Source organism: Rhamphochromis sp. 'chilingali' (genome assembly GCF_963969265.1).
Source record: "Rhamphochromis sp. 'chilingali' genome assembly, chromosome: 17".
NCBI classification, from domain to species: domain Eukaryota; kingdom Metazoa; phylum Chordata; class Actinopteri; order Cichliformes; family Cichlidae; genus Rhamphochromis; species Rhamphochromis sp. 'chilingali'.
This window is the reverse complement of record NC_137944.1, coordinates 15196592-15268256: the sequence shown is the minus strand read 5'-3', so window position 1 is coordinate 15268256 and position 71665 is coordinate 15196592. Positions and strand designations below refer to the sequence as shown.

General features: G+C 41.2%; 3 protein-coding genes across 6 annotated transcripts; 2 read left to right on the top strand and 1 right to left on the bottom strand.

Annotated features, from left to right (window-relative positions):
- The first annotated feature begins 17499 nt into the window (after nt 1-17499).
- On the top strand, nt 17500-23448 carry dazl (deleted in azoospermia-like). 2 transcript variants are annotated; one of them, XM_080863611.1, is made up of 10 exons: nt 17500-17631; nt 18310-18432; nt 19419-19510; nt 19754-19805; nt 19901-19967; nt 20073-20212; nt 21174-21254; nt 21471-21521; nt 21951-22021; nt 22202-23448. In XM_080863611.1, exons 1-9 carry the CDS (start codon nt 17629-17631, stop codon nt 21993-21995), a joined length of 654 nt encoding a protein of 217 aa, XP_080719737.1. In that variant the 5' UTR covers nt 17500-17628; the 3' UTR covers nt 21996-22021; nt 22202-23448. The 2 variants fall into 2 exon arrangements, with proteins under 2 accessions (XP_080719737.1, XP_080719736.1); XM_080863610.1 differs by having other exon boundaries at nt 21471-21540.
- Nucleotides 23449-24127: 679 nt separating this feature from the next.
- rftn1a (raftlin, lipid raft linker 1a) lies at nt 24128-49513 on the top strand. Of its 2 annotated transcripts, none has more exons than XM_080863605.1 (10): nt 24128-24360; nt 30691-30842; nt 37516-37699; nt 41569-41677; nt 43454-44177; nt 44262-44465; nt 45065-45174; nt 45338-45441; nt 45874-45949; nt 46267-49513. In XM_080863605.1, the coding sequence occupies exons 2-10, from the start codon at nt 30695-30697 to the stop codon at nt 46711-46713; spliced, it is 2106 nt and encodes a 701-aa protein (XP_080719731.1). In that variant the 5' UTR covers nt 24128-24360; nt 30691-30694; the 3' UTR covers nt 46714-49513. The 2 variants fall into 2 exon arrangements, with proteins under 2 accessions (XP_080719731.1, XP_080719730.1); XM_080863604.1 differs by having other exon boundaries at nt 24128-24383.
- Nucleotides 48721-60712, bottom strand: oxnad1 (oxidoreductase NAD-binding domain containing 1). Of its 2 annotated transcripts, none has more exons than XM_080863609.1 (8): nt 60559-60712; nt 60166-60278; nt 58126-58192; nt 57904-58007; nt 53159-53300; nt 50664-50909; nt 50440-50548; nt 48721-50248 (listed from the first exon to the last, which is right to left on the bottom strand). In XM_080863609.1, the coding sequence occupies exons 1-8, from the start codon at nt 60562-60564 to the stop codon at nt 50091-50093; spliced, it is 945 nt and encodes a 314-aa protein (XP_080719735.1). In that variant the 5' UTR covers nt 60565-60712; the 3' UTR covers nt 48721-50090. The 2 variants fall into 2 exon arrangements, with proteins under 2 accessions (XP_080719735.1, XP_080719734.1); XM_080863608.1 differs by having other exon boundaries at nt 48764-50248; nt 58126-58195.
- Between the last annotated feature and the right edge of the window lie 10953 nt (nt 60713-71665).

Below are 71665 nucleotides of genomic sequence, written 5' to 3'. Positions count from 1 at the left end.
CTGAGGACTACAAAGTTAACTTATATTTATTAGTAAAGTAATATTAGTAATAAGTGTTTATTTGTCTCTGTCCCATAACAATTCATTACTTTATATTATTAAAAATAACAATGTATTTTTAAAACTCAATAATCTGTTAAAAAAATGAAATAATTATGAAAACATGCTTTCATATGTACATACTTTAATGAATTTAACATTGCATGAAAGTAAGAATTTTATTTTATTTTTTTTGCTTTGTGATATTACTGATTATATATAAGTTTTACAGACTGATGTTCAGAACGCCCCCTTGAAGACCCATTTCCAGGAAATTGTTGACAGTGCAACACTGGACTGTGAGGGTGAACGAAACCTCTTTTATGCCGAAATGTATTTCAGGTCTGGTAAATCACCTTCTACCACATGCAACTTTGTGGTCAGCACTGATGCTCGGTACATTTTATTTTTTGTATTATTTTTATAACTTGTCATTTATAAATAACTGTAAAAGTGACAACTCAGTAAAGATTTGTCAGTCAGTAGCTTTTGTTTGTTACTTATATTTCTGAAGTATTTGGATGCTCCTCAGGGGATCTTGGACGTCATGGTACTGATCCTGATTAACTCCATGGTGACATTCAGCAATCCAAGAACCAGGTATCATGAAGAGAAGAATAAGTGTAAAAGAAACAGAAATTGTAGATAAAATTGAAATACATAGATTGTTTAACTCACTATGTACTATTACATTACATCATTTTACACAAGACAACAGAAGCCAGCGAATCATGGAGAAAAGCCAGTAGGATATGAAAAGAATCCGTATCCAGAGAAGGAGACTGACACGGCTTGATGACTTTGTTGACATATATCAAAAAATGCACGATGCCCTCCTTCTTGAATATGCAAACATGAAAATATCAAGAAAGTATGAACAATTTCCTGTTACTAAAAATGATATTTTATACAAATAGAGCAACATAGTCAGAACCAGTGAAAATATTTGCCTATGTACAGAAACAACTGGTGATGGAATCTGTAAGCATTAAAAGTATGTCTGTATACTCAACAGGCATGGAGAAATGGAAAGACAAACACAGTCTGAGTGACCCAGGGTCCGTGAGCAGTTGTGGACTTGTATAATATCTTATATGTATGGTTGCTGCTATGCTGCTGTCCCTGTTTCCATGCTTACATGTATAGGCAGGTGTTTGTGTGTGGGTGCGGCTGTATCCGGTAGGCCGGGCTACAGGCATCTTCAGGCCTGGTGGGTGTGGCCCTGCCAGGTGGCTGGCCACACCTGAAGATGATGCCACGCACCTGCAGTTGATCAGCCTTGTCAGGGGAGCTATTTAAGGGTGTGATTGAGCTCCTACTGATGTGCGATTGTTGTGTGAGACGGCATGTCAGTTGTCTTACTGAGCAAAGTCTTTTGAGTGTATGCAAGCTGTAGTTGTGTATCCTGACAGCTGCCTCTGTTATTTCCCCCCCAGGCGGAGCATGGAAACGAGAGGGCAGCAAGCACGGGGTGTGCGGACACACGGGAGCTGAAAATACAGAGCACGGACTTCGGGTGTAGAAAGACACGACAAGGGAGTCAGGGGAGCGCACGGGGATCTATTGTGTAATATTCACAGCACTGTCAATAAACACACTGTTTTCTGCACCAGAGTCCTGCATTGTGGGTCCTGATTTCCCCACATCCCCACGGTCTGCCAGCCATGACAGTGTGTACGTGTCACCATTAGTGACAGGCTTGCCACTGAAAAAAGAGAAAACTGAGGTATGTTTTAATGTTCCGTTAATTTCAAGAATTAAATGACAACCGGACTTTCAATTCTTTAAGCTCACAATTATCCTTTCGTCATTCTATAAAATAAACAAAAGAAGTCATTCAAAAATGTTATTTGTTAACAGAGAAAGACACGACTCCCACGGTTCCTGTCAAAACCTTGGAACAGGAACAGCTCAAACAACATGATATTGTCTAAAACCAGGTATTTTACGTTTATTTTATGTCTACCGTTGTGTGTTATTATCGTACATGAGTCTGATTATTGTCACATGTCTGTCTTTGTAGGATGAAAGCCAGGAACAAGTAGCTGTTTGCCAGAAAACTGCAACATACATGGCTAAGAAAGCGTCAGTCACATTTTGGAAAGGAGATTTCAGTGCCTTCGAAATGGCTGCAATTGTGAATGCTGCTAATTGAACTCTTTCTCACATGGGCAGACTTACAAAGGCACTATTTGCCACTGGTGGATGTAATATCAAAGCAGAGAGCAATGTCTTCTTTGCCAAAAATGGCAAATTAAAGACAGGACAAGTAGCGGTAAGCAGGGAAACTACCTTGCATGACGCTTATTCATTTGGTAGGCCCATGTCTGCAGAATGACCCAACAGTGCGCATGATATCCACTGCTAAAGTAAAATAAAATGATAAATTAGTCCACAAAAAGTAGCAGTCATTAAATAGATTCAAACTGTTTTTTTTTTTCAGCTGTTATGATTTCTAATCAAACACACCCCACAAATATTATGTGTAATATATCAGCATTAAAGTGTTTTACAAGAACAAGAGTAAATGAGACAAGTATGAATTTCTGAATTTTGTTTAACATCACAAATAAAACGCATTTCAATTATTGGACTTTATTTATGTAATCATGTAAAATCTGGAGTTATTTTGTTGTTGTTGCATGATGTACTTTTTTTTTTTTAAATTACATTTAAAGCCATTGTAATCTATTACGGTACAATGAATGTTCTCAGAAGAATGAGTTTTTGAACTCATAACAAATTACTATTCTGTTGTTGACTCACAGCTCACATATTTGTGGAAACACCATGAAACAGAAGTTGTCTTTGTGGTCCTGTCTCAAATTAGAGGTAACGACTTCATCATATGTCACAGTGAGCTCCTGTCCCTTAGACCACACAGCTGGCTTGTAGGAGATGTATGTACTCCTAGTATTAAAAACAAAACAAAATCTTCAATTAATTCAATACAAAATATTACATAGAGTGCACTATACAGGTCATCGGATGTTCAAGATGGGCTTTACGTCTACCAACAACTGCTCACACTGCCAAACCAATTCACCGGACAATTATATCCACGCTCTTTGGTTCTGTCCACCAGTTCAGAAATTTTGGCGCGAGATATGTGAAGACTTATCGAAGTGTCTGAAATGTAACATTCCAACTTCCCCCTTAGTGTGTTTGTTGGGCAGCTTAGATAATGTCACTTCAGAAAAGAATATCGCCCATATGGTTTTCACTGCCCTATGCATAGCCAAGAAAACAGTCCTCATGAACTGGAAAAATAAAAATAATCTTAATTCTAACCAATATAGAAATTATCTATTAGATTACATTAGTCTTGATACAGCCTCTGCCACCACATCAGATCAATTGCTCTGGGCTCCTTTGATCAGCTCCATCACCTAGTGGGGGTGGGAGGTCATAGTTTGGTCCCGCCTTCACTGTTGTGATTGGTGTGGGGGTAGGGACAGGCTTAGGGCGTCGGGGGGTTCCCCGGAGGCATCTTCCTTGGGGGCCTCAACCCGGGGTAGCGGTCATGCCCGGTTGGGGGCTCTGTTGGCTCTCAGGTGACTGTTTCCTCGCGGCTGCGTGCAGCGGGGCTAGGGGAGGGTCTGTGCTGATGGACGTGGGTTACTGACCTGGTAGCCTGGCTTCCCCTGGGTGGGTCCGGGATGGGCGTGAGGTTCTGGGGGCGCTCCGTCTCTGGGCTGGGGCCCGGGCCGGGCCTCGGGGGCTTGGGTCCTGGTTGGTGTGTTGCCGGGGTTGTGGGCGGGTGGGTGCATGGGGGCCCAGCCCTAGGAGGAGGGTGCCACCGGTGCATCGAGCCACCTGGGGGGCTCTTCAACTGGTGGGGGAGATTGTCACATCTTGCAGGAGCTTTCCTCTCCTCAGGAGCTCCCTCTGCAGGAGGGGGAGATACAGGAGAGGTGGAGGAAGATCTCAGCCTGGGTGTTTATTGTCTTATGTAGTCTGGAAGATGAGTGGATGGTGGGGTGGGTGCAGTTTTCTCTGTGGTGGGGTTGGGTGGACTGTCCCGGGCTCTGTGGGGCCGGGAGGCGCTGCTGCACTGGGCCCCGGTCTGGATGGGCCTGGGCCCCCTTTCCCTGGCGGGTCGCGGAGTATGGGGGTGCCTACTGGGGTCAGCGGGGGAGCTGGCCCCAGGGAGGGGTCACCTGCCCCTCCCTTCCTTCCCTCCCCATCTCCATCTGCCTCCCTCTTCCTGCTCCACCACAACCACCCACACATGCAGGACCTTGGAGTAGGGGTATGTCACCAGGGTGCAGAGGAGGCTACCCCCCCCCCCCCCCTTTCCCCTTCTGGCTGCCTCTGCCTCAATTTTATCCCACAACTTAGACATTCACATTACTCACACTCTCATTACACATACATATAGGATCTTGGGGGTGGGCACGATACACGGAATCCAAAGTACCATCAGGGTGTACACCCCACCCCTGGCGTCGTTGCCCACCTCTCAAGGTTAAATACACTTAGACATTGAGGGCTAGCAGGAGGGACCATGCGCTTACCTGCTGCTCTCTGGCAGGTAGCTCCATGCCCTCCTGGGTTTTAAATGCACCTTAGAACACACATGCATCAACACTACAATGAGCGGGTGGAGGGAGGTTTGGAGTCTTCTCTCACCCCCGTTCTCTGCGACCTGCTGGAGCGGGGGGGCTAGGACTAGGAGGAGGAGTTGGCCGTCCGACTGCGGTCTGGAGTGTGGGGCCTTCCTGCTGCTGCGGAGTCGGGGCGGTCTGCCTCTCCCCACCGCAGGGAAAAGGGTAACACCACCTGGGTCTGGGTGCAGTTCCCCCTCCAGGGGCAAGGGTACCTAGACCCGGTTTGTAGAGTACGCTTGGGGAGTGTGATCGTGTGTACAACGTCTCTTTATGTCTGTCTCCACGTTGGTTGAGTGTGGAGTAAGTGCATATGAGAGCATGAGGGTGGGAATGGATGTTTGTATCTGTGTGTGCCTGTATGTCTGTGTCTATATGTCAGGTTGGGTGTCAGACGCCACCTCTCTGGGGACATCTCAGGCCCTCCAAGGTTTGGAGGCCTATCTCCCCCTACCACCACTTCCCCTGCCAGTGGCGGACTCCCTCAGACATCGGTGCGTTGGTGGTTCTTTGTGTCCGGGGATGGGCGTCCAGGTACACACCGGCTCACTCCTTGGCGGCCGCTTATCGGGGCCTGGAGCCTGGGGCTCGCTCGGGCCACTTCGGAGGTGGTGTGCCCCCGGCCTCTCGGCCTGGGGCTCGGTCACTCAGGCACAGCTGGCTGCTAGCGGAGCTCACGGGCACGTCACTGCAAGTCCCCCTGGCTTCTGCTCCGCGGCTGCTAAGTGAGCCCTCATCTGGGACTCTCCTCAGCTCTTTCTGGGACAGTGGCGTGGCTGCCCCTCTGTTGGTCTTCCTTGGTCTCTTGTGTCCTGGGGGCCTCTGGATGTCTGGAGTTTTGATCTCCTCCATACCTGCTTTTTATTTTGTGATCTTTGGAGCGATAGAAATCATCAGGAGACAAAGTTTGTCCAAGGTAAATTTTTATTTCATATATTAGAGATTTCTGATTTTGGAAATTTTGTAATGTCTTTAAATAAATGGAAAAAGTATTTCTGCAGATTTGTTATGAATTTCTAATGTGTCACAGGTGAACTTTGACAACTACAAAGCCATTGTATCATTTGTACACATTGGAAATATACACCGGAAGTCTGGTTAGTACTAGCAACATTTTTGTTACACTAATTTTTTTTTTCCATTAACAGTGTTCATAATTTATGTAATTTTAAAAACTAGATCTATCACAGTACAATGACAGCTCTCTGTATTTGGTCGATCCTTCAAGAAAGTCTTTGGAGCAGGACGAGTCTGACCGGGTAGCCCAAAGATTCTGGTAATTATGCATTATTTACGTCTTTATTATTATAACAAAATATTAGGTATTCTGTGATGTCATTAGAAAAGTGGCAGGACCAAGGGCCTTTATCTAAAGGTGCTTTCGAACTGCGTGACACAGACTGCCCTCTAACATAATTTTTTTTTAAATTTGTAACTTAATAAACTGCACTAAAGATGAATAAAGAATTGTTAGAAAACAGTCATCTTACATGAATTACAAAGGATTAGTATCTGAATAGGGCATTCACCTGTTTATGGAGGACATCTGTTTCTATATTTGAACATATGGTTGGAGATGAAAGGGTAATAAAATCCATGGTTATCAGTTATTTAAACAAGTATTTCCAAACTAGACACAAGCAATTTCCAAAAATAAAAATACCCTTACAATGCTTAAGGAGAAAGACATTAGCACAATTTGTAGATTTAAAAGAACATATGTATTTTAACTTCATGTAACATAATATAGATCACAGGGCATTCTCACACAGCTTCAAAAACATGTTGAGATTCATTCATGTGTCTGTCTGATTCATGAAAAAGAAGAGAAGGATCATTTTGTGTGTAACTTTTATCATGCAACAGAAACTGTACCTGCTGTACTGATATTTTCACTTTAATTCTATTTTTGTTTGTTTGTTTGTAATGGACGCATTCCCAAAGAAACCTGAAATTACATTTTGACAACTAAAAAAGAGATGGCCAGGCACAAAGGACATTGCCGCAGACAATACTTGAGGCCTCAGGTGTGTAACATCTTTAAGTTTCATTTATTTATTCGTGTCAAACTGCTGAACACTAACATATATGTATATTTTTCCATGTATTAGTATTCAACAGTGACAACTGTGTTATGTGTGCAACAGTGAAACCACCCAATCCAGGACCCTCCATCACTGACTGGGTACAATGTTTTAAAAATAGTTTTGTTGTCTAGGATGACATATTTGCTTCTGATTCAAATTATTTTATTTATGTACTTATTTACTTTATGTCTTTATGAAAACTCATGTATTTGTTGTTCACAGATTCAGTGTGATAACTGTAACCGCTGGTTCCATTCTGAATGCCTGGACATGGAAAAGGCACAGCTCATCAATACACAGAACAGAGTGGAAGTGTATGCTTTGTCTAACCTAAGTCCACATGTAGTAAAAGCCACTGACTTGTTTATTTGTGTCAGTCATTATTGGTGTTTTGAGGAACACATGTGCAAAATACATTATTGATAACATTCTTCCTTTGAGCACATTATTTAAAGGTAAGGTAACCATGCAGGTAGGAGTTATGCATACAGGAATTAACATACACATGCTAATTTCTACAGATTACAATGGCTTATATTTCAGTGTTCTAGATAGAAATCCCAGAGGACTGCTAAATGGTCTAACCTGAAATACAACAGACATACAAAGGTATTGATGGAATCCCAAAAGGTGGCACTGTAAGCGATCCCTGAAAAGGAGTCTGACATGGGCCTTACAGAGTGGACAGGGTTGAAACATGAGCCAGCACCTACAATTGGATTTGCCTGGGCACATACTGCAGCTCTATGCCAGCGTAAAGCTACACTACAGTTATTAAGTGTGGACATTAGCATACAAGTTTCAGTGACAGGCTGCCTGTTTTGAGGCAGTCTGTTAAATTGGCAATACTCACTTTTGAATCAGTTCGTCTCTTGTACTTTGGCACTGTCTCTGGACAAACTTCAAACTCAGATGGTAGGAGGGGGAGGTTGGAGGAGAAAAAGGTCCTCCAGCTTGATAAACCTCAAGGAAGAAAAGCTGAAAGGAGATCAAAGATAATGACTTGCATTTCACACTTTAAAAGTTACACTTTTAATTGGTTCAGTCAGTTAATTAATACAACCTAGTACAGAAATTCAGCTTCACACCACAATACTCATGCTGTTTCTCTTTGTATCTGGCATAACATTTTAGCTTTACATCTTAGAAACTGAGCTGAATTAGCTGTGGGGGAGGCATGAGGTTGTTTCCTGTGCGCTCAGTATGACAATTTACAAGTGAAATACTTCACTGAAAATATCCCATGCACTGCAAGTAAAACAGCATAATCTAAGTGAACAGGAAGAACACATTACCTGCTTAGCCACACCTCCTGCAGTAGGAGCATAATATGAGTGACAGCAAAGAGATGCTGTCTTTGCCACAACTTAACATCCCTGTAGCTGGTTGCCCTGGACACTGCACGAAAAAACCTCCTGGGGAAAAAGCTGAGGGACACTGCATATGGATAATCGATGACGTTCAAATGGGTCCATGAGAATGTAGTTCACTGGTCAAATGATCATGAAAGAATCATTAGTTTTTGTCTGTTTAATTATAGAACAAATGCTAACAGTGGAGATGTGTGCAATCACTAAGGATTACTATCACTGTTTAGTACCTACGCTTTTCAAGCTGAAGTAATAATCTCTTTTGACTTCCTCTTCCATGGCAGCACTCAACTCTGGAGGGGTTTACTATCCTTAGTGTTGGGAGACAGCAGCTGCACGATGTTGATCATCTGCTGGCAGGGCTGGGGGGCCAACACTGAGCTGGGAACAGTGTTGATGTAGTATATTTACCTCTGTGACAGCAAAGTCAAGGTCATACATGTGTTTAAAAAAAGGGGTTTAAATCAGCGTCTGACTAATTACACACTAAATTAAGTGATACTTGCTTCCAGGTCTGTGTCATTAGGTTCTGCCTGAGTGGCCCTGATCATCTTCTCTTGCTCAAGCATTGTGTCCAGCTGCTCTTCAGGACTCATAGGTCGCCTGCTGGGTCTGGGCAAGCTTCTAGACCTGGACCTGAAATGATAGATGAGGAGATGCATCCCTATGAAAGGGTGAGTGAATTAGATCAAGTGTTTTAAGAAGAAGAACACCTTAAAGTTAAGTTACTGATGTCATTTGTTTGCTTAAATGTATAATTACCTGCTCCTTGGGGTTATTGCTTTTCTCTTTCCAGGTGGTGTTAGTGCTAAAAGCCTCATTAAGATCAAAAATATATGCTGAAGTGAAGTTTCTCAGGCAAGTCTTAAGAAGTACTAAATTATCAGATAGCAAATCAAAGAATACTGCAGTCTCACATCGCTTTACAAAGCCTTCCCTTTTTAATCCCACAGCGAGACAAGCTCAAAAGGATACAAGACCCCGCTGGTTTTGCCAAGGATTGATGGAGAGTGTGTCGTCTGCGCTGGAGCTGATTAATTTTCAGATCCTTAGCCCAGGGCCTGTAGTTGTTTCCAATGGACTCACTGGGGGTTCGGTAGTGACGCTGCTCTTTAAATGGAACTGCCAGCGTCCATGATTTGATCTGGAGAATGGTTTGGTATTCGCTGTGCCTTAAGACGATCTGAGTTCAAATAAAAGGTTAAAAGGTGGCACAAGGATTTTTGCTTCTAACTCCAGACAATTACTTAACTGACTTTTCTAAAGCACTAGTTCATATGCGGCACCGTAAACATTATTCGTATTTGATTGAGTTCGGAGGGTTCGCTGTTACAGCTCAAGGGCAAAGGTGGGGGAACAGAATATTCTCTCTTCTGACTTGTATTAAAAATGGAGTCGTCATCCATCTGTAAATCGGATGAAAACAGTGAGGGTTGGAACCAATGTTCCCTCTAATTTTTCATGTGTCTGAGCGAACACACAAACTCCCTGAGCGGTCCCGTGTACCACTGTGAGCAACAGCAGACGTGTGCACTGTGGTCATGCCAGCATCAAATCCATCCAAGTTACATGGTTTATTAAAATAATCAAATTACAGCATTTACATTTATGTTAGACTACTTTTAATTAACTGCTTTATCCCACTTACAATGAAAATTTAAAAAAAAATTGTTCATGACCTGTGTAGTATGTTAACACTATTGGAAGTAAAAATAACTTGAAGCCCAATTTTGAAAACACAACTTTCTTCTTTTTTCTTTTTTTTTCTTTGTATAAAGCTTTGACTTTTATGAGTATGGTGGTCTGGGAAAGAGTCCTGTAACTCTGTCTGCAAAATACAGTAAATAATGATCAATGTTGGGCAATTAATTATATAGTTCTTCAAAAAAAGTAACTGAGTTTTGCAAACAACAAAGTTTCTTGCAGCTGTTTACCTAAAAATGCAGCCAAGGTGTTTTGTTTTTTAAAAAAAATAAACATTTCAAACTATTTACAGAACAATCAGCTGTTCTGCATCAAATTTGATGCCACACAAATCATTTGTGCCACTCCAAAAAACAATTTCTGTCCACTATGAGATAAAGGACAACAACAGCCTGATACCTGCAGGCCTGACAACAGGAGATGTATCACTCCTGTAACACCTGTAACATTCAGCAGTCACCTCGTTGTTCTGACACACACAACAAAACTATTGACTACACTACACACTAACTACACAAGATTTGTGCTAAACGTCACAAATCTCTCACATCTCAAAACACCGCCATCACTCCTAAAACTTTCCCCCTTCCTAAACAACTAAATGCCATGTTGCCATATCATTTTTTGATTGGTCGACGTGGTACATTTTTCGACCAATAGGAAAGGGTGGGGGTTTTTTTGGTTTTGTTTTTGCTCACAGGCGGAGAGTGCTTTCGAGCGTTTTCCTTATAAAACGCTGTTTTTACCATTTCTTCCCACAGTAAATATAAACAAGGATAGTCTTCAGGAAGAAAACTAAACATTGCAGATATTTTTATCATAACTCTGGTTTTAAATGGCCTATCAACACAATTTAAAAACTGGTATAAAGTCCACACTTTTTCCGTCAATTGTTCCGTCTCTCCTGCTCACATCTCCAATGGTTGTACACATTGTCATTAACGTGGCTTCACTCCACATCAGCCATGCGGCTTTGCTAGCTAAAACACATAAGGTCGCTGTGTCCCAATTAAGAGACCGCACGCTTGAAGTACTTGAGTGCGATTACGTCACCGCCACGCGACGACGGCTGTCCCAATTCAAAGTGTACTTCAAATGCATACTCCAAATGCGCCGTCGATTTCCCCAAATATCAAGCGTGGTCCGGTGCACGCTTCGCGGTCCCATATATCCCACAATACATAGTGCGGCGGTGGGTGTGGATAATTTTGCCACAAAATACGGCAGACGGCAGCGTCCGAAGAGTGAACTGTCAAAAGTAAGTACTGAATATGATGTCACTTATTTATGTGCGAATGTTTAATAACGAAGAACATTAAATCATTACTGTTGGCCACATGTCGGGAAAGTTATGTGACATTAGTGATGTTTGTACTAACTTGGTTTTAAAGCCTTTACTTCAAAATATACGCCGTTCAATAGTCGACCTTAATCTTACAGAGAATCTGATGATTCTGTGGATAATTAAAGTCAGTCATATATCCACAAACACAACAAGCTGAAAGTCAGTGATGCTGCTCAGTTTGCAGTCCTGAATATCACGGCACAAGCAGGATTCACTGCACTGTTAATGTTAGCTTTGTTATATCGCTGCCTCTGTTCGGTGGTGTCGAGCCAAACGGACTTTAACGTGTGTTTGAACGAGCTGACGGTTCACTCGTTAAGCTGAAATCACAGGAGTCACACATGTGTCCACTGTACCATCTGGAAACTCTTCTTGTTTAGCACTCGTAATAACACAAACACTAAATCCTCCTTCTCTTGTGCTGTTTTGTAACAGTGTACACCTGAGACTGTCACCTGTCTGTCCTGCAATCTCTCTCTTTTTCTTTCTCTCTGATTGTGTAATAAAAGTATGAACATGTATTTAGAAGTTACACTTGTGTTTGAATCCTGCAGCTTATCACACATTTGATTTCCATGTGTGACAACTGCAAGTGTCCAGAGTGAGGACAGACTGAGGGACCCACTGCTGCACATCATCTGTGAGGCTTTGCACCCCTGATGATCCACCAGGACAAACTCAGCAGTGTGTGAGGAAGAAGAGGAAGAGCCAGCAGCAGCTGACAGATGGAGAGAATAGACAGACTGTTCCCTGTTTGTGAAGGACTGCTAGCAAAGTTTAAAAGAACTAATTGTCTGTCCTAAATCAGTCTCATTAGGTAATGTTCAAATAATTTTATCATTCCAGTAGGGGTGCAATGATATTCGTATCGATATTGAACCGTTCGATACAGTGCTTTCGGTTCGGTACGCATATGTATCGAACAATACAACATTTGTAATTTCTTTTATCAATTTTCCTTCTGACGATGCTGTCTGTGTTGAGCGCTCAGTGAATCTGTGTTCGACTACTCCGCCTAGGCTGCACTGTCGAGCGCAGATCCACTGAGCGCTCAACACAGACAGCATAGTCAGAAGGAAGAGCGCAGGGCAAGCTAGCGAGACAGAAGTTAAGCTCTACTTGCAACAGGCAAATTGAACCTCATTCAGATCTGGCGTTTGGAATTATTTTGGTTTTCATGTGACGTATGACCCTGAAGGTAAGCGAGTCATGGACTAAAGTAAAACAGTATGTTGGATGTGCCATGCAATGCTCAATTACATTGGTGTGAACTAGTGTGTTAGCGCAGTTAGCTCGTTAACGTGTTGGCCGTCTAGCCCCATGCACGGAGTGATCGGCGGTAGCTCGTTAACGGAGATTTGCCGTGTTGTGGCGTTAAGGTCATTTCAACGAGATTAACCTGAAAGCACTAGTGGGAACACAACGAATATGACTGCACATTTACGCCGACATCATCCTAGTGCAAAGACAAGTGGAAGCAGACAAAAAAAAGCAAGCATGCTACTAACTTTAGCCGAGTCATTTAGACAGCTGTTAGCACATGATTCTCCTTATGCTGCTGAGAATATAGCCCAGAAGAAGCGGATAGTATAGCTTTTATTTTGGAAAGAGCCATTTCTCTGTAATAAACTCTCTTTTCCAAAGATGAGTGATTCCTCAATCAGATACAGGGCTCGCAATATCGCTAGCCCGACGTCCTGGAGCTAGCGATTTTTTTCAGTCGGGCTACCAAAATCTATCTCTGCCCTGCCCGTCGGGCTATTGTAGGAAAAATATATGTCAATGCTTTTGCATTCTTTCAGAAATGTAGCTGGGTAATTATGTCATTGGCATCGGTGAGCCACTGTCAATATGTGACATATTGAAGTCGCGTTTGAATTTGCGCTTGTTTTTTTGCTTTCACTTTGCAATCGTGCGAACTGTGTATAGAGAGCGACAGCACTGATCTGTGAGTGATGATAATTTGTGCACCAATTCCTCTGACATCGTCTTATTAATCGTTAGCTTACTATGCAAACATGACAAGTGAAATCTCCCGCAGCTTACACATGTGAGAGGTTGATCGCGCAGAGAATCGCTGAGCTTATGTGAGTGAGCGTGTAAAAGCATTTCAGTTCTGCTGAGCCAAATAAGACAGGTCAGGGTGAAGAAGTGACAGCCAAAGAAAAGCTTACCACAAAACGGAGAAGTTATGACAAATCAGACTATAAGGCAAAAAGAAAGTGCAGCTTTATGGTTTCATGGACAAAAGAATTTCTGTGGCTGCGATATGATGAGCTAAATAACCAGGGCTGCACATAAGTGGTCCGCACGTGCGCATTCGCTGTCAAAATAAAAAACACGCACAAGGGTTAGGGTTAAATTTAAAAACTGTACTTTTGAGTTAAAATATATATTTATAATTTTAATAAATGACAAATTAAAAAGGCATGAACATTTTTTGTATCGAAAAAATATCGAACCGTGACACCAAAGTATCGAACCGAACCGTGAATTTTGTGTATCGTTGCACCCCTACATTCCAGTGTTTTCAGTGTGGGAGAAAGTACTCAGGGCCTTCAAGTGAAACACTATGAAAGGCAGAAACAAGTTTAATATTCAGTTCAATATGTATCAGCAGCAGAATGGACCTAAAAATAAATGTTTGTTTCAGTTCTATGAAGCTTTGAGTATTTTGGATTAGTAGCACTGCTGTGTTTGTTGCATCATATTGCTGTAATTGTTTATATGCTTTATATATTCTGAGGTAAGTTGATCTATAGTGTTACATCATATTCTATAAGGATGTTATGTGTTTGTAGACTTTCTGCCCAGTTTGACCCATTTAGCAGAAGTCAGCCTGTTTAAGGCTCTGATATCTATTCTGTATGACTTTAAGCAGTTATGACATGGTCTGATTTTCTCACCCAATAAAGGAATATTTAATATATCAGTCTACTCTTCATTCTATCAGAAACAGTTTTCACAGCTCGTACATTTTCCTTTTTACACATATATGTAAGCATTGAGCCAAATGTAATAATGCCAACATATTAAACGAACAATACTTGTCTCATATGTATAATAAATCTATATATACACTGTCAAAGATACTTGTCTTTGAGTGAAGATTTAAGGTGATAGGAAATATAAATAACTGCAACTTGAATCTTTGACCCAGAGTTCAAGCTCAGTGATGTAATATCTATCTATCTATCTATCTATCTATCTATCTATCTATCTATCTATCTATCTATATCATAATAATCTGACAATACATATTATATTTACATTACCACAGTGAGATGATTTTAGTCTCATGACCAACATTAGCTAATTGTTATTTAGTAACTAATCTTGAAATGACTGTTTAGTACAGAAATGACGCCCAACTATCATGTTTTACAGTCCCGTGGTCTCAGCCTCAGATACTCAACTAATCAAAATGATGTCATGACAAAAACGAATGACCAACAAAACATTGTTTCTCCTTCATTTATGTCAAACAATGCTGTATGAAACGTTTCTCGCGGTTAGTATCATGGTTGCTAGGCAACCTGAACAGCCCAACGAAGGCTAGTCCGTCCCATTTCACAAGCCTCTCACTTCCGTACTTCTCGTACTTATAGTACGCACCGTACATAGTACGCGTAGTGCGCGTACTTCAAGCGTGCAGACCCTGAATTGGGACACAGCTATAGCCTGTCAACGACGTTGATTAGCTGCGTATATACGAATGTGAATCGCATTATTAGCTGGACTATGGGATAAGGTGGCATCCCATACAGGAGCAGCCAGTCACTTACTGACTAACACTGCAAAACAGAATTGTTAACGTATTTATTTTAATTTCAATTCAGGTTAGATTTTTTTTTTGTGCACAACGCAGATTTTCTGTGCGCAGAGACCGTGCCAGCAGTGCGCAATTGCGCACGCACGCAGCTTAGAGGAAGCATTGGTTGGAACACAAAGACACTTAAACACACACTTAAAGCTTTATTACCGTAATTTGCATTCTGCATAAACCAATTGTTTTGATCTGTCAGTGCTTATTTTTCAATTAGGATTAACTGATAAAAGAAATATTACAAACATGCTGTAAATTAAAGAAGGATAAATGCATAGGCAAGAAAGAAGGAACTGATGCAGTTAGAGGCCAGAGCCTTTTGTTTGTTGCTGGAACCAACACGACAAAGTTTTCCCTTCCAAACGTTTATAAACTGGAAGCCAACGTTAAATTTATCCATTAACCATCACGTATATTCTGTGGACATTGACAAGCCTATATTTTAACCCAATTTCTCTCTCCCCTATAAACCAAGTAGAGTTCAGCGACCCGTGGCAGAGTAATTTTTTAGTTTTATTTTTTTTACTTTTTTCAGCCTTTCCATTTTGTTCAGCTTTTCTGTTACAAAGGAAAATAAAAGCATGGGAACTTGTGACTATAGAAGCAAAAATGATATAAATTCACATTCACATCTTGTCAGATTTAAAGACTAAAGCCGGAAAAATGCAGGTGTGCTGTCAGTTACCTCGTTTCGGTCTTTGTAATGTTATGCTAGCAGGATTCAGTGATGCCAACTCCTCAGTAAGGAAAATCGCTATTGGCTGTCCTAAAAGTCGCTAAATGACGTCATCGCCTAATTTGCATAATTGGTCACATAAAGTCAGTGAAAACGTCCTAAATGCATGTAGAATGTATTTAGAACTACAAATTAATTTTCTTTTGGCAATTATTGTTTTTTTTAATGTCACAATTCCAACCCTGCTCCTTTATCCGGGCTTGGACAGGTGTTCTGGGAATCCATCCTACCTGAAAAAACATCCTGCCCAATGTTTCTGCGCAGACGCGGAGCATGCGCACTACACCAACGCCGAATTAACTTCTTTTTCTTTCACCCATCCGGAATACTTCTTAAGGTTATGGGTAGGGTTAGGTTTAGTAGCAAGTCACTGTCAAATTATAATACGGGTAGGACGTTTTGTCAGAGTAGGATGGTTTCTCAGAAAACCGGCAAAAGTGCCCGAAATAGGCACCACAAAACAACATAACAGTAAAAGAAGAATTGAACGGTCAGGGCGGGAGCAGCGGCTTCGCTCATGCGCGATTCATTTGCAGTTTGGACGCATAGGTGTGAACAACTCCTGCAGCTGGGGGAGGACTATCCTCCACCTGTGAACACTCTGGCACGGGCGAGATGCCCACGGCAGCACCCGCTGCTTGTTGAGAGCGATACGCGTTTTCACAGCAAAAAGTCGTCATAAATAAGTCTCCGACAACACCAGAAAAAGTCGCCAGATTTGTCGCTAGTCGCTTTTTAGAAAAAAAAAAAGTCGCTAAGGAGGTCTGAAAACTCGCTAAATATAGCGACAAAGTCGCTAAGTTGGCAACACTGGCAGATTTTTGAGCAGCGCCAGGTTAGATTTTCAATTTAAAAGTCCAGCTGTTGTAACCTGTAGCTTGGAAATGCTGCGGTTGTAGCACGTATTAATCCGCCACTCACATATTGCACATATCTGCACACACTCTACCTCAGGCTACCGTTTGCTCTGTCAAGGCTTTAAATCAAGAATAATCATCATGTACCATAAACTGAAACACCGTTGATCTCATTCGGGACGGTATCCGAACAAAATGTCTTATGATAGAATATACCACACATCAAATATACTTCTGATATAGCATTAACATTGATATAAAACGATGAATACATATAGTGCATGCAAAATACAAAATACTATATATATATATATAAAAAAAACACCCAGCACGCCCCTGCGGGCGGTTTATCCTTCAAGCTCGGGTCCTCTACCAGAGGCCTGGGAGCTTGAGGGTCCTGCGCAGTATCTTAGCTGTTCCCAGGACTGCGCTCTTCTGGACAGAGATCTCCGATGTTGTTCCCGGGATCTGCTGGAGCCACTCGCCTAGCTTGGGAGTCACCGCACCTAGTGCTCCGATTACCACGGGGACCACCGTTACCTTCACCCTCCACATCCTCTCGAGCTCTTCTCTGAGCCCTTGGTATTTCTCCAGCTTCTCGTGTTCCTTCTTCCTGATATTGCTGTCATTGGGAACCGCTACATCGATCACTACGGCCGTCTTCTTCTGTTTGTCTACCACCACTATGTCCGACAATATATATATATATATATATATATATATATATATATATATATATATATATATATATATATATATATATATATATCACATAAATTCTGTTGCATATGTAAAACACAGCACCGAGTCAAATTGTGAGTCATCAAAACTTTTCATATAAGTTTACATACGATTGAGAGATTTTAATTTGCAGCTATTTCATTATTCCATGCTATTTAACTTAACAAAATTATGAAAATAATGACATTACTCACGTCCTGCTTGAGTTAGTCACGTGGACTGGGTGGGCGTGGTTTCACCACGGGTGGAGGTCACTGTTGTCGGGCAGAACAAGGTCGACGGCGTACCTTTCAGTGTGTCTGGTCAGGTTTTAGACATGGTAAGTTCCACTGTTAAATTTCTGCACCCGAAAGTGTAGCACAACAGTCTTAGTGATGCAGGTTATTGTACTTGTTAACTTCTTAATTGGTACGGCGGCTCACCAGTCATCACTGTGCTAACTTTCTCTTAGCTAGCTAGTTGATAGCTTGAACTTGCCTGCTAAAGTTAAAAAGGCGCACTTGCTTTAGCTAACAGCCCATTTAAGCCACATTTAACAATAACTGTTAAAAAAAAGGAAAAAAGGTAATGTTAACATAAATTACATGGCTTACGAAACAAACTTGTGTTTTCATACTGTTTTATTATTTTGTAGTTTCTATTTTTTTTAAAGATTTATATGTCGAAGACCTCGGTGCACTACTGCTAGCATCAGTGCCTGAACAAGCTGATTTTTTTTTTTGCGGGAAATCGCATTAAAAATAAGGCTTAGACACTATATGATCTTTACAAGGGTAGTTAATGCTAAATCTACAGTAAAGTTTTGTAACTTAAATAAGTCTGCACTTTTAAATTGGTTTTAGTGGTTGGGCCAGCAGCCATCACATGGTGGCAGTTCCGAGTAGCGAACGCATGTTAGGCACACTCGCGATCTTGTAGAGATAGGTATATTCCCGAAATATAAGCTTGTGAATTGAAATGGCTTGTTTGTTGTTTTCTTTCTTTTTTAAATTTTAAGGATATCAACAAGCCCAGAAGCGCTAACCAGACCTTATCTTCTTTGAAGTTGTCAAATGGATACATCTTACCTGAGGGCAAATTGACTCCTAATGCCCTCTTTGTTGGCGGGATCGACATGAAGGTAATGCCGAAGCTGTCAAGCCAGAAAGTATTATCCGACATTTGCCAAAAAACGCCAGTATTTTAAGTTGTTGTAAAAGACTTGTTGACCTTTACGCTAACATATCTCATTACTGATAAAAAGTCATTTTGAGTCACACAGAATACTCCTTTCATAGGGCAGAAGCAGCAGTTGTTTTTTGAACTCTTGAATATCCTTTACTTATTTAGCTTAATACTAGTTAATATTAGAAGTGTTAATTTCAAGACAGAGCTGGTCATAGGGCAGCAGAAATTGCAAGAAAAGCAACAAAACAGTGATACGAATGTATTTTCAGTGGCTAAAAAGGACTCGATTGATTATAGTGTGGAACACAGAGTAGGGTAGAAAAACGCAGACTATTAAGGATGCTTGTAAAAGAGGTAATTTCTTTTTCTTATATGTTACAATTTGTGAATCCTGTTTACTAGAGCCCATTTACCAATATAAGCTAAAATATGACATTAAAAATTATTAATAATTAAAATTTAAATCACTTAAAATTATACATACATGCCACTCTAAATTTGGTGAATTGTGTATAATCCTTTTTTGGGGCGGGGTTTAACATATCGAGCAAAAATTTAAAGAAAAATAATTTGCTTTCTTTAACCGCACACATTTCGAGAAGAAAAAAAAACAAACTACATGGTTCTTTTAAAACGTATTAATTAGAACATGTGGCAATAGCCAGGCACTGCAGCTCACAGTAGAGACACTACTTGAAAGGAGGAGGAGACCCCAGAACAGACCTGGGACATGCTGGAGAGATTACATCTCTCAGATGGCCTGGGAATAATAGGACTTTTCTGGGTATTTTCTTAAGAATTTTGTTTATAAATCTATTGAAAATCACATGAAAATGAAGAGATTTGTCAGGAGCCTGTGGAGTCAGGTGTGATACACCCTGGACAGGTTACCAGTCTGCTAAAAATCTGGTTTCTCTCTTCACTTGTTTTAATCTTTAGGTGGATGAAAATGAAATCCGGGACTTCTTTGCAAGATATGGTACTGTTAAGGAAGTAAAGATTATCACATACCGTGGAGGAATCTGCAAAGGGTAAGTTTTTTCTGTTCAGAGTAATTCGGGTTTTGCTCCCAGATTTTGAAGAGGTAATGAAATGACTATTGCTTCACTTTCTGTTTCAACGTACTGAGGTTAAATTTTGGAGTGTGATGATCAGATTATTGAACATGTAGAAGTATTAGTGAAGTTTATTAATCTACTTACATTTCAGACTGAATGTTATTACTTCTTCGATATATTTGGATATTCTGATTTATTTTGTGTGTTTGTTCCTAGTTATGGATTTGTGTACTTCAGTGAAGATGTCAACATTCAGTCAGTCATTGAGGTAAGAAGCCCGTCATTGGATCTATTTTGTGTCTATGCATATGTCTAATGTGGAATAATAATAATATATATTTTCTGTAAATATTTTTGCCATAGCAACAGATCAGTTTTAAGGGACGGAAACTCAAGTTGGGCCCTGCCATCATGAAAGAAAGGGTCTCTCGTATGTATTCTGTTTGTTGGGTAGTGCATGTACTTATTGTTCTGTTTTCACTAAATAGGGTTTATAATGTTAATGCCAAACTGATTCCCCCCACCCCACATCCAGGGTCGATGCCGTCGCGTCTGGTTGGCCCCGCTCCTTGGGTGAATCCCACCCAGTACTTCTACTGTGCTTGCTGCTCACCCATGGGAGGTGGGGTGCCACAACCTTCGCCCATCATAAACGGAGGCAACCCATACAATCAGGTATCTTACACTGAAATTACCTTCAGATTGTTATTGAATGTTGTTAAATGCTGATCATTTGTAATCGATAAGCGCTTGCTCACAAACTACATATTACCATAACCACCAATTTTAGATAAGAAAACATGGTTACCTTTAGATTGATCATCAAGAAAGTGCCAAAGCTATTGTAAAACACAAGTCAGGCGGCTGCTTGAGCAAAAACAAAAGAATTTCCATGTAGAAATTGATACAATAGTGTTTCCTTGGGACTGGTGGTGGTTTTTATGGGGGATAAAGTAAAAAGCAGGCTGAAACATTTGAGATGGTACTTGTTGTATCCAGTGAAACAGCACAAGTGGGGGGAGAAAAAAAAAAGAAGTTTTTACATCAAAATAAATGTGGTTGGGAAAAACGGCAACAGACCACTAGAAAAGGAGGAAAACAGGTGGAAGATGAGGGCAATGTGATTTGTCAGTCACAGCTGAGAAACTCCATGCAATTACTGGAGAAAAAAAACATGCATGGATGGAATAATGCCAAGAAACTAGTGCGATGATGTTCAGTGAAGTTGTTAACCTATTTTAATGAATGTGAGTTTAACAAACGGAGCTATTCAAGTTTTATCATTGTAATTTGTAAAATGTTTAGAATTTTATTGTCATGTTGTTTTTGTTTTTAGTTGGAGTCTCTTTTTAAGTATATATATATATATATATATTTGTTTTGTGTTTTCTCCAGTGATAATACTTCTGAAATATAAAATGGAACATGTATTTGCTGAGACAGTTGGTTAATCCTCACAAAGAATAAAGTTGCAAAGTGTACAATAATGTATAACTTTAATTGAAAAGGCAACAATTGTAAGTAGCTTTGTTATAAATAATCTCCAAATTGGCCGGTTATTCAGTAAATGGTATGTTGTTTGGCTCTACAAACTCTGTGCTGTGGTTTCATGTGTTGTTACTGGCTTTGATTGCAGCCATACTCCTATGCCAACTTTGGAGGGGTCATGATCCCGCAGATGCCAGTGAATTACGCGCAGAATGCCTATGCCTATCAGGTACACGCACACAAAAACACACACCCCCACACAAAGGGTCTCGCAGCCATTGCACATATGCTCCTGCATGTGAGATGAGGGGTTCAATCTGGTTAAAGTACACCTGGCCCTGCTTACCCCACAATCCAACATACCCTCCCGTCCTCCTATAGTAGCGAGTCTGGGTTTGTCTGTTGCCCTCTGTTTGACAGCTGACGCCTCTCCCCTCATACACAGTACACCCCACCTCCCTGGACGCCGGACCAGAGGACACGGCCTGTCAATCAGGTGACTGCATTGAATAGGAGTAAGAATAGAAGTCATTAAAAAGAAAGACTAAACAGATGTTCTTTGAGAATTGGTTAACTATTGCAGATGAACCTTGTTTTTTCTTTTTCGTTTTTTCCCTTCTTTTCTTTTCCCTCCGTTTTTGGTTTGCCCCTCTAGGAACAAAAGTCATTGTTGTCCAGAACTGTGATGTCCATGTACACCACTAGATGGTGTTGTCTGGCCTGTGTTGGCATCCTGAAGAATGGCTCAACAATGCACTCTAACCTTCCCTTTTTTCCACAAAAGTTAATTTTGTGGGCTTGACAATTCATGACACATCCAGTGCTTTTCTGTTTGTGCTTGTTTTTGTAGTTGTTCATGTCTTTGAAGCACATCTATAGGATTATTCCACCAAACTCTTTTTCTTGTGTTACACTTTGTTTCCAGAGCTTTGTGGACTGTGGAGTCCAGACCATGCTGACTGTGCTGTAGTCCACAGCTACTGAGAACCATGCCAGGTAAAGCAGAACCACTGCAAATGGTTGTATTTTCCTAAGAACTTTGTTAATCTTTACTAAAGTCACACAAAGCAAAAATGTTTGACCAACGCTTTTAAAAAGACTTTTTCTGTTTGTCTGTGTGATTTGGGAAAACAACTTTACTTACTTGCGATTTATTTATTTGTCCTTTCTCTGCAGGCCTCAGGGAGTCAGAATTTAGACAAGATTACACCTTGATACTCTGGACATCTGGAGTAACCCAACTCTTCAGGCTGTTTTCCAAATGCCCTCGCCTCTCATTCCATGCCTCAAACGTTTGAGAGCCATTTTAACACCAAACTGCATGATCTTTACACTTCAGCTAATCTCATCCCACAATTACAATTTGTAGTGCTGACCTGCAGTCAGCTGCTTTTAACCCACATGGATCACAGTGACAGCACAGGAAGAGCAAAGCACCCTCACCAAACCAGCTGGCACATGGGATCACTTTTTTTTTGTTTGTTTCTTTCTTTTTAAGTATCCCAAACATAGAACGGGACGACTTTTTTAAGCCCACCTTTTGTGCTTATTTATATTTTAGTTTTAATTTACTTTTGGAATTATTTTAAATGTTTGGTTGGAGGGTTTTATCCTGTGCTTGGGCTCTCTGTACATATGTATATATTTGTATATTACTACAATGTCTTGACCTCAATCTGTTTTTTTCAGCATTGGCATATTTGTCTTCTAACTCAAGTTCTGGTCTAATGCTCCTCAGATTAATAATCTTCATTAACTTGTTTACTATAGCATAAGAGCACTTGGTCATTCCATTAATTTGGAGCGCACCACCCTCCTTTTTTCCTTTTTTTTTTTTTTTTTTTTTTGGTTGTTGTTTATTTAGATTCATGGGGTGTAGGTTGAGGCAGTAAACCAATCTCAGTCGCCTCATCATTATTACTTACTTCTCATCTTCATCATTGGTCTAATGTTTGTCCAGTGGTTCCACACTCGAGGACAATCACGGCATAATTTTTGTTTACAATAACTCATTAATCAACTCATACTTAAAAAATGAAGGACATGATTTAAAACAATATGCTGTATTTCATCTCTTTAAGACAAGGTTCACTGTTAGGGTTTAGTTTGTATTTGTTTTGGGATTTTAGTGCAGTTTACACAAAGTGTTTTACAGATATGTCATAATTGAGAAATGTTTTTAGGCATTTTTCTTCCAGTAAGTGCACTTAAAATGTGTTTGAGGTTTAATAGTAGAAGTAGCTTTGTGTGATTGAAAATGCACATTGGTGTGTGGTGTACATCACGGCTTTTCTTTGACCCAGTTCTGTGTAGTTACATATGGAGATTGACCTCTGAGGTCTTGTTGCTGTGCGCAGACATGATTGTGTTGTTTTGTTCAGAGAGCCTGGGCACAGCACTGTTAGGGTTGTTACTGTTCATGTTTTTCAGGGTTTGTTGATAAATAAAAGTTGAAATGTGTTATCATTTGAGGCTGTTAATGTTTTTCCATCTCTTGCTTATTTTGAAACTTCCTGTTTGTCATACTTTGGTGATCTGTGTGGAGGTACAGACAGGCAACATACCGGTTGCAGCTGCTGCTCCCAGGCCTCATAAGCCTGTCTGTGGCTGCTAGTTTTCAGTCAGGGTTGGATTGCCTGTCTTTCCCTGGCAACAAGCCCATCATCTCCTGGTCACAGTTTTTTGTTTTTGTCACAGTCTGGTGGTGTGACAGGGTTCCCCAGGGTGCTCTGTTCAGCCCTGTGGCCACCCACCAAACCGCACCCACCCCCCTCAGTCAGACGTTTCTGAATTATGGATAAGTCTGGATTGCTTCTTATGAAATATGAATTTTAAAAGGGGGGTAGCCCTTGGAAAAACAAAAGTCTCAGAGCCTAATGACCCCAATAGTACCCAGAATGTGACTTGTGACTACTTATTGGAGCAAAAACATCTGTAAATTACCCTGGGGTAGTCATTGAGGTAACTTTTTTTTCCTCCCTCATCTAAAGGGGTGCATATTTCTCCTAAAGTGTTTCAGAGAATCCAAACCTAGAGCAGCGAGTGAGGAACAACAGGAAGGAGGAGAGAGGATGAGATAAACCGCCCTCTCCTTCACTCGTCTCCACCACACGCTGCTGCTGCAGGGAGGAAGAGGGACTTTATCGCTAGCCTGCAGTGAAGTCAGTTGTTTCTAAATGAAGGATTCGTGTTTTCTACCTATTGGAGCTGTCAGAGAGGAGAGTGAGTGCGTCTCATTCCAGCAGCAGTGACTGGAGCGCACACGGCAAAGAAATAAGAGAGAGGAGAGGGAAGCGCGTAGACTGACTCAAGCGTGAGGAGGTTTCCAGTACACCGTAAGACCGGGACTTGCGTGATCGTGAGTAAAAACAACTATAGGGTTTTCTTTAATTTCTGTAAAGTAATGGGAGCAATGTATATATGATTCTTGGCGTTTGGAGTTTGCGCATTTTTTTTTAAAGTGCACATAATGTTTATATAACTTTTCTCACTGTTGAGTAACTTATCTTCTAGAGCGTACAGCTTTCAAAACAACTTAAAAGGCGGGGTTGCGTTTCCAAGAGTAAGAAATCCTTCTTTCTTTAGTTCTTTTTTTACTTTAGATTTGGGAGCCTTGCACTATAAAACACCGGTGACAGCTAGAGAAATGCTTTTGGTTTAGACGTTCAGACAGTCATTTGATTTGTGTGATGTTGTGTGCCATTTATATTCATGGCGGAACGAAATGAATAAGCCTTCTGCTCACTGTCACAGGTTGAAGTGAACTCAAGATATAGCGTGACGGAGTAAGCTAAATGTGCCGAGCGGAGATGGAAAAGCGCACGTGTGTGTGCGTGTGTGCGCGCGCGTCACATCGTGAAGGATTTGGTGCGTAAGCGCCCTGTCATGTATCATTTCCCGTTCACTAAACTACCGCCGTTAACGGGCTCCACCAGCCAGCCACGTGTTGTGTGTGTGTGGTTGGGGTTGAACACACCAGAGAGGGGGGGAGGGAAAGGAAAACCAGAAACATGTAATTTCAAGCTAGGCTGCGCTCACAAAATGCACGGGACAGCGATTAGTTACACGGGTATGTATGACTGCTCACTGTACAGCAACAGCGGTGACTGACACCCAGTTTATCATACTGGCCGTGCTAAGAGCTGCCTGATGTTCTCTGTGTCACCAGTTATTCTCGCTCCTCTGATATCCAGTCTAATAGGCCCGTGTATGATGGATTCAGGAACCTCGGGGCTTAGTAAATTGATGCTCCAGTCTAAGCCATCTTCCTTTGTTCATAAACTGTGCTTTAAAAAAAGAAAAGAAAAGAAAAATAGGCTGTGCGAGAAGCTGTGAGACAGACCAATACATCAATGTCATAATTTGTTTTTATCCTCCCAGTGCATCCTCATTAAAACACCGTTTGAGGTGACTACTTTGTTGCTTAGGGGGAGTCACACTTCGCTCCTAGCAACTTGACATGCTCCCTCTCTGCTCCCTGCCTGTCTTTTATCACTCTCTCTGTCTCCTTTTGCCTCATTGTATTTTTTCCCCTTCTCTTTCCTGATGATCAGCGTCCATCATGCTTGAATAGGATCTGAGTGGAGCTCCCCACCCAGTGGGAGGTGAGCTGTCGCCCCAGGGCTTAGTCTGTCACCTCTAATTTTGAAATTCAGTGAAATACTGTGCAAACGCATGTATGTAAGATAGCTAAAATAAGCATGCAGTTTTCATTATAGTGCCTTGATTTACTGTTAAACAACTGCGTAAACTGCGTGACTTAAATCAGAGTTCCAAACTATTTTGGGAGCCAAGCCAACTTTATTTATAAAGCGTTTTAAAAACAGTAACCACTGACCAAAGTACTGAACAATGGACTTAAAATATGTCATATAAAATAGAAAAATAATATTTGAAACATATTTTATATAAAATATATATAAATTCAACAAATACATAGATTTTAAAGGGGAATAAGATAAACTAATAACAAAACTCTGCATGTACACTAACCTATTTATAATGCCATCCACTCACAAATAGTGCAAATTGTGGCTTTTAAAGTTGGCCCATAAAGTAAAATAGAAGCTAGCAGTGACTGTTTTATTTGCCTCTTTGTAGCTATAAATCACTTTAGTGCAACAGATACACAAGATAACAAGCACTATAAGCTGCCTTTTGCAGCAAGCATAAGCAAACACTCTTCTTTAACTTCTGGTAACAAGCATGGTACAGTTTCAAGCCCCTGTTATATTTTTACTATCCCAGAAACTGTAAATTAGACTACTGTAATCATTTGGTTTAAATAAGCATGTGGTTTTCATTAGAATTTGGTTAGTATTTCATTATGCTAGCAAATAGCGAAGAGATATTAATGTTATTACTCTGATAATAATATACTTAAAGTCACAGTTTAGAGTAATCCTTGCTTATTTTACGCTGGCCCAGAGTGCATCTCTCCCTCTTCTTTTAAGTCAGTTTTCTTGTGATTGGCTGCCCCTCATAAGCAGAAGATTTGAATGGCTGGTGGTTGGGGATCACATCCAGAGCTGTGCACCTGAGATGACCATATAAGGTGTGTCTGCTCTGTCTGACAGCATAAAGAGCTAAGAGAGAGAAACCTGTCTGAATCTGAGCCTTACCAGCAGTCAGAGGACTGACCTTTTAGTTCAGATGATTTACTTGTAAATATGCTGATCCATGTTTCTGTGTATGATGGAAACATCTCTATTTTTGTAGCAGCACATACTGGAATATATTGCAGCCAAGCGCTGACATTCTCCATTGCTTTTAAATAATTGGCAACTTGCCCTGATCAGTCAACACACAGACACACACACACATAGACACACACACACACACGCACACAGGTAGGATTTCCTCTTTTGTTCTATTGTATTTTTGGGAAGATGTCAAATGTCAGTAAATGATTTTAGGGTGTATTTGTGTATAAGGTTGTTTAAAAAAAAAACTCCTACACATTCAAGAAGTGTCACATTTATATGCATCTGTTTTGTTTTTTAGTTTATTTATTTTTATTTAGTTTATTAAACAATAAAACGCTAAAACAAGAGTTCATTTAGTCATGTAGATATGTCAAGATGTTCAAAATGAACTTCAGTATGGGAGGTTCATCAAAATGGGGAAGAAAGGCAATTTAAGTGACTTTGTATCTGGCATGGTTGTTGGTGCCAGATGGGCTGGTCTTGATCTGATGAGATTGTTACACACGACCGTCTCTAGAGTTTACAGAGAATGGTCCAGAAAGAGAAAATATCCAGTGAGCAGCAGTTCCTTGGGGAAAAATGCCTCGTTGATGGGAGATTTCAGAGGACAATGGCCAGACTACTTTAAGCTGACAGGAAGGCAACAGTAACTCAGATATTCCCCCCTATTTACAAGCAGGTTATGCAGAAGAGCATCTCTGAACACACAACATATTAAACCTTGAAGCAGATGTGCAACAGCTGCAGAAGACCGCACCAGATGCCACTGTTTTCAGCTAAAGCGACTAATACAATAGATTATGAGGGGCCTAATGCAGGTATGCTATTAAGTTAGACCTAAAACAATAACAGTGTTCAGTATCAGACAGAAAATGCCAGTTTCAGCTTTTCACCATTGTGGTGACTCCCAAGTGGTTCTATCTGCATTTACTGTGAAATTCCCACAGCCTGCGTCCATCATTTAGCTCTCACTCTGCTGCCGATGAATATTGCTACTTGGAAATCGGGCATCCCACACCCCCACCCTCCCACCCCTTCCCGTGTGGCACAGGAGTTAGCAGAGCGGTGGCATAGTGCAGACGGATTATGCTCTCGCGTAAATCTGCTGTCATTTCAAAACTCTCTGTTACAAGAGATTCTCTAATGAGAAGCCCTCTGCTACTCCCTGTCTGTCTCCCTCTTCACTCTCCTCTCTCTCTTCTTCTCTCCTTTTATCTGTCTCCCTCTCCTGTCTCTACCCGTTTAATGGATGTTTTTTTGCTGTCAAGGCCTTTTCTTGCCTGTGTGTTTGCGCGACAGCAAGCGAGAGATTCTGTTTGAAGTCGACATGTAGAGAAAAAGGCCTCGCGTGTAGCGAAAAAGGCCTCAAGTCTTCAACTCAGACGAGTTTCTGTTGCACTACAACCTAGGTTTTTCATTTCAGTGTTGCGTCCAATTACAGATACAGAATACAACGAAAGGGATAATGAGGTGTCGAATAAATAGAATAGAGCAGTTGGCCAGTCAGGACCAAGACCAATCACAATTTATTTAAGAACAACTAAATCAGCTGTTACTATCAAAACGGTAAGTGTGTTATCCCAAGTGGTGATGGTTTCCCACTGTTGCATAGTGCCTTGTGAATGGAGTGAGACTTTGAATGGATGTGATGTGTCTGAAGATTTTGCATGGAGTGGGGCAAAACTTGGAATCGGATGATGAGCAGATCCAAGGGAAGTGATGGAAGACTGTTGTCTTTCTATATGATTGTACTCCCCATCTTTCCTCCTCCCTCCTAAATTTGATCCTACCATCTACTCCCAAACCTAAATCCCTATTCCCTAACCAGCCAGGATGAAGTCTGCTAAACATCCCCACATTACCCTACCTTTACCCCCGTCAGCAGACAGAGTGTATTAAAGTAGAGCCCAGGAGGGAAAATATTTAGGAGTGGATGTACATGCTGTAACTCAGTCATAACTCGGGGCCTACTCGACTGTCTGTTTGCCTGTCTGGAGACACTGTAATACTTTTACGGGACTTAGTAGGCTCTGCAGGGGAGAAGACTCGTGAGACAACAGACAAAGGGAATGGATGGCTAGAGGACAGGGGGTGTGGAAGGGCACACTGTAATGTTATATTGTAAAGACAGAAAGGATTAGAAGTGGCACATGGCAATAGATGCGGCAAAGGTTTAGTTTATTGGAATTCCCATCAGCTAAAGCACAGCAGTATCTATTCTTCCTGGGGTCCACACGGTGATATGAGGGACACAGTGAGAAGCGAGGTCGGGCAAGGTGAGGACTGAAATGGCATGACTGGAGAGATGTTAAGAAAAGAAATGTGGTTGGATGAAGCAAATGTAGAGGTCAGAACTGGTGACAAGAAAGAGGATGTTGCAAGACTGGCAATCAGACGGACACAAAAAGCAAGAATGAGAAAAATGAAGAGTTTACTGTAAGGATAATCAAGGCCATTGTGCCAGCAGTGTGCACGGAGTGGCCCTAATCAAAGGTGGTGGACAGAAGACGTAAGAGCGAGCGTTCTGCAAATTAAGAACAGGAGACAGCGAAGATCTAATGGTTTATGGGAGTTTAAGAAGGGTCAAGAGGAAAAGGGAGACAATCTGATAAGATATGCTGTTGACTCTCTCCTTGTCCTTCCCCCAAAGCATCATCCCTCCATCTCTCCTCATTTGTCCTCATTATGAAGCAGCATGTTCTATTGAAAGAATGATGAGTTTTAATTATGTTCTCTTTGCAAAATTTATTATAACGGAGTGTACTCTTTTAAGACAGATGACCTACAAAAATATAACAAAGCTGCTTCCCTTTTTATTTTTTGCAACTTTTTAACCTTTCAAAAATGCATGTACAATACGATAAAAACTGTAAGTCACCCAAACCCACATAACGCACACACACATAGACACGCACATGCATGCATGTGCAAACCAGGCTTAATGTAGTCTGTTGGGATCGTTAGCCGAGTTAATGTCCATGCACTTGGCCCAATGGGAGCGTCTGTGTCATTCTCCATGCTCCCTGAACAGATATGGCGATACAGATATAGACCTGGCCCTGGGGAACACATATACACGCTCACAAGAACACACTCGCACCCATAGATATGCAGATGCCTCATCTTGTGACTCTTACGGGCCGTGGTAGACGGGAATATTAAGCTTATCTGTGGAGATGTTTGGAGAGTGCCAACCCTGTCACATCTGATTAGCTTGATTTTGGCCACGCCCCCCAGTCTCTTGTCATTTAGCCCCTTTCTCTGCCCCCCTCTTTTTGTAATTCTACTTTCTGTTCCCAATTATTTATAGCATTTTCCAGAGAAATTTCAAGCCATACACCGAGCTGTTTTTCCAATCACCTGTTCTCAAGGCAATCTGATGTCCTTACATCATTTTTTTTTTACATTTATTAAAAGAACACGGATTTCTTTGTGCTTCAAGGCAAGCTTTGGATCAACATATAAATTGGTTAGCTGTACAACATGCCTAATACCTTGGTTGCCCTCTCCTCTCCTCTTTCTATCTAGTCTCGTGTCGCTCTGCTTGACAGGGCAGGAAATCAGTCTCATTTCTCCTTTAATTCGTTCTGATCAAACATGTCGCTCTCAATCAGCCCTATTTGATTAGGAGATGCCCGTATCACACCCCACCAAACAGGTAATGGCTGACGCTCTCATATTTCAGTGCGCTACAGCAGCACACGTGTCTGTGTGAGGTATGAACGTGCAAACCTTAGATACACACATTACCTCCCCCCCAAAAAATGGATTTAGGTTTGTGTGTGACTATCACACACTTTATTGGAAGTGCTAATGCATTTTGTATATTTAGAAACTCAATCGATTCCATGTCTCCCACTCAAGTCTTTGTTCCATGCTTCTCTGTTTTTTTTTTTTTCTTATCATCGCAGATCTTTTGAACAAGCTTTCTAATCTCACCCATCTCCTCTCCTCACACAGAGATATGGGGTGTAGGCTCCCAAAGTTGCGCAAGACCGAAGAGAGGCACAGCCCAGGAAACATTTACTCCACCCTCCGACGTCCTCAGGTGGAGACCAAAGTAGGAGTGGCCTACACCTACCACTTCCTGGATTTCCTGTTGGGAAAAGAAGGTATGAAGTGCAGCTCCACGTCCTGTCAGTCATCTCTGTTTAACAGACAGAAACATATCCCCATTTATGTGTACAGGTGTTTTCTTTGTTCTTCTTGAGAGCTCAAGCTGGCCCTGCGTAATCTCGCTGAAACACATACGGCAAGATCGCTGGTCACATCAGCTGTGTGGAGCTTTTTCTCAGCATCCTTCAGCTCATTATATTAGTTATACGACCTATGCCTTTACGGTTTTGATGCCATCCTGTTTTCTACGGTGAAAAAAAAGCTCTGACAACCTGACTATGAGCTCCTGCCAAGTGCCAAACTGACGTTAAAGCGAGTGAGTGAGTAGCTGGCAAACATAGGTGTGTAATTAGCAGCTAAAATAGCCAAATACAGTCCACGGTTACTAGAGGCCAAAACTGAAGGAAGGAAGAGCTGCAGGATACTTGACTCAGTTTTCCAGCTAACCAGTAACAAAAGTTAAAACAGATGATGAGAGTTATTCCTTCTTAAGTGCCAGAACCATAAATAAGAAACTAAGTCATCACCCATTAGCAGTATCATCTGTCTGTTCCATATTGTTTCAGCTTAGTCTAATAGCTATTGGCTTTAACAAGAGCTCTCTCAGTATTTGTTTCCTTTGTAACCGATAGATCGGTTTTATAATTGATTCTTGGCAGAGCGAATCTAAAGATGCCTTTACAAATTTTAGTTCCCGAATCCTTCTGCTTGCTAACAATCGTTATGACAGCAATGAATGAGTGACTGACTAAATGAATGACTGATAGAGATTTCAGACGCAGCTCAAATAAGAAGAATAAATCTTGGCCCTGATATGCAGCAGGCAAGCTTCATTTAGATCTGATTCCTGTTTGTCCCAGTTCCAGTCTGGAGGAGGCTCCGAGGAATGTGCCTTCACATTTGGCCATTCCAAAGTGATTCGGAGGAATTCTTTAAACTGAGCCTGGTTGTTTGCTGTAGTTTGCTGTTTTATGTCGAACTCTCCTTTGCTTTGTCATCCTGAACTCTGGTTACAGATTTGTGCGCACGCATGTGTGTGTGTACTACTCGTAAAATAGCCACAGTAGCTATTCTAACTTTAAACAGTCAAGTGAAATGTTTAGGTCAGCAGCTCTTGTCTTTTTTTTCCTACATTAAGTATCTTGAGGGAAGAAAGTGGCTTATAAGTTGAAGTTGTTTCTGTGTGCAGCTCCTGTTGCAGTGAGTTCAAAGCCTCTAATTCTGAGATTCAGCTGTTATTGTGCTGCAGCAGTGCCCTCTAACATCCCTTTGCTGCTCCCTCTCACAGTGACAGTGTAGTAAAGCTGACGAGTGTGCGCGACATGCCGCCTTTGGAAATGCGCGTTTTTGTTTGCACCGTTTTGCAAATATGAACAATTGTGTGTATGATAATGCGTGGGCGTGTATGCTGACTGCGTCTTTAGAACATTTGATGAGAATCCTCAAGAGGCATTTGGTTTCTAAAAATACTAATTCTGCCATTATGCCGGTGTGGTCTGTGGAGAGAAGGCGTGAGGGGAAAAATAGGGGTGTGAAGGAGAAACCGTTGCGTCGAAGCCTCTTTGCCTTATGGCTTAATGTTTCTAAGACCCTCTGCTGTGCACTTCATCACCTGACAAGGAGAAGCAGGTGCGAGCAGCTCACCGAAATCCTTTTTCTGTTCGAGTTTCAAATGCAACAGTGTAACAGACAGCAGGCACAAAGCCACAGCCAAGTGGCACTGGTCCGGTTGCCAGTCGGCTTCGTTTTCAGCCAGCCCTGTTATGTTTGGCAAGTGGGTTAGGCTCTAGTGTTGGCAGAGAGAAATATGGCAACCCCAAATGGTGGTGACCAAAACAGACAATAGACATGAGGATTGCTTGTCTTCCTTGTTGCTGAAGGCGGTAGCAGATAAATTGTCTAATCACATGTGCCGCAGCATACACACATATAGATACAGGAGGACCACACACACTCTTACACGGTGATCATATAAGCATCCACGGTGCTACATTCACACACAAAAAAACACTTCATAGCACTTAGTCAACAGAGTTAGTGTTATCTTTCAACAGACAGGCAGGTCATTTATATGGTAAACTCACTGACGCCACCTGAGCTGCTTAAGATTGGTAGACTATTTTAGGATAAACACAGCTACTATGAATTGATTGTGTGTGTGTGTGTGTGTGTGTGTGTGTGTGTGTGTGTGTGTGTGTGTGTGTGTGTGTGTGTGTGTGTCTGTGAGAGTGTATATGCCGGCCCCTCTCTCTCCATTTGTGATAGAGAGACCAAGAGAATTGAAGGATTCCTGGAGGATTATCTGATTGTTTGTGGAGATTGAGAGACCTCATTCCCAGCAAAGGGATTTATTTGTATTTGTGTGTGTGCGCGTGTATGTGTTTGTGTGTATGTAGGAGGCAGATAGAGGAATCTGTATGTCAGCCTGTGTCATTGAGGAAACCCACGGTCAAATGCGTGCTTTAATTCAATTTGGCTTCCATTAATAGTATTATTTCCCTGCCAGCGTGACTTGATGACTCCTCCACAGTAACGAAAAACAAATATTTTCCCCGGTGCCGCTGTGAAATATGGGAGACTGGATGGCTGTTTATTAAACTAAGTTGTGTTCTCGGGAAGAGGAACTTAATGTTCAGAGTGAGGAGGAACACAGTGTGATTTCTAACTTGACCTTTGACCGCTGAGTGATGAAACTCACCAGAAACAATGTTGCTGATGATACAGTGTCAGCCTTTGTTTTCTGAGCTCTCGCAGTGGTTGAGCTAAAAAAGAAAAATATTATTTGTTTTCCATGTGACTAAGCCCAGCTCCGGGTCACGGCAACCCTGTGATTAATCCAAGGAGGATGAGGAGAAATATGTTCAACATTTCGGGCATTTGCCCTGCGGTTCACACATGGCCATTTATTTGGTTTGTCAAGGCGCGTCTCGTCACGTGACTCCATTCTAATGTCTCCTTCTATTCAGCGGTCTTATTACTCTCTAATCACCGGTCTGCTGTAGCTTGACAGATCGTCTTGGCTTGGCGAAAGGTACGATGATCTTCATTATCGCTGCTGTAACACTGATCGGTTACCTCGACATTGTCAGCGTGAATGTATGAAATCTAACAGCCAGGTGTGGCATTTAAACCCGGCCGGCTTTGGTGTGGAAGATCTGCTCAGTAATGAACAGAAGAAATGGAAAAGAATGGAAAACCAGGTAGAAAAGAGTGGAGAGTGCAGTCATGGTGGTTTATTAGAGAACAGAGGACAAAAAAAAAGAAGAGTTGTGGTGAATGCTCGCTGGGTCTGGTGCGGGGAGGGGAACGAGCAGCTTGTGAGTGAGGAGAGAGGAGAAGTCGAGAGAGAGAGAGCTAGAGGTGTGAGAACGAGTGAGCGGGAGCCAGGACTCTGCCGACGTGTGAGGAAGGAAGTTAGGTGTGATGCTGTGTGACTAACGCTGGTCTCTGGAGCAGACAGCGAGGAGCTGAACTCTGCTGATGACTTTCTGCTGCCCTGCAGAGATGGAGACCCACTCGGCTCATTAAAACTTACAACATGTGTCTAATGCTCAGCTCTGTGTGTGTCCCTGTGTGTGTGTGTGTGTGTAGCTGGAGCTGTTTGCGGTGCTTTTGCATACCTGTGGGCAAGTTTATTTTCGAGCAGAGTTATGCGCACAGTTTTTGCAATGGTTTTGCGTGTATAATTGAAGTATTTTTTGTGTACTTCACTCACACCACAACGTTATGGCGGATTTTTCCTTACATGGCCTTGCTATTAGAATATCTCATGTGATGCATTTGGCATGCCACAGATCCATCACTTGTGGCATCTGCACATTGCCTGACGCATTTTTTTTCAAGGTAAGCATATCAACATTTTTCAAAACGGAGAGCTTGTCAGCCTGACGTAGTTCAAATCATCCCATTTTTTTTTTTTGCAGTTTCAGTCTTATTGGCAAAAGGCCTTGAGAGAATGCCAGCAAAGATGGCAGAGAGATGCTATGTGTCAAAAGTGAGCCAGACTGGAATTCACAGCATCACAAGTACATGGGCACTGTATGTGCCTTAAGCGCCACACTGTGTTCTCACCACAGCAAAACCTTTTCTCTCTGGTTTGTACTTGTCAGCCATTTTTTGTGAACCCGACGCTTTCTCTGAGACATTTCTCATAAAGTGTGTGTACTGAGGACATCGTTCCTCCATTGTCAAAACTCAGATACTGACCGGCAACTCTCATAACTTGGAGCTACATTCCTCAAACGGCGGGGGAGCTCCAGGCTCCTGGAAGTTGATTATTTTATAGTCACTGTTTTGGCACATATTCTCGCCTAAAACCTCTGCAAGTCATTAGAAGGCTATTTAAATAAACGTGAACCTCCAGCAAGCAGGGGGATAAGCCTTGAGGGTGGCTGTAAGTAGTAATCCGCATGCATCACCTAGCAGGCTTAGCGCAAGCGCTTTCTTCCTAACGCACGCACACACTCAGACAACAGAGGCAAAAAGATGGCCCGCACGCACACGCGCATTCGCTCGCACAGTGATGCTGTGGCACACATACACTGCAAAATATGCTTTACAGTCACACATTGAAATTCTGGGATTTGTACAAGGAATTAATAAGCCCTTTCAGGCAACTACAGGAAGGGGATGACTCTCACGCTCTACATGTAGCTTGTGAAATCATGGGTCAAAAAGTGAGACATTGCCTTTAGCCCAGTGTGGCAATGATGTGGTCAAAGCTGAGATAAAAAATAGAAGATCCACAGAACTGTCCCACAGTTGCTTCTTGTGCCCGTGAAACAATGTATCCTTGGATTAGTCTCTCTTTTAAGCAGTTGTAGTGTGTGGATGGACATTTTGATAAAAACACTCATACTTACTTAAATGTGCACTTTGCCCTCTTAGTTTCAAACCCCAAAAGTCACAGAAAAAAAGACAGTTTGATACTGATGCACCCATCAGACTCTTTCACCCTTCTGACACTAACCTCCCTGGCACCACAAAACTCCAGCCGGCTTTTCGGCCCTGAGCCGTTCCCATTCTGGAGCAGAATCGCATCCTCCCTTTTAAATCCCACAGTGGCAGACGGTATAAATGAAGTCGCTTCCCAGCCTAAAGCACTTGCAGAACACCCTAATAACTTTCTGTATTCCTGTCGGCATTAGCTGCGATGCCTCGCCTGCATCTCGTTGGTGGGTGAGTGCCAGCCGTGCAGGGCTAATGACTGCTAATGACTGTTTATGGTGACAGGATCGTTGTTATCCCCCCCCACACCACCACCACCCTACCCCAGTCTCCAGCTGTTATTATTATTATCACTGTACTGCTTTTGATAAGTCCCCACAGACACCCTTTTAAGTGTTTGCCTGATGAAAGGCTCTTGTGGTTCCAAGCATTTATGCCAAAATGATGTGATGGTTGGATTTTCTCTGGGAGTTTTTTTCCCCTTTCTTTCTCCTATTGTTTCACTGAGATGGGAGTCAGGAGAATGTGTCCTCATGTGCTTGTATCCCTAACATACTTGCCAGCTTCTTGGGTGTCTGTATGTGTGTGTATGTGTGAACATGCCAGATGATGAGGAACAAATTGAAAATGAGATGGTTTGCACATTTTCTTTCCCTCTCTCTCTCCATGTGTGGATGTCTGTGTGTTTTGTGTGTGTGTCTAGTTAATTTATTCAGGTTATTTTCTCTTCTCCAGACCCATGCAAATGAGATTGAATGGGGAAGGATGACAAGCATTCAGGCACAAACAGACAGCCTCATCTCTCGCTCTCTTTCTCTGCTCTCCTCCTTCTCCAACCCAGCTCTGCTAACCGACTCGTTCTTTCTGTCTGCTGTTTTCTTTACTTGTCTTCTCTCTTTTTTTTATTCCCCTCCCTGCCGCCCTCCTCCCTCTCACACACCTGGCTTTGCTCAAACACCCAGCCATGTGCATGCTTCCTTAAAAGCCTGTAAACAGGCAGAGAGCCTTACTACAATGCACCGACCTCAAGAGGGTCGCTCTCACAAACATTGCGCTCTCCCTGGTGGATTTGCCTCCATACGATAAGCTCTGCTAACCATTTCCACTGAAGTAAACGGGTTTTCTTTCCATTGTGTTTGGTAATAAGAGAAGCAGCTCTGTGTTAGCGATTGCTGCTAATACCGTACGCCCAAACAGGCGATGTGATAGCATTGTCTGTCAAACCTTTTGATGTGTGTGTGTGTGTGTGTGTGTGTGTGTGTCTGTGTCGGGGGGAAAGATGTGTTAAACTCTCTGTCAATATGGGCGAATGTGGTTCCTAATAAGCACTTTCCAGCATCTGTCCATCCATAACAGTGTGTGTCCCTGCACACTTGTGTGTGTTTTCCAAAAGCCAGACTGTGCTGGTGACAGTGAGGACAGAGGCTAATAGTTCCGGTGTAATTAGTTTCAGATTTAGCATGAAGATGCCATGTGTTGTTGTTCAGTGTGAATTATCATAATGAAACATGCTCCATCTTTGTTCCTTCACACCCTTTGTCCCTTTGTCTCTTTCCCCACCTCTCTGTTTTTTTTTTCTGCCCCCACCTCTTTGTTTCAGCTTTTATCCACTCCTATGTAATTCTCTGCCACCTTTTACAACCTGCTCCTTATTTCCCATTACCCTATCCTTGTATAACCTTGTTGTTCTCCCTTTCCTCTCACCCATTTTCCTCCCTCCAGAGGTGCCGGTGTCATCAGTCCTTTGTCTGTCCTCGGTCAGAGAGCTGCCGGTTCAAGTCAGGGAGCTCTACACACAGGGTTTTGTCCTGGTTGCCGTCCACCCTTTTGTTCACCCCTGCGGGCCCCGCCAAGCACACATCCAGCGCCAGCTCCACCGGGCCGTGCTGGTCCGAGAGACACCGAGGTAAACCTATTAAACATGCTTATGCCTATGAGCAACTGTACCCAGCTTTAGGGAAGAAATTGTAACCTGTAAGATTATTCACTCCAGATTGATTAAGATAATTAAGATGATTAATTTGCAGCCTCATTTAGGCACTCGTTTGAAGCTGCCAACCTATGTGACTTCATTGTTTTGACATGGAAGCCAATTGAGACTCATTATCACAAGCTTCCTCACCTGCTTTTTTTTTTTAATTGCTGGTGAGTCAGCCACTTAAAATGGCTAACTTTAGCTCTGTATCCCAATTCTCTCACTCTTGACTATAAATGTAATATACTGTACTGAGACTAAATCGTGTAGCTGTCTCATCTGTAACCCAGTTCTTCTTCACTTCTTGCATGTTTCCAACCTGAGTTCATTTTCAGCGTCTCATCAAAGAAGTTAATGAACCCAAATATAAACCATTAGCTCTCCTAACACTGTTCATTATTTATGAGTATATATCATCATATGTGTAGTCCTGTTGATGTGTTTATTGATGGCTCGGTTTCATTTTTATCTTTGCATCATATTAAGTTTTCCCAACGTTCTCCGTCTGTTTTCCTGATTTTCATTTATCCTATGTTGACGTTCCTGTTTTTTCCAGTTGCCTGTGCTAGCTTTTTAGCCATTTTGGCACAGGAAGTTGTCTTGAGACTGTTTGTATTGTAAGGTAAAGACACTACAATATTATTCAGAGAACCCCTGTAGTCAGACAATCCCCAATGAGTAAGCACTTGGTGAGAGTAGAAAGGAAGAACTCTCTTTTAACAGGAAGAAACTGCAGAACTGGGCTCAGGGAGGGTGAACTGTCTGCTGCAATTGGTTGTGTGGTGGAGGAGAAAGAGCGAGGAAAAAAAAAAAGGAGCACAGACAAAACACAAACTTTAGGAGACAGAAGAGAAAAGTTTATGAAATGCTACTGTGGCATGAAAACGAGCTGGCAATGAACAATGGTGAAAGGAGGAGGAATGCTCAGCCAGCCTAAAGCAGCACAACTAAGTAAGGGTTCAGTGTCATGTGATCCAGCCCCAATTTTAAGCTTTATCAAAAATGAAAGTTTGGGCCCTAATCTTAAAAGTAGATAGGGTGGCTGTCTTCAGAGTCCAAACTGATAACTGAAGGCTCTTCTTCTGGAAATTGAAAATATGCCTCTGCGCTCTGAGATTGAAGAGCTCTGTTGGGATACGATGGTACTATGAGGTCTATAAGATATGATGAGGCCTTATTATTGAGGAATATTGAACCAGACGTTTGGTACATTTCCCATGGTCTTCTATATGATCAAACTTCTTTGGACAAGAGTTTCCCGTACTGGCTGTTAGAAACAAAATAAGTTTAGGGCACTGCTGCATATTACTTTTCAGACCCAGAGGATAGATCAGTTTTATAGTTTGTGGAGTACTAAATTTTATGATGACTTCAGTTGCTCCCAGTAGAAGAATAATGGTTGGCTAGTCTGACCATAAGAGGTTTAAAATGTTTCTCCCATTTTGTGACTTACCTAAAAATCTGCCCGACTGAATTTAGAGAAACATTTATGTTTCAGGGATTCACTAAGGTTTAGCACTGTCATCAGTTCAGTTCAATTCATTTTTATTTATATAGCACCAAATCACAAAAACAGTTGCCTTAAGGTGCTTTATATTGTAGGGTAAAGACTCTACAATAACAGAGAAAAAAACCCAACAGCCAGATGACCCCCTATGAGCAAGCACTTGGTGGCAGCGGGAAAGAAAAATTCGCTTTTAACAGGAAGAAACCTCCAGCAGAACCAGGCTCAAGGAAGGGCAGCCATCTGCTGCGTCAGGTTGGGGATGATGGGAGAGAGAGGCCAAAAGACAAACAGTGAAAGAGAGCCAGAGTTTAATCATTACTGATGGAATGAGAGGTGAGTGAGGAACACCTCAAGGGTTTTGTAGCCACAGCTTTCCCATCTAGTGGCCTTCAGATTCAAGGCACTTCTGCATTGGCTTCTATTTTTCTGACCTGGAAGTTATGTTCATGCTTTTTACTGTCTATGGCAGGGATATCAAGCTAATTTTACACTTTGAGCCACGTAGAGATCACTCTGATCTTAAGTGGGCCGGACCAGTGAAACTCCTCTTTCTGTCAGTGTGAAGAAGTTAAACTACACAAATTCACTCTCAAATATTGTAATATAAGAAAAAAAAAGTTACATTTCAATTTTTTTTGATGACAGATTTTTTTTTTCTTCACTGTGAAAATGTTATATTTCTATTGTAGTGGGGAAAAAATGGATATCTTCTGTCATAAATTTTTTTTTTACCCATTACTTGATTACTTTGGTGTAATATGAAGTGCCATGGTGGAGGTCTTTATCATTAAGAAAAGCTTTAAAGTGGTGAAAATACTGTTCACATTTTCCAAAGTCTTCAAGTGGGCTGGACTGGAGTCTTTGCCAGGGTGATTCTGGTCCTGGGACACCTCTGGTCTATGGTTAGCAGGCTAGCATGAGGAAGTGGTGCTAGCATAAAAACAATGGTGTGTCTCATGTTGGAACTAGCATGGCTACAGAGCTGCAGTCTATAAGCCCACCAGTATTTGAACAAAGAGGAAATTCTCTCTTTGGATATTGTTTTTAGATGGTGGTAGTTTATTGCATCCCATTTCTGTCACTATTTGTTTTTCCATTTTCAAAATATATGGATAGGATCTGATCCTTTTAACAGCTCATGCTCTCTCCAACAAGTCATCATCTTACTAGAACCTTTTTAAAATAATTATTTGAATAAAGATGTCTCATGTAGACAGGATCATTCCTTTGTCTTTTATTCAGAGAGCTTTGATTACATAGTTTGTAAACTCCCATTGGTTGTCATCTATACACCATGAAATTAAAGGCATTACTTTGTTTAGTCTGCAGTTTTTGGCTAGCCTTCTCTCTTCCTCTTGTGTGAATTCAAGCAATGGTTTACACACACACACACACACACACACACACACACACACACACACACACACACACACACACACACACACACACACACACACTCTGTAGTGTACCGACAGGTGCCAAGCTGCTCCTTTGATGCCCCTCCTGCCAAGTGGTCCTGCTGCTTCCTGGCACCTGTCACCGTGGAGATGGCTGATTGCATCATCAGCACTCGCCAGAGGGGAACGGCACACTGAAAGAGAGAAACCATCTCTCCATCCTTTCATCTGCTTTCTTCAGTGATGACCGTCCCCCACTTTTCCTTTGTCCTCGTCACCCCCCTTTCGTCCCCTTTACTCTGCCTTTTATCTCCCCATCACCACCATCCCCTTTCATCAAAAACCCTAAAAATGAAAGGGAAAAAAAATATGACAGATCTACTGTTTCAAATCTAGCTGAGAATGTCGCTCACGCCTCAGAGCGCAAGATATTACCACGGCCTTCCCACTGACCTCAATCCAAATCTGAAGAGGCGTATCTGAATACTCCTTTTATGATGGTGTCTTGCAGCGGGAGCAGAAGGAAATTCAGTCCTTCTTCTGTCTAATAAGTCTTTTGTGGTTTTGATGAATGTGTGTTCTCCTAAAATGGAAAATTCTCCCTGTATCAGATTTGACATTATGTTTCTGCTGCAATCATTTTGAGCCAATGAGTGCTTGTGAACAGGAGCACATCTGCCAGATACTATATAGCTGTGGCTCCTTTAGACTAATGCTACTATGTAATGCTACTTTGTCATGCTGTGGCTATAATGACCAGGACATAAAAAACTAAATGAGACCGTCTAGCACAATGTCATTAGAGAGCCAGCGTATTCTGGCATTTTCTACTTCACAAGAGCAGAATTTAGCTAAAGTATACATTTCTCACCTTAAATTTATTTCTCACCCTTTAGTTCAGAGAAAAGCCAACTGAGATGGGCAAGAAATCGTCTGGAGACGGATGTCTGTGTGGCTGGTCATCAGGCCGCTGACCCAGAAGTCATCCAGAGCTACGTCAAGAGGGTGAGTTCAATTGCAAGTGTAGGCAGCTCAAGCTTCACTGTGTCATATAGATGTAAAATAGTATGTCACTTTCATCACCTTGTATACCCAAAACATCATCCAGTGTTACTTTATTGAAGCCGCATGTGCAGAATGCTGGTCCTCATGTTTCTACAAGTATTTGGAGGAAAGGCCTTGTTGTGAAAAATGCACACAGGTTGTTTCCTGCTTGGTCAGAAGAAGACAGGAAGACATTAAGTATATTTAAAATTCTTCTTCTTTCATGGTTGCCTTACCATACTTACCCTCCTCGCTCACTGTCTCCATACCTGTTGCACTGTTTCTCTGTGTGTTTGTGTGTTTCACGTTGGCACAGCACGACTGTGACGGTAAAGGAAATATTACCCTGCTCATATGGCCACAGGCAACTGCCTATAATTGCCTGTCTGTGCCATATGGTAGCTCTGCCTTTGGTACTAGCATGCAGATCGTCTTCATTTCAAATGGGGCTTTTCCATTTTAAAATCTTGCAAATTCACCTGGCTGAAGAGATTTTAACAACGCGTTGTGACAGGAGCTGAACAAAAACCCAAGCCCAGATGTCATACGTAGGACCCAAGAGGGAGTTTAAAAAAAAAAAAGATGGAAGAGAAGAAATCAGCAAAAGACACTGGATTTTGACTAGTTTCCAATTACACTGTTTGCTAAACCCGTAACAAGGAAACCAAAGGAGAAGGAACATAACGAAGAGAGTGTCATTGTAAACTACAGAAAGAAGTAAGCCCCAAAGATGGCATGCCAACACAGAGCCTCATGGTTGGCATTTATCAGCTGTTAAACTCACTTTTAGTCTTTCTGCTCATGAATTCTCCAACAGTTCTACATTGGGAAATGAAAATGTGCACTATTGAATAGATTGGCATTTGAACACCCAGAGAGCACAAAGGAAAACCTGATTGGATGGAAATGCACATCACTGAGTATAATATGATAGGCTTCGGCAGCGTGACATGAATAACCAATCAGATCACAAGCTGCCAGAGAGAGTTCGAGATAAGAACCCAGGAGCTGCATCGAGCAGGCAGACTGATGGAATATATATATGTGTGTGTGTGTGTGTGTGTGTGTGTGTGTGTGTGTGTGTGTGTGTGTGTGTGTGTGTGTGTGTGTGTGTGTGTGTGTGTGTTCAGTTTTGAAATTTTATACTTTTTTTTTCTCGCCCCACTAGGGTACCCACTCTGTCTCCCTCTGGACATACTCATCAGATAAATCTGTGTGTAAACTTTGCGCGTGTGTTGGTAATAGCGAGTGTTTTTAAAAATGTGATATGCATGTATGGACGAGTGAAGTGTCAAAAGTAGCGGGTAATAGGGGAAGATGTGTCTCATTATTGTTCAGTGTTAGTTTGCGATCTGATTTCTCTCCTGTCGAGTCTGTCTAAAACTGTCAGCCCAAATATCAGCTGACAATTAACCACCAGAGCTCCGTGGGAGGGAGCAGCATGCGCACACATACACAGACCCACACACAAACTCTGTCACACATGTACACACACGGGTGCGTTGAGATAATGAGGTCCTTTTGTCATTTGAATATTTGATCTTTGCAGATGATTAGGTAGGTTGTTATTTTGCAGAATATCTAGTCTGCGTATGTCAGCCTTTGTTTGTGTGTAGATGAGGCTTTGTTTGCCTATAGTAAAAAAAAAAAAGACCAGTGAAAGACATCCTTTATATGTATGCATGGCTCAGCTTTGTTATAATAGAGCGTATAGGTGTGCATATATTGCCGTTGCAGATCCAGGATGTAGCAGAGCAAGGTGTGATGTTTGTGGGCTTTCTCCAGCAGCCGGGGGGAGGACCTTGCTTCTTAGGAAATTGGGATCCCGACGAGCTGTCGTCCTTACATTCAAGCCCTTCTCCCATACATCGACACCCCTTCAGTGCCAACACCAGCCCAACGGATCCTACAGAACCTCGTCAAAATGGTGCTGAAACTGATCGGTGCTCCTCTGAGTTAGATCATTGTGAGTTTAAATGTAATCCACAGGAGCACAGCACTTTGGGCCCAAGAGAACCAGACTTTAGCCCCGCCCCAGGAGAGTCTAGTGAACAAGTTCTTACCTCACAGATCAGCTTCAAAGAGTCAACGAATGAACCTCAAAATCACGTCAAACCTGGTTTAGACATAGTTCAAAGCTCTGCAGAGACCCAGGGGAACGGGCTAAGTCCGACCCTTCCAGAAACAGTAGGTTCAACAAGGCCGCAGGAGCGTGGTGTACCAGGAGCTAAAGGAAACTTGAGTGGATGCACAGAAAAACGTTTTAGCCTTCCAGACCAGAGAGAGAGACGTGGTTCAAGCTCAGACAGCTGGCTCAGCTCTCCAGAGCTGGATCGTAACAGTGAAAGAAAGTCTGCTCGTGCACGTGGGCAGAGCACAGTGACGACGCACAACAACAACCACATCAGGCTAAAGAGTTCCGAAGAAGACAAGGGGGCAACCTCGCCACTGGCGCAGGCCAGTAAGTACGCAGGATCCTGTTTGCTTGTTTACTCGTTGGGTTGTTTCTCCGTTTGTGAATTTTACCTGTTTGCATGTCCTGTAGGAATGCAGCTCTTTGCACTGTACAACCACACAGAAGAGCTGAACAGCTCTATGAGGTTCTACTCACTCAGGGTGCCACTGCAAGTGCAAAAGGAGGCAGGGCTAATCACAGGAGTTGATGCACACTGGCTCGACCACTTGACCCAGCATTTCAACAGCGGAGCACACCTCATTGATGGGTTTTTCCATCTCGGAGATGATAACGGTAAGTCCTGTAACCATAGCAATGCAACACCATTTTTCCATGTACTGTCATACGTAAAATAAAAGTTGACAGACCAAGGTTGTGCTTCCACTCCTTTCATGTCTTTAATTGATTGTTTTCACTTGTTTGATTTTAGTTTCAAAACTGAAAGTATGGAGTCATTTTGGCTTATTTTTATCCAATTCAGTAATTAATCTAAATGAATCCTTTCATACTATATGCTTGCATAGATTCATGGTGTGGAAAGCACCCATCTTTAACATAACCAATACAATAGCACAAACTCCTCACCCACTAAATCTATGACACTGCATTTCATGGATGCATGGATCTACAGCCTGAGCTCAGGCTGTAGATCCATGCTTCACTGTTGAGTAATGGATGATATGCATGGTGTTATGTGCAGAAAGTCCACGGCTTATGCCATAAGTCACTGTTCAGCCAGCCATGGAATAAGCAGGCTTAAGTCGAGTGGAACAGGGGATGAAAAATGAGAGATTGGAGAATAGAGATTTAGTTTTTAGTTCCTCTTTGAATCCCATTTATCCATTTGTGTTTATCTAACTCTTGTCTCCAATTTGTCCCCTTTTTCTCTCCAGCTAATGGGGTTTCATCTGTGGATAGCGTGTTCATCCTCCAGACCTCTGCTGAGGAAACTGCAAACACTTCTTATGATGCTATCGTAGTTGAGCAGTGGACAGTTGTTGACGTGAGGTTTTTCAGGCTTTTAAAGCTCTAGATAAAATGTGCTCTTTTGAGCAACCATTTTGGCCTTAAGCTTGTGCCATTACCTACCTGCTTGCATTTTGCATGCATATATGTATGACTGCATTCTTTATATGTGAGACATTAGCACTCTTTCCTCTGTCCAGGGTGTTATGGTGAAGACAGACTACATCCCACTGCTTCAGTCTTTAGCTCCGTATGGATGGAGACTGATGTGCGTGCTACCCACACCCATTGTCAAGACAAACAGGTACCCAAGAAAAAACACACAACTGTCCTACCATGCACCCAGATCCACTGAGTCAGTACGTGCTCTGAATCGTATCACCTAAACTCAGCAAGGACTACGCTTTGTAGACTGATTCTTTCTCCTAAGATGTTGCCTGCCTCATTGTTTTTAGGATTAGGACTGACAGCGTGGCTTAGATATGCAGGACAGATGGTCCAAGATCTGACAAATCTTGATCATATGCTCATCACAACATGAAACCGCTTTTGAAATCAGCCAGGGCTCGCGAGCAGTAACGCTGTCATTGAACTGCTGTTGTCTTGTAACCTGTCACTTTTACAAACTGCAGCATGCAGAAACTGGATTTCAGTAAATACAGTGGCGTGCACGCTTCTCGCACTACAGCGTAGCGGGTTAACAGTAGTAAAAGTGCAGCTCTCTGTCTTTGTGCAGTGACGGGAGTTTGTCGACGAAGCAAATTCTTTTTCTTCAGAGACCCGTTTTGCAGCGCAAGAGAAAAGACTTCAAGGTTTGTCTCCCTTTCTTCTTCTTCAATCTTCGCAACAAACCTGTCACTCTTCTTCTGTTGTGCCTTTAGGGCACGTGACTTTATGTCACAGAAGGTGCCATTAAAAAGTCATGTTTCTAAATATGGGATGTACAGCGAATATATAAATCCACTCTGGAAAAGTCTAATAATAGGCAAATAGTTGGCCTAAAACTGTACAGGAAGAAGGCATCAATAAAAGAGGCTTTGTTGTACTTTGTCAGGTGTCTGGAGAGATAGAAAGAAGAAGACATGACACAAAGCACAAAACTGTCTCAAACACATGTATTTGATTTCAGATGCTGAACCTCAGGGGTCGCAGCAAGGCAAAGAAAAGTGCTACTGGAGAATTACTAGAAGAGAGAGAAACCAGGTCCCCTTTGATAGAGACAGAGATGGACAGGTTAAGAAGAAACTCAAAAGAGGAGGAGGAGGAGGAGGAAGAGGAGGCGGGAGGAAGAGGGAAGAGCAGGGACAGCGGAAAGCACAAAAGAGCAGTCCTGCAGCAAGGTGGGGATAAAGGGGAAGAGGATGCACCACATCAAAAGGACTTCTTGTTCCTGTCGAAGAGCAGGGCTTCTCTTGAAGACCAGGAAGAGGAAACTGACATTGACAAGATCCCACTGCCCAAGCAGGAGAAGTCAGTAAGATGGACAGATTTCTATCAGGAAGCCAACGCAGGGCCCAAGGAGGCGGCGAGGGTGGAAGAGCGGATCAGACAACAGCTCTTTTCTGGTGTTTGTTGACATATTCGGCACAAAGCGGGCAAAGGGCACTAAAAGCTGGTTAGTCTATAAAAAAGCTTTTCAACTTTTTGTTGACTTGCATTTTTTTTAGTTCTTTGTGAACAAGCCCAGAAATAACCACTGTATTCATATTGCGTTCTGTTGCTAACGCTTCTATCTGCTCTGTTTAGGGCATTAACACAATGCCTTTTGAGGTCGTAGCTCCTGTAAATGGGAAAAGTGTTGTGCAGTCTTCTGCTTCGGGTTGGTGCTGCTATGTGTCTTTAAATGAAATGAGACTGTACAACCTAGAGTTAGCCTCCAGTCCAAGCCTTAAGTATTATTCTTTCACACTGTTGTATTTTACTACATTCTTGTAATAGGACTGAGAGTTTTGATTTCAATGGGCTCACTGTATTTTTATATGTATGAAAAAAAGTATAATTTAAGAGGAAAAACAAGTGCGTAGTACTGCATTACAGCCTGAATCGATCCGTTTGTGTTCGCTTATGCGACGGCGGAAGAGTAACAAGGATGCAGCTCAGTGATGTTGATGGTATTTAAATCATTTGATACGTTGTTTTGATTCCAGTTTGTGAGCGCTTAAATGTGTGTTTTTGCTCACGTATCTCGGTCACGATTGTTAATAATCTACCCTATTTTGAAGGATTTGTTTAGAATGAATAATAATAGCACATATATAATTATCAGATGGCTTAAATTCTCACAGGTGCAGGAAAAAGTTAGTTTTTTTTCCATATTTCTGTAACAACATGATCTAATATGTCATCAAATTTGTCTACTGTGAAAAGTAGAAAATATTATGTGACACTCTCTATTGAGGAAAGTGACCATTTACTGGTATGACTGGGCCACTGGTAAGCCATTATGGCCTAGATGCCACAAAAAAAGCTTCAAACGATAAGTCTACCAACACTAGGTTTCACATATCAGACGAGGTTCTTATCCTTCAATGGGGTGCTTTCAAAAAGACAATTTCTTTTAGTCTCATTGAGCTACAAATCTCACTTGTGCATGTGATCTTTAGTAAATTGCACCAGTGTTCTTGGAGAGCAGTGCTTTTCGCCTTACACTCCTCTGCAGCTCACCATTATTGTTCAGTGTTCTCCTGATGATAGACTTACAAACATTATCCAAGCAGTTAGCCTGGGTTTCTTTGGGGTTCGTACTCCTTTCTCTTTGTCAGCCACTCCTGGGGAGGGCAACACTAGTGGGTGGGTTTGCATCCTTTTTCAGGGTGGTAAGCGTAAACAATTGTTATTCTGAAATCCTTAGAAATTCCTTCCTTCCTTTGTACGTACGGCGACAAAGGGTAATTATTCACTTCCCTAAATGTGAGTTATGAAGAATAGACTTTGATAGTTCTATAAATAAAAACAGAGAGCACACACACAGTCAAGTTTTAGCTGATTAAAACTGGAAATTCTTAGGTTCAGATTTCACCTACCTTTGCCACACACAGACATACAATCATGGATCATTTTCCTCAATAACTAAATGAAGTTAATAAGTGAGCATCTTTTTTTTAAAATTTAATCAGTAGTTAGGACTTTTGTTAAAATCCGGTAACAGTTTGGATCTAATTTGTGCAGAAATATAGAAAAAACTAACGGTTTATAAACCTTTATCCTGCAACATTATCAGTATGAATCTCAGATAAACAGCAAGGGTCGGGATTTGAAGTGCACTGAAGTCTTGAGTTTTGTTTTTATTATTGTAATAAGGTGTTGGTTGCAATTTGTCAGAGGAAAAGATAACAAAGCCTGTGTTAAACAAATTAACTGTCTACAGGGCTAGAAACTACTAGAGGCTGTTGATTAATTTACTTTTTTTGTAATTTGGGTAAACTTGACCTTAGAAAATGTGTAATTTAAAAATCAGATATTTACGACTCATTTCCTGGACCACCTGTGTTGTGTATAAGTAGTGTAACATGTAGGTCTTCATATAAAAAAAAAAAAAAAAAAAAGAGTCAATAAAGTCTTTGCAGGCGGACTTGACTCAATTTTCTTTATTTCCTTTAAAATCATAAACAGCTGTCCTCATATGAGGAAGAAATGCACAAACAACTCAAAATTGAGTCTCAACGGCACAACCCCCCACTGAGAGATGACAACAGGAAGCTTGCAACCATCTCTGAGGGATGTTCAGTGATCCGAGCCAATTGCAGACCACCTGGAGGTTCCATTACATGGCACCATGGGATATTTACTCTACCCTGTGATGAGAAACCGTTTATGGGTATGTGAATGCCTGTGGCTGAAGAAGAGGCTGTATAGGGGATGGGCGCTGCGCATGCATGTGGTAACAGCGTAAGTGAGTAAAGCGGGGGGGGGGGATACTGGCCAATGTGTGGGAGCCTGTGAAGTTTTAAATCTAAAAATATGATCAGTTGTGTAAAGCTGAGGAGTAATATGTGAAAAACAAATGCTTTGATGCAACTCTAAAACCTGCGGCTCTTTAAATAAAAAGTGTCAGTACACTGAATATAAACACCGTAATACTTCTAAGTTACATTGTATCAAATAGGTGAGGTACTGCGTTAAAAGAGAGTCATTAAAACGCTAATGTACAGCGTAAAATAAAAGTACACAATGCTAATGTTTCAAATATCCCTCCATTTCCTTTAAATAACTTAAGCACCCAATAAGTCCATCTGCTATCACTTCCAAATCTCTCTGGTTACACTTTACCTAGCGCTCGTTTCATCGGTGCAGAAACTGTGAAAAAAAAGTCGTTATTTTACAAACTGTTTTGTATTGGAGTATTTTTCAGTTAGCAACATATCTCCTCACACTCATACAGTCCAACTTTGTAATCTAATTTTAAATTTTACAGATCAATCTTTTCAACAACACCAAAAGCTTATTTCCCAAAGGAAGAGTTCTGTTTCACAATTAAAACCCTTCAAACATGCTGATTTTTCCAGCGGTCTTCATTTTTGTTATTTCTTTAGTCTCTCCCCTCTACATTGGTTCTTGGTCCCCTTGTTAACACAGTTTTTCGCTGAAAACCTGATTTGACATTGCAGCAGAAGTGTCTGCAAATGTGAACAGATCTGAAGATGCACACATGTACAGGACACTGGAATTTCACTCATCTTGCTGGTTTATACTATAGGAAATATAAATAATCTCTATTGTCTTTGTGTGTCAGCTGCTAGCTGAGGCGTGGGCGGTCCCAGCGGTCTATCGCAAATCAAGCACGGGTTGCTGTGGCAGGGATCAGAGGATGAGTTTCCTCATCTACACAAACATTCATACTGAAATCCAGATCACTGGAACATTTCACTTGCTTTCCATTCTCCCAGATGTACACCTTCCCCACTGATGACAACAAAAGGCAGGAATTGGTTTCTGGGAGCTGTAGGAGGGCCCCTACCACCACTTCTCGAAGAAGATCCTATCTTTGGGGAGGCTGAGGTCCATGAGGGTTTTTGAAATTGATTCAATCATTGGCGGGGGTCCACACAAGTAACACAGAGTTTTTTGTGGGTCCACGTGTTTCCGCAACACCTCCTCTGTGAGTCTCCCATCTGATGAGACACAAGGGAAGCAAATCAATTAATTAAGACGCGGTGCTGCGGCACCTATCCCATCTCAGTCGCCTACATGGAGACTTAGCCTATGATGACACACATAAATCAACCAAGACAGGCTGTGGTTGAATGTGACAGTTACTCAATCATCTCATCCAAACAAAGAAAAGCGAAAGTGCAGTATTTACGGTTGACAAACGGCAGGAGTTGTAGGTCGACGTCTGTGCTCTGCTGCGTGACATGGAAGTCACAGGAGAACTTGTCAGGAAACTCTTGGCACACCTCAATGATAGAATTCTGGGAACACAGAAGGTAGGATGTTGTACATTTATAAAAGTTTATTAAAATAATTTAAAAAAAAAAACAAACCTTCTCATAGATTTTACACACATGGAAATTTTCTAAAGCATACCTTGAACAGCAGCTCTTCGGTGTTCTTGGCACTGTAACAGAGGTGGGCGGAGCCTATGTTGTAATCCTGGCCACCTGAAGCTCGATTGAGACGCAGCAGATCTGCTGTGTGCAGCATAATTGAATACAAGGGATTGATCCCTACACCTCCAGCCACCAGCAGCAAATCCACAGAGGGTTCAGATGGCGATGGGTCAAAGAAGAATTCCCCGCCGACACGCATGGCCACTCTGGAGCCCACTGTACACTGAGAGGAAGAGGGAGAGACGGAGAAGTGGAAGGAGTTTGAAACAAACTGCAAAGCCAGCTAACTCGCATCCATCCGTGATAAGAAGCTGAAATAAAAAATTTCAGAGACAACAAACTGCATCTAAAACCAGCCTCAACAAGTGTAAAAAGCCAATTTTAGATCATACGCACTACAAATCGATGTTGCTGCTGTACGAGTGCAGCCGATATTACAAGTCACAAAAGGCCTTTTGAAGTCGAGGAGAGCACTAAATATGCCTTTATCTGCTTTAGCACACATGACCACTCGCCCACATGATAATGCATGCAGTCGTAATCTGCTGTGATGGTCCCTACACTATCCCTGTAACACAATATCAAACAAAAGGATCATAAAGTGATCTCAGAGCTGATAGATGTAAGTCTCAGTACCCTCAAACACACATCGCTCGTTCCTATTTACACACAGCATAGTAGCTCAAAGCTATTTTTTTGAGCCCATCATCAAACAAACATGTAGACTACAGAAAGGGAGACAGAGCTGGAAGAAAACGCTGTTAATATTCATACAACTACTGGCACCAGTGGAGTTTAAAAATGATGCGTTTGTCACACACACACACACACACACACACACACACACACACACACACACACACACACACACACACACACACACACACACACACACACACACACAGTGTTGTGATATATTTGCTCTAGAATTTGATTTCATATATTAAAAGGGAAAAAAGCTATCCATACCTATCTGGTCCTGTTTTAAAAAAAAGTAATTGTCACCCTTGTCATTTATTCCTGCGGTCTACCATTTATATTTTATTCCAACAGAGTTGGTGCAGATCACCGACAATTTTGTTATACATGTACACAATATTCCCTCTAAGCTGCGCACGTGCGCAATTGCGCACTGCTGGCACGGTCTCTGCGCACAGAAAATATGTGTTGCGCACAAAAGAAAAAAATCTAACCTGCATTGAAATTAAAATTAATACTTTAACAATTCTGTTTTGCAGTGTTAGTCAGTAAGTAACTGGCTGCTCCAGTATGGGATTAGAACGATGCCACCATATCCCATAGTCCAGCCAATGATGCGATTCACATTCGTATATACGCAGTTAATCAACGTTGCTGACAGCTATGACAGCGTCCTTATGTGCCGACACCGGTGTTTTAGCTAGCAAAGCGGCGTGGCTGATGTGGAGTGAAGCCACGTTAATGACAACGTGTACAACCATTGGAGATGTGAGCAGGACAGACGGAACAATTGACGGAAAAAGTGTGGACTTATACCAGTTTTTAAATTGTGTTGATAGGCCACGTAAAACCAGACCACAGACTCATAATACAAGTCAAAGCTTTTTTTAAAAAGAAAGAAAGTTGTGTTTTCAAAATTGGAGTTCAAGTTATTTTTACTTCCAATAGTGTTACCATACTACACAGGTCAATGACTAGATTTTTAAAAAAATTTTCATTGTAAATGGGCTAAAGCAGTTAATTAAAAGTAGTCTAACATAAATGTAAATGCTGTAATTTGATTATTTTAATAAACCATGTAACTTGGATGGATTTGATGCTGGCGTGACCACAGTGCACACGTCTGATGTCGCTCACAGTGGTCCAAGGGACCGCTCGGGGAGTTTGCGTGTTCGCTCAGACACGTGAAAAATTAGAGGGAACATTGCATGTACAATAACAATAAAAGGCTACTCTATTCTATTCTGTTTAAGGGAACCCTCCTGTACATACAGTCAGAGGTGTTTATTTGAGATGACAAAATTATCTCCATCTGCTCTTGATGACATCATGAAGAGCCATGAGTTGGGAGCAAAGAAACTGTTTGACACTGAGCATTTAGAGCAGTCTGAATTTCTGACTCATGTTTGCTGACCTCACTGTGTGACATTTTGAGCCATGTTTAAAATTAAATCCACCATTATAATAAATAAATGACACAAAAGGAAAGATACAAGAGAGCTCAATTAATGGTTGTTCGCAGATAATAGGGTGTATGCAAACACACACACATCAAACAATTCTAAAAATATCAGCTCATTTATCTTGTTCCATTCAACACTTGTGTGATTATGTCGTAATGTGGATTGTAATGCTGTAACACCTTATCCATTATTGGTCTTAGCCTCATGATTTTTGAACCTCTGCTGTTTTATAATATTCCTTTCAGTTTTCTTGATTTTCATACAAAACCAGAGATCTGGATACCATAAAGGTCGTGATTATTGTACTCACTGTAGTGTGGACCCAGTGGGCTGGTGGGTGTTTGGCATATTTGACAGCCAGTTCAACAACTCCCTCCCTCTGCAGCAGACCTGGGCTGGAGCACATGGAGAAGCCTCCAACCTTCTCCACATCAGGGATAAAGAAATCCACCCTGCAGACACACAACAGCAAAACACAGCATTTAATCATTCAGTTTATTGATTATTTACATTAGCAGATGTTTGAACTTGATCCATAGATTGTTTCACTGATTTTATTGTCACTTAGTTATTATTTTTGGGAACAATATAAAGATGTCTTTGAACAGTTATCCAGCGTAGAAGAGTAATATATTAGACAAACTTTGGGAAATTGATCGGGTCTAGCCATCATAAGGGCCAGGAATGGTGACTGTAGCACAAATTGGTACATGCCTACTTGCTAACAGTTAATAAAACAGCAAAAACAAAAACAGGGCCAAAGTCGAAATGCTTATAGAGTGTTTCCATGTGCATCGACGCAGCAGAAATCCTCTTTTGGAAACCAGGGACAACAAAACAGAACCAGATGTAAAGCTGATCAGTTTATTCAAAGTGAAGCATCTCTTTCTTACACATAGTCACATCTGTCAATCAGTAGGAACAATAGAGTAGTCACAGTGGGAAAAATGCAGTGCTAAACAGTTGGGCTAATGTTCCACCAACACAATGACCTACTGTTACACCAGAGAGACCCTCAGAGGCATCATAAATATGGATCCGCTGTGAAATCATGTACATATGTTCCATCCACCTCCTCCTTCTCTTCCTCCTCTCCCACCTGGAGATGAACAACTAAACAGTCCCTTTTTTCTTAAAAAACATTGCAAGTTGAGAATTTCCATCTATTTACATTCATTATCAGCCACCGCAGGGCAACTGGCTGCCAGTTTTATTTCTCACCACCGCCCACCAACAGTATGGGCTCATGTACATACTGCATGTGCAAGCTACACTAATTAACAATGGCAACACTGACTGACAGACCAGGACTGAGAACAAAACAGAACCAAAAAAAAAAAAAAAAGCTCTGGCTCATTGAAGAAGTTCCCAACCTGCTATTGGAAGAGTCTCTTGACGTTAGCTTAAACATTTCCTCATGTTATGCATCGGTCAAAAAGCTGCCAGTATACGAGCAACATCAAGGACGATAAACGCTTCCCCGTGTGTCTATTTTCAGTCATCCTCATCTGACTCAAGGCTTTAAATGATTAAGAGGCTTCGATCCTTCCTCCGGTTGATGGTATTGACCAATATGAGGACTACAGCTGAAATTTACTGGAAGTTCTGTAAGAAGTGCTTGGAAAAGATGAATCTGACACAACCCTGCCCCCATGTGGTGATTATAGGCACTACATGACAATGACTGATGAAGGAAGACCTAAGTGCTATCACTGTATTGGGTTTCTAATGGCACCATGAAGAAAACAGAAAAACTATTAGCTTAAATTTTAGTAGTAAACCAAATATACTTGTAATTACTTTATGAATACATGCTATGTAATTTATTGTCTTTTGCAGCTAGAAATCAAAGAAGATGGGAGTGTATCCACTATTTTAAATTAAGTTATTCCCAAAGTCTTTAGAAAGAGAACAGGCCTTTGTGTGTTAATGGACGCATTTTTCTTTTACAGCACTACAGTTTACAACTGAAAGCCAAATCTCTGCCCACATTACCAGGCTGCACTCTCGAGTCACACCAATAACGATGCAGCTCTGTTGCCTTTTGTTGTCCTTGGTTTTTCTAAATTGACAGACGCTATTACAACCCAGTGTCACTACACAACAATACGGCCATTTTACCTCAGGCATATAGAATGACGGGCCCAAGCACTCGTGGTTGGAGCTAACAATGCTGTTTATACCCAATTACACATAAATTACAGTGTAATAAAACAAAACAAGGACACGCTCTTGTTTGTGTGCCGTGCTGTAGAAAGAAAACATCATGCATTATATGCCACTTAGTGTACTTCCCATATGGCAAACGCCATGGGCATGTCTGAAAAACCACACTACTGCATAAACAGAACGACAAAGCCAGCGGTGTCAGGATATGTATTACAAGTCTGAACAGACGGGTGTACTACGAGGCCAGATTAATAGCTTCGTAAGCCATGTTGAACTCAGAGTTTTCTGTATCAGAAAAATGGGTCTCTATCTGGCTAAATCACTGCAGTAACTTATGCTGAACACATAACCTTTATGTATTTATGTATTCAGCTGGTGATGCAGAAAATGTTTAAATGTTTTTATACTTGTTTCTAATCTGATGACTAATCTCTTTTATATTGTTGGAAATGCAGCTATTAAGGCACAGAAAACACAACAAGAATACCAGCTGAATCAATAAATCTAATTTCTCTTTGAGCCGGCCATAAACCAAAGCGATTCCCAGGTCTCCTTTATTAGACTATGGGACAGTAAACTTTAATCTTAAAATGTATCCAGTTTAATGTTGCAGAGCTTTAACGTGCAATTTACCTTAAATTAAAATGTTTATTTTTCCGCTCGGTGTGCTAAATGACCAGATTAATGATTTTCTGCAGCATTACACTCCTTTATTTACAATTTACTGGTATTTGTTTATGTTCTTTGTAGATTTCTAAACACCATTTTATCTGTATCATCACCTCTGATTGGAGTAGGACACACTATCAGGGCTCATTTGTGTGGAAGAAGAGTCATATCACAGACAATGAAGCAGAAAGCCTGGCTTAACAAAGAAAGCTTACAGTTACTGTTGTGATACCTGCCATCTCTAACTGAGGTTTTACGTTTTGTCAAGACAAATAAAGCAAAGAAAGCCTCAGGGACTCTTATCCCATGCTAACTCTTAAACATTTCCAAGTTGTAGCACAGTGTGTGAATAGAACCATTTTACTCTGAATTATTCAAATGTTAAAAACTGACACTGACCAACACTGAACTTCTGAGATCATCAGCTGTGATATATACTCTGCAACCTTTTTACATAAGAGATCCCCAGTTTCTCAGTCATTTTAAACCACTTTTAAAAACATATTTGTTCTTGTTTACCTTCAAGTCTAGTTGAGCAGAGCAGAGTATGCAAACTAGGGGTGGGTTTTGATTATCGATTAAAATCGATTCCGGCTTGGATAACGTGATATTGATTCATTAAAATCCTGAATCGATTTTTTAATATAAATTTATTTTGCCCGAAATGCCAGAATCTCAGATTAAACCTCACAAAGTTTCAACAACCACCAAACAGCTAAAACAGTAAATGAGAGCAGGAACATGGATTCTGCACAAAGACGTAAACACAAAGCGCGGACCCAACGGATCAGAAGCAGTGAGATGTTGCCTTTCTCACCTGACGGCACGGACACGGTCGGGGCTGAAAGCTGACAGCTCGCTGATTCTGATGTTTCGGCGGGTCTGCGCTTTGTGTTTACGTCCTTTTTGCGCTGATTCTAAAGCTGTTAGTTTGATCTCTCTCCAAACAATATTGACTGAACCAGCAGCAAAAGAAGATCCAAACTTTGCTTCACATAAACATCGTCAAGAATTCACTCTGACTTTTGCTGTTTTGCTTCCACCACGATAAAAACCACACTTCATGCACAGCTCTCTCTCTCTCTCTCACATTATACTTCAAGAACAGTTTCCCATCTAAAAATCTGTTTTCTTCATTATTCGCTTGCGCACAAGTCTACCGTTGTTTACAGCGCTGTCGGCCGCTGTTTTTTCCTCATTTCTGCTGTTCAGTAAGCTACTGAACAAATTTAAACTTTTTAAAATTATGCAAAATTGCAAAACGCTTGGCTGTGTCTCTAATAAAACATCTGTAACTTTGCTCTGCTTCACTTCAGCAGCATCAGGTAATATTCATATGTTGATTAATGGTTTTCTTTCGTTTTTGATTGACTGCACAATATATTTATAAAATCCCAGGCCAGGAAAATCACCTTCATGTTTTTCTGTGTTTTATCCACAGCTACTTTGACACAAAGGCATCTGCTGTGATGCTCACACCTTTGGTAAAGTCTCGCAAGTGTCAGCTTTCTTTTTATAGGTATACGAATATGGAAATGTACTGATGCATGATCTGAATTATAATATTTCTGACTGTCTGAGGCAAAATTTCCCCGATTCAAATTGAATCGAATCGATTCGGGGCCTTGTGAATTGCAATCAAATCCATTCTAGAAATCAGTGACGATACCCAGCCCTAATGCAAACACTCTTATCTACTCATTTTATTTGATTTTCAGTGTATAGTGAATGGTGATTTAGTGACTGGAATATATATATAGCATATAGGAATGAACTCTGACTTGACTTTTACTATGAATGTGCCAACCTGTGTTAATAGGATAGTAGTAATTACTTGGGTAGGAGATGTTCAGTCGGACAAACTTTGTCATGCCACCATTTCTAAATCACCCCAAGCATTGTGTATTTAAAAAAAAAAGTTTTAATACTGGCATGCCATTAAATATGACAGAATGATCCATATTGGTAATACTGTTCAAATACTGAATACTGTTCAAATACAGTCTATAACTGTCTATAAGTTGTGTTTGATGTGCTCCTAGAGTGTATCCCACTCTGGGATCTTCTACTACTGACTGAAGCTGTCATATGAGTATTCTCACAGACATAAGTTTCAGAAAACTGCAGTCGACCCTGGTACTGTGTGTAGTTTGACCTGGAAAATGCTGATTTCAGTTGTACCTTCTCTTATTTAAAACTTAATGAGAGTCTACTCACCACTGGCCTGCTTTGAAGGTGAAGTTTGGATGCACGGCTATTCTCAGTCTTTTTACCGTCTCTGACTCATTTATAATTCCACATACTTGTGCTGGATACAGAGTCTAAGTCAAAAACCCAGTTAGAGACACACAGAGAAGAGTTCAGTGGTGGGTTAATAATAGTGTGGCACAGTTAACAGACATCAAGATCAGATTCCTCAGCTACACACTGTAGACTTACATTTTGTCTGTAGTTGTTCGAGGTCCTCTCTAGGTGGTCCATTTGCCTTTTGGAGGACATATTTCTTCTACTGAAAAGGAAACGGTCTGGTCACTTGTCTCGTATGAAAAATACTGTGTCGTGCAGTGAAGAGCAAGAAAGCAGCCACATGTGACACACACACAAGAAAAAAAAAAAAAAAAAAAAAAAAATATAGGCAGCAAGTGGAGTTTGCCCTCACTGTCAACAGGGAACCATCGAGTTAAGGATCCAGTTCATCAACATTAAAAATACAAAAAACCCTAAAACAAAAACACAGTTTCTCACTAACTCTTCGCAGCTCATTCACAGCACCTCGCACACTGTGGTGTGCACAGGGCACCAAGTGCTGGAGGGGGCTCCAAAACAGGCTAATGATCATCGATCATAACAATCATAAGAACTTATTTAAATTCAAGAAAAAGTACATTAGGCACCGTCAGACAATTAGAAGCAATATAAATACTACAATGAATTATGGTGCCCCCTACTTCATCTCCCAGCGGTTAGCAACAGACCCGCTGCCTACTACCATGATGTGCACACAGACTACTTAATGAGAGTCACCAGTAATGAATGCAGCCTGGGTTTAACAAAACAGCAGCTGAAGTAGTGCTTGTTGTTAACTGCTGACTTTCTTGTGAGTTTATTAAAAGCATGCAGATTTATAGGGTTACTTAAAGCAGCAGGATTATTAGTGTGTATTACTACACCCTGCTAATACAGAATAAGACATAATTTTTTCATTATAAAATGATATAATTTTTTGCTTCAATTTTATTTGCAGGTTACAGTATTTGGACTACTCCACGTGTTTACATGGATGCATTACTGATACATTTGTATATCATTTTTTTTGTGGTGGGTAAACGAACTGCATATTTTCTTCTTCTATTTGATTTTTCATTAGTTAATGAATGACTGTTTTATCAGGGTTACACCCAGAAACATTTCACAAATGCTGAGAAAAGCCACAGACTGAAACATGTAACCAGAGAGCTGCATGCATTTACACATTTAGCACAACAGCAGGATCTTTAGTAATTATTCCCATAATTTAATCCAAGCAGAGACTCGAGATCAGTCTGGACCTTATGCACGTCTCACTCTGTACACTCTGTGTTATGCACCTGTAACACAGAAAATCACAGCAACCATTCTCCTGCCATCACAGCTGTGGGAACATTTTATATTTAATGTCACTAAAGCTCTTTTGTGTTTACTAGGGGCCAAAATATAATTCTTATTGAGTTTTTTCAGTTTATTCAAAAACCGAGATTTAAGGAACGGTCATTATTGGGCACATGGATATTTCTCAAAGTGTCACTGAAAAGTTCCAGGAATGTGACCATTAAATATATAAATCACATCCTAGAAGTTCCATTATGCACTTTGGCTCTAAAAAGGATGCGGGATCTCCACCAGTATGTCAAAACTGTGATCCTTACACCTGATGTCTACTTTGGCAAAGTGGATAACCAAGTTGACAATATCAGCCTCGAAATTAATTCCTGTTCCTATTTCCCACATGGACATAAATGAAAACTATTCGTTTGTAGCTAGAGACCCAACTCACCGCCTCCAATGATTCTACACATTGAAGTCAGGACAGTTGGTACCAAATAATGATGATGTTTGCTCTCTGCAAATGTTTAAGAGCCACAGTGAAATCACAGTGCAATGATCATAATGGGACGCAACAGAAATATATAGGAAGCAATATAAGAATGAATTTCAAGGCTGATGTAAGGATTACCCCTTATAGGAAGTGATCTAAAAATAACAGCAATGCTGGAGGTAGTCTCCAAGATCTTGAAGAAGAGATGAAGACAAAAATGAGAACAAAAGCCATAATCTGACATTCTTTCTCATTTCATTTAGGCCTGTGGATAGTTTAAATCAGACTATATGGGCTCTGATTTTCTGTTGCTCGTAATACAAGAACAGGGGAGATGGGGGTCCACTCAAAAACATACACTTCTTTCGTTGTCAGAATCTACTTTGCCCCCTCAGGAAACTCACCTCACGACAGAGCTGGGGCCCAGCAGCCTACAGCAGAGCAGACCGGCTGCAGGACACGACAGACTGAAGGTTCGAGCAGTGGCGGACAGTAAACAGGAGATCCTCATCGCGACCTGGGTTCATGTCAGATTAGAGCAGAAAACACCTGGATTTAGCTTTCAAAGCCGGAGTCTGTACCTTATGCTTAGCATCACATATGAGTATTTTATACACCCACTTTTGTTTCTTTTCCGATCAGTATACACCTCCATGTATTAAAATCAGACTATTTTTAATGGAGTTTGGTGTGACCGCCTCCATCATGAGGTTAGCCGGCTAGTTGAAGCTAGCTACCGAGTAAATGCCGGTTACATTTCATTACTTGACACAAACTAATCATATTTTTCTTCTTACCGGCATAAGAGAGGACTTTACTTCTGTCAAACGCTCTTCATAATTGTCTCGTGTACCTTCGGAATAACCTTGGTGGTCTTATGATGACATGACGCGACAGGTGACTTCTTCTTCGTCGTTTTACTGCGGCTGGCGACTTCTTCTGTTCTAGTAACGCCCCCTGTTGGCAAATAGCATCCAGCGCCTGACCAGAACCCACATTCTTAGTTCAAAAGCAATTGTACTCCCTCAGAAAAAAACACAAACACAACGTAAATCCATCAGATGTCACTTGTGCTACGGTCTCATTATTTTAATAGTGACTTATTCACCAAAGTTTAATGTTTAGCGTTGAGCTCTGCAGGAGATTTTTGCCTTCTCTGTTATAGGTGCCATAGTGTATTAGACAGTCTCACAGTTTATATAGCCCATTTTAATGGATAGAATCCTTTAAATACTTTAATTCAAAAATTAACAAAATGCCATATTAATGAGGGCAATCTCCACTTTAGTTTTTTGTCACATGGCTGCTCTGTTGAATTTTACTTATTAATGCATGGATAACAGGCAATATAGAAATAAATTTGGCTCCATCTTGTGGCCATAAACAGTGAACATTGCAACGCCAGAGGGTGAAATTGTGGTAGTGTCAAGGCTGGCTGTGGAGCAGGCAAGAATTGGACCTACAGTGGGGCAAAAAAGTATTTAGTCAGCCACCGATTGTGCAAGTTCCCCCACTTAAAATGATGACAGAGGTCAGTAATTTGCACCAGAGGTACACTTCAACTGTGAGAGACAGAATGTGAAAAAAAAAAATCCATGAATTCACATGGTAGGATTTGTAAAGAATTTGGAAAATAAGTATTTGGTCACCTCAAACAAGGAAAATCTCTGGCTCTCACAGACCTGTAACGTCTTCTGTAAGAAGCTTTTCTGTCCCCCACTCGTTACCTGTATGAATGGCACCTGTTTGAACTCATCATCTTTATAAAAGACACCTGTCCACAGCCGCAAACAGACTCCAAACTCCGCCATGGCCAAGACCAAAGAGCTTTCGAAGGACACCAGGAAAAGTATTGTAGACCTGCACCAGACTGGGAAGAGTGAATCTACAATAGGCAAGCAGCTTGGTGTGAAAAAATCAACTGTGGGAGCAATCATCAGAAAATGGAAGACATACAAGACCACTGATAATCTCCCTCGATCTGGGGCTCCACGCAAGATCTCATCCCGTGGGGTCAAAATGATCATGAGAACGGTGAGCAAAGATCCCAGAACCACACGGGGGGACCTGGTGAATGACCTGCAGAGAGCTGGGACCAAAGTAACAAAGGTCACCATCAGTAACACACTACAACGGCAGGGAATCAAATCCCGCAGTGCCAGACGTGTTCCGCTGCTGAAGCCAGTGCATGTCCAGGCCCGTCTGAAGTTTGCCAGAGAGCACATGGATGATACAGCAGAGGATTGGGAGAATGTCATGTGGTCAGATGAAACCAAAGTAGAACTTTTTGGTATAAACTCAACTCGTCGTGTTTGGAGGAAGAAGAATACTGAGTTGCATCCCAAGAACACCATACCTACTGTGAAGCATGGGGGTGGAAACATCATGCTATGGGGCTGTTTTTCTGCCAACGGGACAGGACGACTGATCCGTGTTAAGGACAGAATGAATGGGGCCATGTATCGTGAGATTTTGAGCCAAAACCTCCTTCCATCAGTGAGAACTTTGAAGATGAAACGAGGCTGGGTCTTCCAACGTGACAATGATCCAAAACACACCGCCCGGGCAACAAAGGAGTGGCTCCGTAAGAAGCATTTGAAAGTCCTGGAGTGGCCTAGCCAGTCTCCAGACCTCAACCCCATAGAAAATCTGTGGCGGGAGTTGAAAGTCCGTGTTGCTCGGCGACAGCCCCAAAACATCACTGCTCTCGAGAAGATCTGCATGGAGGAATGGGCCAAAATACCAGCTACTGTGTGTGCAAACCTGGTAAAGACCTATAGTAAACGTTTGACCTCTGTTATTGCCAACAAAGGTTATGTTACAAAGTATTGAGTTGTATTTTTGTTATTGACCAAATACTTATTTTCCACCCTGATTTACGAATAAATTCTTTACAAATCCTACCATGTGGATTCATGGATTTTTTTTTTTTTTCACATTCTGTCTCTCACAGTTGAAGTGTACCTCTGGTGCAAATTACTGACCTCTGTCATCATTTTAGGTGGGGGAACTTGCACAATCGGTGGCTGACTAAATACTTTTTTGCCCCACTGTAAATGCAGGACTCGGAAATTAGAAGCACAAACTAAAAAGTGGCTTTATTAACTTAAACTAAGCACAATATAATAAGATGAAAAAATTTAATCTACAACTCTTCATGGAAGAGGATTACTGCAAGGGAAGACACAACAAGGCAGGAGGATGAGACAAAAAGCAAGGGCAAGGCAAATATATACAAACACAGGATAACAAGAGGATGGGAAACAGGTGGGAACACAGCTGGGGATCACTAACATATTGACATCGGAGGAAGTAAAACTCGGCACGAGGCTTAGTGGAGACAAACCCCAAAAAAAGAAGGAAGGAACAGAATACAAGAAAAGAAAGGCAGACATGACACAAAGACAGAAAGGTAAACAAACACAGACAAGAGACAGAAACACATTTAGGCAGGAATAACCAGGGATTCCTGTAACACACTGTAACCAATAAATAATACTTAAAGAAAGTATGAAACCAGAACATAAAAGACTAACCCTTAGGCCACAGATAATCAAAAATACCAGGATAAAGAAAACTCAAAACAGGCCCAAAACTTAGAAAGCCTGGGACCAGGACACACAGCTTGCTCCTTCTTTTAAAGTCTCCTTCATGTTTGTTTAATGTTTCTTAATGATTTCACTAATACAGCCACATGCTTTTTGCTTTTTTCACAACTGCTTTCACATTTTTTGATGTGGAGGATAAAGGATTGTATAATACAGTACAAAAGTCTTCAGCCACCCCTCATTTCTTGGTGTCATTTCTTACCCTCTACTTATTGATGATGATTTGTAACAAATAATTTGATTTGGATCCATCATTCCATAACACCTGTTGATACTGATTTTCAGTCCAATACTGTGTAATTTGACAGTCTCTTCTTCCCATTTCCCTTCATTAAGAATAGCTTCATGAGATCCACCCTTCCACTGAGGCCATTTTTTTTTAAAGAGGTTTCAGTGAACAGTAGATGGATCAACTGCAGGGTCAGATGGATCTCTCAGGTCCTGTGTTAGATCTTGGCTGGTTTTATTCCTCTTTCTTATGGACATGACTTTCAGATACTGTTCATCTGCTGTACATAGTTTTTTTAGGCCGGCCACTTCTTTTTCTGCCTGAACTTGTCCAGTTTCCTGGCATTTTCTAAAGAGCATGTGGTGTTATGCCCAGTTTTTAGCTAATAGCTCTTTGGGAATCACTTTGTTGTTGCAAAAACAGAATTTTATGCCTGTCAAACTGTGTTTTCTTTGGCGTTGTTCATAGATTTGACTAAAAAAACTGAAACAAACTCTGTGTTTTTGTTACAGGCTGCTCATAACAAAGTGCCCGAAGTTACATTTTAAAACTGGTTCTTTGCTAAGCTGTAGACATAACACTGATTCATCGCTTGAGTTAGGTGCCTTTTTATGCTTAAATGGTTCAAAGGTCAGTGTTAAGTGGCTTAACAAACACGTTTGTAGTGCAGTAAAAACAAGTGCAAAGTGCAGCCTTTTGTTATTTGCCCTGCTGAAACTCATTTAAACACACTTGACAGTGATATGTATCAAGTTAAAGAAGTTTCTGGCAGTTTGTTTTCCAAAAAAATACTTATTCAGATACATTGTATTTGTATTAAAATTGTTATGAATTTAAACAGTTAGGACATTTTACTATAATTTACATAACAAAGTCGTAATAAAATTAATCAACTGTACTCAAAAATGATCCCGTGTGAACCTGTTCCTGTCAGTCTGAAAACCAATTGTCATTTAAAATCGCTCAATTTGACTCTGAGCGACAGGTCAGAGGTCAACTGTGACACAGTATTTTAAATACCATCCTACGTGAAATCCTATGTTACTTTCTACAGCTTGACACAGACACACCACCCTTGTATGAATCATACATTGCAAGTTATAAGGCTTTCCATTATAATTTTCCACCAAAAAAATCAGTAAATAAAATGTAAAGACCTTGGCAGATATAAGCCACATTGTAATGGATTCCAACATGACCACACTCCACACAGCAGAGATAATGCTGGTTGGTTCAAGACTTTTGTACAATAATGTAGATCAGTCAGAAATTCAACCGAATGCTGGTTTTGTCATTGGTTAGCAATGCTGCCTGGCACCAAGCAGTTTCCTGGTTCGAAGTTTGCATGTTGTCCCTGCGTGGGTTTCCTGGCTTGCTCCCACAGTCCTGGACACGTTCAGTTGATTGGCAATTCAAAACTGGCCATGGATGCGAGGTAGATAAAGCACTGTATGAAAGTGAAAAACATATGACTTGTAGTCTAAAGTCTTTGAGTGGTGAGTAAGAGATTAAAGCACTGTATAAATGCAAGTGCATTGCATTACTGCCTGTCCTTCAGTGAATTAATGGCTGCACAATCGGTTATAATAACTGCAGTTTGAAAACATTGTGTGACATTTTATACCTTTACTAACACCTTAGAGAGAATACATTGTGGTCTGTTGATTACTCTCTGGTGCTATTTATGAATCTCAGGATTGTTTAGCCATTGCCAGGAGGTATTGTATCATCAGAAAAATAATGGAAAGATCTAAAGATAAAGGCAACTGGAATTAGGCAATTTTAAGATCTGACATGTAGCAGTGTTGTACATTAAGGTCAACCATTTCAAAGCCAGTGCAAAGTTACCATGGGTAGGTGCAGTTCTAGGTTCATGTGCGTGTATCTGCATTCACGAAAAGAAACACATTAAATAGAAAGAAAATTGGCCGAGAGCTGTTGGATTCCTTTCTGCATTCTTGGACGTTCTCATAACGTCAGCAATCACAGGTGAAGCTATGGTGAGTTTCTCGCTGCTTTACTCATAGTTCCAAAAACATTGACTGAAAACATCCCAGGAATGCAAACTGTTTAATTAAAAAGATACAATGCAAATCCAAACTCCACCCAAAGTAACAAACAACTGTTACTATTTTTGTTGGTCCAGTTCTTAGTGGTATTTCACCTCTATAGTCTTTAGGCTGTGATTCAGAATTTGTCACTGAGGTGGCCTGTGGTTTTAGGGCTCAGAGGGGTTCATGTTGTCTGCAGACAGACCTCTGTTTACATCATTACTATCCTTAGATACAGTAACCACTCACTTCCTCTGCTGCTTTTTCTTTTTTTTTTCTCTATCTGACTCTACCAGTCTAACTGGCTGCCTTCCTGCTCTCTTTCCCATGGCTAGCACACCTTGGTTCAACCAGTTGTTCAGTACTCAAAAAAGATTTTCAGGTTTATCAAATTTCACTCATACGCATAAGGTGTGATGCAAACGCACCAACGCCATCGCGTATGGAAACACGAGCGCAGATGGGCACACGTAAGTCGAACTGTGTGTGCATGTGAGTCAATGTTTATTTATGGGCTTGTAACCTAATGGTAAACTCATTGTGTCTTAATCTGTCATAACCTACTAAAGAGTCATGACATCTATATATAGGTTTAGGACGTTATACTATGTTGCTGACAATATATGACTTCCTGCCAGTGGAAAAAGTAAAAGAGCACTCAAATTCAAGTCCCAAGTGTACACATTTACTAGATTAAATTCCATTCAAAGTCATTTAAAAATGATTTTTTATACCTGACAGAGCACAAATATATAATAATTATTTGTATTTTAAAACATTACCTCCCTAAAGTGACTAAAAGTGTTCATTTCCTCTGCATGGCTGCTGCATACTTGTGACTGTGTGGCTGTGAGAAAAAAGTGTTGATTTATTATGTTTCTAATGGCACACAGTCAAACCACACAGAAACAGATACAAATGGAGGGAACACCTGCAATAAAGGTCATTGTTTCAGTGTGTTGCAACTTCAAGTTTTCTACTCACATTCTCCACATGCTTTACTGTTTCAAGGGACAAATGCTCTTCCTCTGTATTTTCACCCTGAATAATCAGTTCAGTGTTCTTGGGATTGGAAGCTAATCTTTATTTTGTAGATCTTCCTCTCAAAATAACTGCATGGGTGCTTTCTTTATCTGGTGGGGCTGAAGTTAAATATCAACTCTCAGCAAGGCTGCTTGCAGCATTAGGGGAGAGGAGAACAGATGAAGCGATATAGGAGAGAAAGCTGGAAGAAAAGACTGGGAGAAGATATAATATAATAGCATAATGTGATGCAGTTCTAAGTTGAAATATGGCACACATGGCAAAAATGGCAAAAAAACAGCTTCACAAATGTGAGAAATGGCTTCACGAAAGCAAGTGGAATGCCAAAACATGACACTTGAAGGCATCGTGTTTCTGTTTTAAAGGCCAGTTCATTATCAATCAGTTTATTTAAGACAAAAATGTTTACGTGCAAGGTTGCAAAAAAAAATTGTACTGTAAAAAATGGTATTGTTTACTTGGGTGAAAATGCATAAATGATGGTCGGTTAAGGATTCACGGTTACCTCTGTTTGAGCACAGGAACAACAAAGTACAAACACAACCAGCTTTCTGTTCGCACCGGAAAGAGGAAATAACTCTAGAGAGTTTCGGCCCAGACGGGAGAGGAGGAGAGGGAGTCTCCCAGTTATGCAGGACACTGACTGAAACAGAAAGAGAGAGACAAAGAGGAACTGCAAACAGTTTCCCGTTGCCATAGCAACAACTTTCACCTGTGTTTCGGAGGAGGGAGATAGAAAGGATTCCCTGATATTCTTTCTATCTCTGTTTCTGTGTTTCTCAGCTCAGACTGGGTATTCCCTGTTGACAGCAAGCCACACAGAAACCATTGTGGGATTCCATGGTCAGAGAAACTGCTTTCATAAGCGCAGCAAAGAGGTGATGCAATTTCCCTAATTAGCAAGGGTTAAAAGGCAAATTGGATCTTGGTGTTCATACTGAAAATAAAATAGAAAAATAAAATCATTGAATTTACATTTATGTATCTGCCTACCTATCTGCGTATCAGCCACTTTGGACTTTACCTTTCACTTTTGCTCCAGTTGTTATTCCAGCCTGTGGTACTTCATCTATCACATCTAATGTCTTCTGCTTCTTGGCCAGGACCTCCTTGTCAGTCTTAAATTCAAAGTCCCACAGGACAGGACTGCTGTCCTCATCCCATCGGGACTTGAAAGACTTCTAGTCTTAGCCTCACAGATCTTCCCGTATACTATCCCAGGCACTTGAGTGTCCTAGCTTGCATCTTGCATTCTGCTGATATGTGCTGGACGGGGCACCTGTGCACAGTCATGAGTGCAAAAATTGCAGGCCCTAATTGCCTCAGTTAAGGTAAGCGTTCATGACTCCACCATAAGAAAGAGACTGGGCTAAAATGGCCCCAGTTCCAAGACGATTAACCACTGCTGAGCAAAAGGAACACAAAGGTTCATCTCAGTTTTGCTAGAAAACATCTTGATGACTTCCAAGAAAATACCCTGGGAAAATATTCTGACGATACAAGGTTGAACTATTTGGACAGTTTAAGTCCTGTTGCATCTGGCGTAAAAGTAACACAGCATTTCAGAAAAGGAACATCACACCAACATCAAAATGTGGTAGTGTGATCTTCTGGGGCTGTTTTGCTGCCTTAGGACCAGCAAGACTTGATTTTGTAACTGGAACCATGAATTCTGCTGTCTACCAAAACATCCTGAAAGAGAATGTCCAGACATCTGTTTGTGACCTCAAGCTGAAGCGCATTTGGGTTCTGCAGCAGGACAGCGATCCAAAACAAAACGGCGGTTCATGCTCAAAAACCCTCCAATGTTGCTACAACAATTCTGCAAAGAAGAATGGGCCAAAAGTCCTCCACAGTACTGTAAAAGACTCGAAGCGAGCTATTGCAAATGCTTGATTGCAGTTGTTGCTGCTAAGGGTGGTCCAACCAGTTATTAGGGTTAGGGGACAATCACTTCTTTTTAAAGGGTGATGTAGGTTGGAATTTTTTGCCCCCTTAATAACAAACACTTTCAGTTGGAAACTGCATTTTATGTTTACCTCTTATCTTTTTCTAATATTTAAATTTGTTTGATGATCTGAAACATCATCAAACAGGGTTCAATTTATTTAAACTTATATATATATATATATATATATATATATATATATATATATATATATATATATATATATATATATATATATATGTATGTATGTATGTATGTATGTGTGTGTGTGTGTGTATGTATGTATACATGTATATAACAGGTGAAGTCAAAGGCTGAGCCTCTAATGAATAATAATAATGAAATAGTAATAAAACTGTAACATTATAACACATTGAGCCTTAGTGACAGACTCCAGAGACAAACTACAATGCAGGGACAAGCAAATGTACCCGGAAGGAACACATGAGAGTGCCTCGGTGGATGAAACTGAATGAATCTGGCGGAGAGCCAAACTGTTCCCATTAAATTTGTATTTACAGCAGCACTAGCGCACGTTTAGAGCAGTAAAATGACGTCAATAGACACCTGAAATGTAATGATTTTTAACTCAGGCTATAATTTAAATCCATGCGGTTGAACTGAACGCTACCGAGCAGCAATCCAGCCACGACGGGTATTAATTGCGCTATTAACTCGTTGAATAAACGTTTCACTACCTCATTCTTCTCCTTTGCATGACAGGCCAGAGCCTAAAAAACAGGACGTCCAAACACTGAAACGTAATTTGGCTCTCTGGCTTAGGGTTGGGCCGCTTTGACAAAGGAATCTTCTTCTTTTTTTCTTTTTTTTTTTGTTACTGAGGAGGCTGTACGATCCCGTGGGTCGTGTTGCCGTGCAACGACACGCCCCGCCTACCATCCCAATGTATTCACCTGAACCGTGTTCACGTGACAAGCGCAAAGGGTCCAATCCAATCAGGATGGAGGACAGGTGTTTCTTCATCAAAGTTTCGGAGGCGGAAACCTGCTGGTTAAGTGTAAGCCGCTCCTTATTAGTCTGTCACTTCATTTGTTTTCTTTTATCAAGAACTGCTGAGGAGTAGAGCGGAGTTGTTTGATAAGAGCAACATAAAAGAAAGAAAAGGTTTTGTTGCTGGGAAGTTTAAGGAGACAGAGTACTTGGCTCGTGCGTAAGATGGATACGTCTACGAACCTTTGAAGGACTGTTGTCACTGCTGTTCCAGGTGTTGCGCCAGTAAAGAAGAGGACACCGAATGTTGTTTATAGATAGCTCGTCACGATTAAAAGCCCGACGCTGACACTTTTATTAGGGTCGTTTTAACTGTCCACGCCACCTCTTGCAACACAGGTAGGATAAGTGTTTCTGAGTCCTTTTTGCGTATTGATCGCCTGTGAATCTCGGTTTGGGTTTGCACTTCTACTCTCAGACTCATTAAACCAGTTTTACAGCGACGCTAAATATGGTTACACTGGTTATTCATAGGATTAGTTGGCAAGACACCTCTCACTCATCTAAAATATATGTAGATAGGCAAACATTTAGGTAAAGTGTAATTTAAGACATTAAAACAGAAATTACACTTGTAGTAATTATGAGTGGACATAAGGCTGTAGAACAGCATGAATACTAAACCAACTATATATATATATATATATATGATAAAAGAATGACAAACTGGCCCCTCAAATTGGATTATATTAAAGGACAAATACTGTAAAAGATGATAAAATCTTAAAAATTATTGATGGGTTGCGTTCCTCTTTACAGGTCACTGCATCCCTTTAGTCAAAGATGACAGAGAGGACCCCATGGTGGAAGGCATTCCTGCCAAAGAAAAAGGCCCCCAAGGATCAAGCCTTTGATGTGAACTTTGACCCTTGGGCAAAATCCTCTCCTGCAGCCTCCAAGGCCTCCCAGCCGATGTCCAACAACAGCTCCAGCCTGCTCAGCCATGAAACCTTCGACGACTCCCGACTGGACTCGGTCTTCAATGAGCAGACTTGTCGCAGGAACATGAATATATCGCGCTCAGGCCGATTCAAAGAAAAGAAGAAGATCCGTACAACTATTCCAATAGAGCAGAAAGAGAAAGAGAACGTGACGTCTGGGAGAGAGGACGCACGGTGACAGCAAGGAGTAAAAAGCCGGGCGATCAAAGACTGCTTTACAGAGATGCTTGAAGACGGAGGAGAAGAAGAAATCAAGGTCTATGAAGATGTTTCACTCTCATGAAGCATGCCAGGAATTCTGCTGATTTTTCTTTTTTTTCTTCTTTTTTTATATGTTGGTGATAATGAAGACGATGAGCATTCAAGTTTTAGCCCAATACTGGAAAAAAAGGATGATTTTAGACATTTGTTGATGCACTTTGCCAGAAAGCCAAAAAAACAGTGTCAGCAATATTACACTTAGAAAACAGGAATGCCCTTTCTCCTTTCAGTGCTCCATATGTGTTTCAGGAAGGAACTGCTCATAAAATGTTTACATTTTTTCTGTAATAAGATTAATAGAAAATAATATCTAATAATATAAACCTAATAATGAAGGATATGTGTAACAATAATTTTACAGTGCTTTTTATAAGGGCTATAAGGGTGTTTATGAAGGTGTAAATGGTTCCTTTATGTGTGTGTGTGTGAAGAAAACAGAGAGAGAAAAAAATGGTTTGTTAGCAGTGCTTAATCAGGTGCACAAAACTTGTCAGCAAAATGCATAAAATACTTCAATGAAGGATTCAAATTGACATATTGCACAAAACCTTTAGCAAAGCCATCACTGCTGAAATATCCAGGCAGATGAAATGAGGACAAGGAAGTGATGTTAATTTCTTTTTAAGACTTCTCTGCTTTTGGATGGCCTCTGAATAGTTTTACATGAAGGCAAAATATGAGAAATAAATCTGACATCTGCTACAGCTGATTGGTGTGTGTCTGTGTGCTTCACGAATCCCCATTTGTTGATGGATTAACCCACGCAGTGCAAAGTTTGCTTCTTCGTCCCCATTAAAAACAACTTTAACAC

Bases quoted from the DNA above. Each gene is read 5' to 3' on its own strand.
- dazl (XM_080863610.1), top strand. The intron at 18,433-19,418 runs GTAATGCCGAAG...TTTAATCTTTAG, and splicing joins TTGGCGGGATCGACATGAAG to GTGGATGAAAATGAAATCCG. The intron at 19,968-20,072 runs GTATGTATTCTG...CCCCACATCCAG, and splicing joins CATGAAAGAAAGGGTCTCTC to GGTCGATGCCGTCGCGTCTG.
- rftn1a (XM_080863605.1), top strand. From the start codon at position 30,695: ATGGGGTGTAGGCTCCCAAAGTTGCGCAAGACCGAAGAGAGGCACAGC. The intron at 37,700-41,568 runs GTAAACCTATTA...CTCACCCTTTAG, and splicing joins CTGGTCCGAGAGACACCGAG to TTCAGAGAAAAGCCAACTGA. The intron at 45,175-45,337 runs GTGAGGTTTTTC...TCCTCTGTCCAG, and splicing joins AGCAGTGGACAGTTGTTGAC to GGTGTTATGGTGAAGACAGA.
- oxnad1 (XM_080863608.1), bottom strand. The intron at 58,196-60,165 runs GTGAGTTTCCTG...TTTCCTTTTCAG, and splicing joins GGCCCCAGCTCTGTCGTGAG to TAGAAGAAATATGTCCTCCA. The intron at 53,301-57,903 runs GTGAGTAGACTC...GTGTGTCTGCAG, and splicing joins ACCTTCAAAGCAGGCCAGTG to GGTGGATTTCTTTATCCCTG.